Consider the following 72,089-nt stretch of genomic DNA (forward strand, 5'->3'; position numbering starts at 1 on the left):
GCAGTGAACCTGAGGCGGTACTACTACGCGGGTCACTAGCGAGTCGAGTGAAAATACGAGATTGTCGCAGTGAACTTGAGGCGGTACTACTACTCGGGTCACTGGCGAGTTGAGTGAAAATAGTGTGATGAGGCATGAATGAGTGTATGAAATATGGAAATGAAATGCCACGTATTCGATTTGTGTATTGGGCGTGAAGTTAATTTGAAATGTGCATGTGATTGGAAATTATATATATTTGAGACTAACCTGCATATGGTGCGTATCAAAAGCCAGGTAAGTGCAATTGTATGCATGATGTGTTGATTGGGTGATATTATGTTTGGTCTTGTCTGGAGGTACGTGATAGCCTAGGTGGGGTTTAGGGTGTGTACTTATTGAGACGTGTTCTCATGGTTGTTTCAACCAACAATTTCAAAACCCCGGCCTGAGCCATGAACCTTCCACCACCACCGCCGCAGCGTTTTGGGATTCCGATGCACACCGACCATAATGTCGTAGAGTACCCAATAGACGAAAAAATGACCTGGGTTAAGCATACTACCGTCGTCTGGGTAGACGTAGGACTACCTCTTTGGCAAGCCCACACCTACACCGCCTGGATGTTTAAGGACGGGTTGGATGAGTTTGGCCCCGTCCGTGGCTTTGACGTTCCGTTTTACGGAGTAGGAGATTGGGATCCGTCAGCAATACCCCCTTCTGACGGCGAGATGACTAGTCTGGATAGTAGTCTCGCCCAGTCCGGGCAACAGTCAGTACCTGCAGCACCTGAACCTCCCGTGGCTGAGCCTGATTCGGAGACGGAGGAGTCACAGGCAGGGTATGGTCCTATGGATGTGGATCTCGAGATAATACTAGAGGAGGAACCGGAAGAAGAAGACCCTGAGGAAGAACCTGAAGAGGCGCCGGAAGAAGAACCTGAAGATGAGCCCGAAGAAGATCCAGAGATGGAACCAGAGGACGAGCCAGTGTGACATTACGAATTTCGGCCCATAGTTGGGATTTATAAAACGTGTAATTCGTCAGTGTGCTTATAGTAAAATCTCGCCCGGGAACTGATCACTCTCGGTTATTGTTTTAAAATTGAGATTTCGCTAGAATCGCGCTCGATCGAATTTGGCCGTTATTTAGAGCCCAAACTTTGGTGTCGAATTTCTGGGAGTTCCGGGACGAAATAAATTGGACGGTGTCGATATTATTGTGGCCAGCCTCGAGATTACCCGGGATATGTGAAAAGTGGATTTTTGAACGGGTGCGGATTTGGACTAGTAGACCTCCCTCGTTATAGTTTGATTTAATTAATTTGACCTTTGTCCCTTATTATATTCGAGGTTTATTTTGACTGGTAGATCATTTTCGGTTTTGAATTTGGGCCATCGGATCGCAATTAATATTTGAATGAAGTTTATTTTCTTTTTTGTCTCCCTCTCTCTCTCTCTCTCTCCCCGGTCACTTTTCCTCTTGCGCACGTTTGCCCCTCCCTTGTCAGACTCATCCACTCCTCTCTCTCTCCTTCTTTCTCTTTTCTTCTTCCTTCTCTCTCCTTCTTCTTCCTTCTTCCTTCTTCCTTCTTCCTTCTTCCTTCGTCGACCCCGACTAGTTCTGCTTCTGCCTTTGCTCGTCCGACCAGTCGCCGCCGAGCGTCCTTCGCCTCCCGCCTCGCGCCACCGTCGCCCGATCGAGCCGTGACGCCGCTCGTCGCCCGCGACCGCCGTTCGTCGGGCCTGTCACTGTTACCCGGCTCTGTCCGGCCGCCGCTGCACGCGAGCTTCAGCTCACGGCTGAAGTCGGCGGCCCGCCCGGCGCAGCCTCCTGCCGCCCGCCGGCCTGTCCTCTGTCACCCGGCCACCCGTGACACTGCCGTGCCACCTCCGGCCGCCGCGCGACCAGTCCCTCCCCCTGTTTCTCTCTTCCCCGGTCCCTCCCTTGTTTCGGCTCCGACCGTCCAGCCGCCGCGTCCAGCGAGTCCCAGCCGCCGGCCAGTTCGTTCGGCCACTCGCCTAGCACCGCCGACCAGCCAGTCGCCGCCGTGCCGCCCCGTCGCCGCCGGTTTGCCCCTCTCCCTCAGCCCCGATCTCTCTCTCTCTCTTTCTGTCACCACCCCCCCTCGACTCACCTTTCCTCCCCTCCAGCTCGTCGTCGCAGCGTCGCCATCGCCGCCGCGTCGCCGTCGCCGCCGCAGCCCCGGCCCAACCGGCCAGCCACTGCCGGCCGGCCCCGGGCCGTGGCCGGGCCCGTCACCCGCTCGACCAGGCCACTCGTCCGCTACTCGGCCCTTGGCCCGTCCCGTTCGGCCGCTCACACTGTACCCGGCGCGTTGCCCGTTCAGCCCGGTTCGTCGCCGGGCACGTCGCCCGTCCCTTCGCCGTGCGCCCCAGGGCACGCCGTTCGGCCACCGCGCGCCGCACGAGCCAGGCACGCCGATCGGCCACCGTGCGCGTTGGCCCGTGCCCGCGCCTAGTTCGGCACTGTTCACCCGGGCCATTTTAGGCCCGAGCCGATTTTCTCCGGGCCAAAACCAAGTAAGTGACCTCCTATTCCTTATTTAGGACTATGAGTATTTTTAGACTTGTTTAGGATGTGCTTGGTACCGGGTTAGGAATTAAATTAGGCGTGGGCTAATTTGACTGATTGTACTCAATTTGTGAATTATTGTGGCGGTAATTGTGTGGCTAATCTAGGGATTGACTGAGATAATTGTCGTGGCGCTTGTGGGTGAATTGGATTAATTGAATGTGTTGACTTGAATGTCGGAATCGTGAGCTTGTGATTTGAAATTGGGATGATTGATGGTGCATATTTGTGGCTATTGTGGTGAGTCAATGATTGGCTTATCGTGGCGGTTGTGAGTGGAATTGATAGCTGAATGTGACCGACTTGAAGGTCGGGTTGGTGGAATATTGTGGTGAGCATGCCTTGAATTTAATTGGTACGACTTGTGAAAATTGCGAATTGTGTTACGGTGCATGTGCATGAGAAAAGCCCGGATTGATCGGAGGGCTGCCAACCTGAGGCGTAGTTACGCGGGTGTGGCGAGAAAGGCATGACCAGACCTGAGGCGTAGGTTACGCGGGTCAATGGAAGGGGAAAAATGTCCTGAGGCGTGGTTACGCGGGACCGAGCCTGGCTTGATCTAAGGGCCGAGCTTTGAGGCGCGATGGCGCGGGCTGTGAGATTGGGCACGAGGCGCAGTGGCGCGGGCGGTGTGAAAGGACACGGGAGGTCGTGGAAAGTTGTTCGGCCACGTATGCGAGTTGAGTGTGATTGAATTGATTGGACTGGCTGATTGAATGTGTGATTGAATTGGTTGGATTGATTGAGTGCTAGTGTGGTTGGTGCTTGAGTGATTGTGATATGTTATTAGACTATTAATATTGCATTGTCACGTTTAACTAACGTGCAGAGCATGCGTTTGATGGCGAGGTAAGTACAATGACGTGAATTTTATATGTTATGGGGTAGATTGCATGTACGACTTGTCCGGGTACGCATTGGCCTACGTGGGGTATAGGGGTTGCTTATTGAGACTCGTTCTCACTTGTTATTATATAACCATTTCGAGATCCGCGACCATGAGTGATGGAGAGCTGCAAGGGTATCTCGGAGATCAAGGACGGGTCAAGTTGCCCCATATTTTTGTGTGCCCCTCTTTTGTATAGCGAAGTAGGATATCCAACCACTACTCCGTTTTAATGTTGTGTATTTGGAATTATTGTTTTGTGCTATCCCTTCGTCATATTTTACTGTCTGGGTTGTTTTATTTCGCTTCCGCTTGCGTAGTTCGTTTGGGTCGACGACGCGTCCTGGGACGTCGCGTTCAATACGACCGTGGAAGGGGTGTCGCGAGCCCGTTGGGGTTCGGGGCATGACATCTCCGTTGATTTGGTATCAGAGCAAGGTTAGCTCGAACCAAGATGGTCGAAACTGGAGTGATAAGGAGCGATGACTTTGGGGTAGTTAGTTATGGAGATTTGTGTGCCATGCGTACCCCAGACTGTGTGATTGTGATTTGCTAAGTGATTTTTATGATTTTTATGCAATATTATGTGAGGTGCAGGTGCGTCAGGACTTGAGGTAAGTGCACGAACTATGTTGGTTGTGATTGGTTGTCGATTGTGATTGGTTGCCTGCTTAGTGAATTGTTGTTGCGATTCACTGCCTAGGGCTTTAAACTGGTATGTTGGCCTAGGTCTTTAATTCCCGAGAGGAATTATAGCAGGTAAGTGAGTGGTGTGATCCTGTGAGTTTGAGTAGTCGAGGTTGAGGTCGTATAGGTCTGCAAGCTGGAATTGCAGAGGATCCCAGGGTGGTTGAAATTCTGAGGGTACTCGAAGAAGTTGGCATTTTAATGGGAACGATGGGAACCAAGGTTAAGGGTAAGTTAATGCAGTCAGGCGGATGCAATAACTGGTTGAGCAATTTTTTTGAAATTGAAACCTCCGAAGTTTGATGGGAAAAGTGACCCTGAGGCTACATCCCTTTGGATATAAGAGTTGGAAAAAGGCTTTGAAGTATCGGGGTGCTTTGGTCGAGGCTTTCAATGGGAAGTACTTTTTGGAGAGTGCGCGAGAACAGAAAATGACAGAGTTTCTTCTGCTTCGCTAAAATTGAATGTCAATCGATAAGTACGAGGTCAAGTTTGTAAGGTTGTCTAAGTACGCACCAAGGATAGTCAATGATCGTGTGGATAGGACAAGGAGGTTCCGGGATGGACTGAAACCGAATCTCCGCAGTCAGTTGATGCTAATGAACTTAAGGGATTGTAATGAGCTGTATGACAAGGCTTAAACGGTTGAAAGGAATATGAATGAGAGGGTTATCATATATGGATCGCGGTACACGCCAGCTAGGGACAATGGGAACTTTGGGAAGAAGCTTATGACCGAGAACAAGAGATTTGTCCCTCTAGTAAGAAAGAACTTTGGAAAGCCGAACTACTACTCCAACGCCGCATGTCGGTCTTGTGGAAAGGGGCATAAGAATGACTATTGCCAAGGTAGAAGTGGAGCATGTTGTGGATGTGGACAGTAAGGTCACCAAGTGAGAAATTGTTGAACCGACAGGTTAGGTCACTAATGCAATCGCAGCGACTGCAAGTAGGACATTAAGTTAGAGCTGCCCCACAGATTAATCAGAATCGGCTAAGGATGTAAGGAAAAGTGTATGTTGTAGCTGAGAAGGAAGTGAAGGATGTGCCTTGAAAGTCTAGATGCGTTATGAGATTGTATTGGGTACAATAGGAGATGATTTTGAAGTTATTACCTGAATGATCATGTATGACGTATTATCACTTATGGTGAATAGGCGTAATCGATTTATGGATTTCTAATTTACTAATGACATTCTTGGACGAGTTTGGAAGGATGAGTTATGCTTGGAAATTTCGGATTTTGTAAAGAACCGGGGTGAATGGTTTTGGGAGACTGTTGGATTGAAATTGGATGGATTGAGCTTGTCTTTGAGGTGTATAAAGATAATTATTTTGTGGTTGACTAGTTGGTTGAGGAACCAAGGCTAAAAGACATAGCCGAGGTGTGTAATCTTCTCGATGTCTTTCCTCAGGAATTGCCGGGATTGCCACCTGATAGAGAAGTGGAGTTTGTGGTTGAATTAGCCCCAGGGACAGAACCGATCTTGAAAGCGCCCTATAGGATGTCGTGGTCAGAATTGAAGGAATTGAAGGTTCAAATGCAGGAGTTATTGGATAAAGGTTTTATTCGTCCGAGTGCGTCTCCATGGGGAGCGCCAGTGTTATTCGTGAGGAAAAGGGATGGATCATTGAGGTTGTGCATTGACTACAAACAACTGAGCCAGGTGACCATTAAAAATAAGTACCCATTGCCAAGGATTGATGACTTGTTTGATCAGTTATAAGAGGCGTCGATATTCTCAAAAGATTGACTTGAGGACTGGCTATCACCAATTGAGGATTAAGAAAAAGGATGTGCCGAAGGCGGCATTTAGGACGAGATATGGGCACTACGAGTTTACGGTGATGCCATTTGGATTAACTAACGCCCCTGTTGCGCTTATGAATTTAATGAATCGGGTATTCAAGGAGTTTTTGGATCAGTTTGTCATCGTCTTCATAGATGATATTTTGGTGTATTCAAAGAGCCCTGAGGAACATGAGGTACACTTGGAAAAGGTTCTACAAACGTTAAGAGAGCATGCACTGTATGCTAAGTTTAGCAAGTGTGAGTTTTGGCTTAACCGAGTAGCATTTCTTGGGCATGTAATTTCCGGAGAAGGAATCTCTGTGGATCCGGCAAAGATTGAAGCAGTGATGGATTGGCCGAGACCGACGACGGTTACTGAGGTTCGAAGCTTCTTAGGACTGGCAGGTTACTATAGACGATTTGTGGAAAGATTCTCAGCAATAGCCACTCCATTGACAAGGTTGCTTAAGAAGGAGACTAAGTTTGAATGGACGGAGAAGTGCGAAGACAGCTTTCAGGAGTTGAAGCAGAGATTGACGACTGCGTCAGTGCTAACGATCCCTTCAGGACCGGGAGGATATGAGATTTATAGCGATGCTTCGCTCAAAGGATTGGGATGCGTGCTAATGCAACATGGAAGGGTGGTTGCTTATGCATCGCGTCAGTTAAGGCCTCATTAGATGAACTACCCAACTCACGACTTGGAACTGGCAGCAATCGTTTTCGCACTTAAGATTTGGAGGCACTATTTATATGGAGAAAGGTTCCAAATTTATACGGATCATCAGAGCCTCAAATATTTATTTTCGCAGAGGGAATTGAATATGAGGCAAAGACGTTGGATGGAGCTTTTGAAGGACTATGACTGTGATATTTTGTATAATCCCGGAAAAGCCAACCGGGTAGCGGATGCCTTAAGCCGGAAATCGAGCATCGCGCAATTAATAGTCAAAGAGTGGATTTTATTGGAAGAAGCGCGAGACTTAGAGTTTAAGTTCGAGGTAAGACGCCTCTCCAGTTTGGTGGCAACGTTAAGGATTGAACTCGAAGTGCAAACCAAGATTAAGGCGTTGCAGTTTACGGACCCTGAGATTCAGAAAATTCTAGAGATGGATGGCACTAAGAGGAAACCGGACTTCCAAGCGTCCGAGGACGGAATTCTTAAGTTTCGAGGATGGTTGTGCGTGCCCGACGATTTGGAGCTTAAGGAAGAGATTTTATCGGAAGCTCATAGGAGCAATTATAGCATTCATCCGGGCAGCACAAAGATGTACCAGAACCTTCGACAGCATTATTGGTGGAACGGAATGAAAGCGGATGTGGCCAGGCATGTGGCTAAGTGCTTGACGTGCCAACAAGTGAAGGCACAGCATTGTAAGCCTGGTGGGATGTTGCAGCCGTTGGAAATCCCAGAATGGAAATGGGAACATATTACAATGGATTTTGTAACGGGATTGCCAAGGAGCCAGAGGGGCCATGACTCTATTTGGGTGATAGTGGACAGATTAACCAAGTCAGCGCACTTCCTGGCAGTGCGAAAGGATTTTGAGCTAGAAAGATATGCAGATTTATATGTACGGCAGGTAGTCCGATTGCATGGAGTACCGGTATCGAACACTTCGGACCGTGATCCCCGGTTTACTGCGAATTTTTGGAAAAGTCTGCAATTGGCCATGGGGACTAAGTTGCAATTCAGTACGGCTTATCATCCTCAAACGGATGGCCAGTCTGAAAGGACAATTCAGACCTTGGAAGACATGCTGCGAGCATGTGTTTTGGATTTTAAAGGTGGTTGGGAGGAACAGCTGCATTTGGTCGAATTCGCCTACAATAACAGCTTTCAGCAGAGTATTGGGATGGCGCCGTTTGAAGCACTTTATGGCAGAGCGTGTAGAACACCGTGGTGTTGGGATGAAGTGGGGGAAAGAAGTATAACGGGTCCAGAGTTGGTTCAACAGTCGGTAGAAACAGTAAAGATTATCCGGGAAAGACTAAGAACAGCTCATAGCCGTCAGAAAAGTTACGCAAACCGAAGGCGTAGACCGTTGGAGTTTCGAGTTGGCGACCATGTGTTTCTTAAGGTCTCGCCGATGAGAGGACTATTTCGGTTTGGCAAGAAAGGGAAACTAAGTCCAAGGTATATAGGCCCATTCGAGATTTTGGAAAGGATTGGGACGTTGGCATATCGTCTTGCCTTACCGCCGAATTTGTCGCAAGTTTATAACGTCTTCCACGTGTCAATGTTAAGAAAGTATGAACCGGACCCGACCCACGTGCTGAACTACGAGGAAATAGACGTGAACGATAGAGTGTCGTAAGTGGAAAAGCCAGTTCGGATCGAGGACAGAATGGAGCGAGTGTTGCGGAACAAGACAATTCCGATGGTTAAAGTGATTTGGGAACACCATGGACCGAAGGTGCGACGTGGGAAAGTGAAGAGTTGATGCAACACCAGTACCCCCATTTATTTGAATAGTTGGGTTGGATTGTAAATTTCGAGGACGAAATTTTTGTAAAGGGGGAAGAGTTGTGACATTCCGAATTTCGGCCCATAGTTGGGATTTATAAAACGTGTAATTCGTCAGTGTGCTTATAGTAAAATCTCGCCCGGGAACTGATCACTCTCAGTTATTGTTTTAAAATTGAGATTTCGCTAGAATCGCGCTCGATCGAATTTGGCCGTTATTTAAAGCCCAAACTTTGGTGTCGAGTTTCTTGGAGTTCCGGGATGAAATAAATTGGACGGTGTCGATATTATTGTGGCCAGCCTCGAGATTACCCGGGATATGTGAAAAGTGAATTTTTGAACGGGTCCGGATTTGGACTAGTAGACCTCCCTCGTTATAGTTTGATTTAATTAATTTGACCTTTGTCCCTTATTATATTCGAGATTTATTTTGGACCGGTAGATCATTTTCGGTTTTGAATTTGGGCCATCGGATCGCAATTAATATTTGAATGAAGTTTATTTTCTTTTTTGTCTCCCTCTATCTCTCTCTCTCTCTCTCTCCCCGGTCAATTTTCCTCTTGCGCACGTTTGCCCCTCCCTTGTCAGACTCATCCACTCCTCTCTCTCTCCTTCTTTCTCTTTTCTTCTTCCTTCTCTCTCCTTCTTCTTCCTTCTTCCTTCTTCCTTCGTCGACCCCGACTGGTTCTGCTTCTGCCTTTGCTCGTCCGAACAGTCGCCGCCGAGCGTCCTTCGCCGCCCGCCTCGCGCCACCGTCGCCCGATCGAGCCATGACGCCGCTCGTCGCCCGCGACCGCCGCTCATCGGCCCTGTCTGCCTGTTGCCAACTCTGTCCTCGCCGCTGAGTCCGCCGCGGCTCGGCGCAGCCCAGCCGCCCGCCGGCCTGTCCTCTATCACCCGGCCACCCGTGACGCCGCCGTGCCGCCTCCGGCCACCGCACGACCAGTCCCTCCCCCTGTTTCTCTCTTCCCCGGTCCCTCCCCTGTTTCGGCTCCGACCGTCCAACCGCCGCGTCCAGCGAGTCCCAGCCGCCGGCCAGTTCGTCCGACCACTCGCCTAGCACCGCCGCCCAGCCAGTCGCCGCCATGCCGCCCCGTCGCCGCCGGTTTGCCCCTCTCCCTCAGCCTCGATCTCTCTCTCTCTTTCTGTCACCACCCCCCTCGACTCACCTTTCCTCCCCTCCAGCTCATCGTCGCAGCGTCGCCGTCGCCGCCGCAGCCCCGGCCGACCAGCCAGCCCGCCGGCCAGCCCGAGCCGTGGCGGCCCGTCACCCGCTCGACCGGGCCACTCACCCGCTGCTAGGCCCTTGGCCCGTCCCGTTCGGCCGCTCACCCGTGTACCCGGCACGTTGCCCGTTCAGCCGGCTCGTCGCCCGAGGCACGTCGCCCGTCCCCGCTCGCCGTGCGCCCGGCACTCCGTTCGGCCACCGCGCCCGCGCGCCAGGCACGCCGATCGGCCACCGTGCCCGTGTTGGCCGGCCACCGTGCCCGTTGGCCCGTGCCCGCGCTTAGTTCGGCACTGTTCACCCGGGCCATTTTAGGCCCGAGCCGATTTTCTCCGAGCCAAAACCAAGTAAGTGACCTCCTATTCCTTATTTAGGACTATGAGTATTTTTAGACTTGTGTAGGATGTGCTTGGTACCGGGTTAGGAATTAAATTAGGCGTGGGCTAATTTGACTGATTGTGCTCAATTTGTGAATTATTGTGGCGGTAATTGTGTGGCTAATCTAGGGATTGACTGAGATAATTGTCGTGGCGCTTGTGGGTGAATTGGATTAATTGAATGTGTTGACTTGAATGTCGGAATCGTGAGCTTGTGATTTGAAATTGGGAAGATTGAGGGTGCATATTTGTGGCTATTGTGGTGAGTCAATGATTGGCTTATCGTTGCGGTTGTGAGTGGAATTGATAGCTGAATGTGACCGACTTGAAGGTCGGGTTGGTGGAATATTGTGGTGAGCATGCCTTGAATTTAATTGGTACGACTTGTGAAAATTGCGAATTGTGTTATGGTGCATGTGCATGAGAAAAGGTCGGATTGATCGGAGGGCTGCCAACCTGAGGTGTAGTTACGCGGGTATGGCGAGAAAGGCATGACCAGACCTGAGGCGTAGGTTACGCGGGTCAATGGAAGGGGAAAAATGTCCTGAGGCGTGGTTACGCGGGACCGAGCCCGGCTTGATCTAAGGGCTGAGCCTGAGGCGCAGTGGCGCGGGCTGTGAGATTGGGCCTGAGGCGCAGTGGCGCGGGCAGTGTGAAAGGACCTGGGAGGTCGTGGAAAGTTGTTCGGCCACGTATGCGAGTTGAGTGTGATTGAATTGATTGGACTGGCTGATTGAATGTGTGATTGAATTGGTTGGATTGATTGAGTGCTAGTGTGGTTGGTGCTTGAGTGATTGTGATATGTTATTAGACTATTAATATTGCATTGTCACGTTTAACTAACGTGCAGAGCATGCGTTTGATGGCGAGGTAAGTACAATGACGTGAATTTTATATGTTATGGGGTAGATTGCATGTACGACTTGTCTGGGTACGCATTGGCCTACGTGGGGTATAGGGGGTTGCTTATTGAGACTCGTTCTCACTGTTATTATATAACCATTTCAGATCCGCGACCATGAGTGACTGGAGACGCTGCAAGGGTATCTCGGAGATCAAGGACGGGTCAAGTTGCCCCATATTTTTGTGTGCCCCTCTTTTGTATAGCGAAGTAGGATATCCAACCACTACTCCATTTTAATGTTGTGTATTTGGAATTATTGTTTTGTGCTATCCCTTTGTCTATTTTACTGTCTGGGTTGTTTTATTTCGCTTCCGCTTGCGTAGTTCGTTTGGGTCGGCGACGCGTCCTGGGACGTCGCATTCAATACGACCGTGGAAGGGGTGTCGCGAGCCCGTTGGGGTTCGGGGCGTGACAGCCAGAGGATGAGCCAGAGGACGAGCCGGAAGAGGAGCCTGATGAGGAGGAGCTGGTTGAGGTTCCGGTGGAGTCGGGTGATAAGGACAATCCGATCGAGATCGTGGCAGATTCCGAGTCCTTAGATGATCAGGTAGCTCAGGGAGATTCGGATTCGGGTCCCGAGGAGCCAGACTCGGAGTGGACGCCATCTAAGGGGCGTAGGGACTAGTGTAGGGGTTGAGTGTAGGTCTTTTGAGGTGTTCCATTTTTTACAGTTAAGGTACCCAGGCTACTGATCTTTTTGATATCGGTGGTGCATAGTTTAGAGGTTCGGTGTGCATGTATATGATATGGTTGTATATGGTGAACATAGTATAAGTTTGGATAAGTAATGGATGTTTATTCTCCCTTTTACCCCTAGTCAATTATTGTCTGGGCGTTTATGGCTTTCGCCGATGCTTTAAATCTCTGATAAGTTGATTGGGTCGGCGATTTTCTGGGATATCGCGATATTCGACCAAAGAGGTGTGTCGCGTGCTCGATGGGGTTCGGAGCGTGACAACACCCTCCATCACCAAATTTTGCTAGTGATCGAGAATGATCCGATCAAGTACCTTCTTGAGAAATCCTCCTTGGTCGGGAAATTGGCAAAGTAGCAAGTCTTGTTATCTGAGTTCGACATCAAAAGTTTATCCCACTCAAAGGACGAGCAATAGCAGACATGTTGGCAGGAAATTCACAGAATATTGCCAGATCTGAAGAACGACTTGATGACCACATATTGACATTAGTCGATGACAAATGGACCATGTATTTTGATGGTGCAACCAACTTATCTGGATCAGGAACTGGGGCAGTACTGATCTCCCCAGAAGGCCAGCACTATCTGGTATCTGCAAAATTGGTATTTCCATGCACCAATAATGTCGCTGTATACGAAGCATGCATTCTTGGTTTACAATTAGCCCTTTCAATGAAGGTAAAAAGGTTACAAGTATATGGAGATTCTATGCTCATCATATTACAAATAACTGGTGAATGGCAAACTCGAGATGCCAAGCTGATTCCTTATCACAGATATTTAGAAGAGATGATAGAAAGTTTCGAAGAGGTAACATTCGATTATCTTCCAAGAGCTCAGAATCATTTTGCAGATGCTCTTGCAACTTTGTCATCCTTACTACAGGCTGAAGATGGTATGGATATAAAACCATTGAGAATCAATATTCTTGAACAACCAGCTCATTGCATGATGGTCCAAGCAGAGTTCGACAACGAACCATGGTATCATGACATCAAAAGGTATCTTCAATCAGGAGAATTTCCTGAAGAAAGCCAACCAGGTGACAGGAAATTTATAAGGAAGATAGCCAACAAATTTTTCCTTAGTGGTCAAACCCTCTACAAGAAATCATTTGATTCAACCCTGTTAAGATGTGTGGATGCTACAAAAGCTGAACAGATCATGAAAGAAATTCATGAGGGTGAATGTGGACTGCACATGAATGGACATCTTCTAGCCCGAAAGATTATGAGATTGGGATATTATTGGATGACAATGGAATCAGATTGCATCCAGCATGTGAGATGTTGCCATCAATGTCAGGTTTATGGAGATAAAATCAATGCACTGCCAAATGAGCTACATCAGATGTCCGAGCCATGGCCATTTTCAATGTGGGGCATTGATATGATTGGTCCAATCAACCCCAAGGCCTCAAATGGACACCGGTTTATCCTGGTTGCTATTGATTATTTCACTAAATGGATTGAAGCAAACTCCTACACAAATGTTACTGCCAAGAATGTCGCAAGATTCATCAGGGGGGACATCATTGCTAGGTACAGAGTTCTAGAAGCAATAATTACGGACAATGGCTCAAATCTAAATAACGGGATTGTAGATGATTTACTTGAACACTTCCATGTCCGACATCTAAACTCATCTCCATATCGTCCACAAATGAATGGAACAGTTGAAGCGGCAAATAAGAATATCAAGAAGATACTGGCCAAGACAGCCGAAAATTATCGTGATTGGCACGAAAGGTTGACGTATGCCCTGATGGCATACCGAACTTCAATTCGAACATTGACTGGAGCAACCCCATTTTCCTTGGTTTACGGAATGGAAGCAGTGCTACCTATTGAAGTAGAAATTCCTTCATTAAGGATACTATCTCAGTTAAAGCTTTCAGAAGCTGAGTGGATCCAACAAAGATATGAACAACTCAACATGATCGATGAAAAAAGACTGAGAGCTATATGCCATGGACAAGCCTATCAAAGACGAGTGGCTAAATCCTTTAATCGAAAGGTGAAACCGAGGAATTTCAAAACAGAGGATTTAGTAGTGAGGAAAGTCATCTTCAACAATTCAGATCCTCTTGGAAAATTCACTCCGAATTATGAGGGTCCATATATTGTCAAGAAGGTTCTTCCTAGAGGAGCATTGATTCTTATAGACATGGCAGGAACAGAACTGGCCTATCCTGTAAATGCAGATGCTGTCAAGATTTTCTACCCATGCAATGGAGACGAACATTCAAGAAAAGATTCGTGTCACTTTAGAATATGTGCATATCATGCATACCATACATTTCATGAACATGTTTATCTGTTTTGCAGAAGAAAGCAAAAAGAATCTGAACCAGTTGATGATTTCAGAATTCCCAATGGAGTTATCAAATAGTAGAGGGAAGTATCACTTCCAACTCTATTTTCCATTGATATCCTCTAATGTGCTTTCATTTTTATCATCCCCAGAGAGACAAAGGAAAATGAGCAACAACAGAAGAATCCCCAGTGTAACCAAAGCAAAAACATGCAAACAAGAGGGATCTTGATAAATTGATCAGACAGGTATCCCTAAATCGTGACGGCATGTGTTAAAGAGGTTGCTTTTCTAAGAGAAAAATCAAACTTTTTCTTCCCCAAGCGGAATGACACTGAGGCTGACCAAAAACAAAACAAATTGTTTTGAAAAGGAAAATACCTCAGAAATTTTTCAATAAAAAATTTTGAAACACGCTTTCTTTGAAAATGCACTAAGCAGCAAAATTCCCTAAAAGGGATAATTTGACAAAAGGTTTTGAAAAATTTCATAGAAAAAAGTTTAGATCAAATCGAATGGAAAGACCTTCAAATGATGAAAGGTAAGCCATATCCAAACACGTCCCCTATATACTCAAAGTCAAAGTGTAGAAGTGAGTGAGAAAAATTCATCCGAAGGAAATAGGGGATATTCGCAATGATTACACGGATTGAAGTGATGAAAGGCAATCATTTCACTATCCCAAACACATGTTTATCCCTTGCAAACCAAATTTGAGCCAAAACAGTAGAGAAGTTTTCCCAAAACAACCCTGTTAAGAACCACCCCACATTGGGACAAATCAGGAGGTTTGTGGATTGACAGCTATGGAGAATAGGATCAAGAAAGATTTTATTGCATACTCTTGTATCAATCTTTCTGTGATAACTTCATATGAAGTCATATGGAAGCTCAAAACATCCTAAGAGGAAGAAGAGCACTTCATTTCTTATACCTAAACACATTACCTTTGGCAAAGCCCAATTGAGCCTGAATATTCATTTCAGAACCCCAAATTGGTGATCATCTCTTCACACTAGAGCATGAGCGTATGATCCACTTTAATAGATAAGAAACAAAAGAGCAGAACACAGAGTCCTTAGAATTCAAAAAGATCAAAGACAAAAGAGTCTGGGGCATGAAAAAACAGTGTGCCTGGTAAAAGCAAGGCCAAATGCCCGAGAAAAATAAGAAAGAAAAGAGAGTGCAAAAGAAAGCTCAAAACTACAAAAGTCGTGACAAAGCAAAGTCAAGATCATGAGAGATCATAGATCACAGCAAGTGAGAATGAGCAAAAGAAAAGAGATTGTGATGAATGTTTAGAGGACTCTGATGTTTATAGAAGAAAAGATCTCTAGTGAAAAAAAAAAGAGAAGAAAAGAAAAGTGGTGATGCCAAGAAGATCACCGATTTCATAAAAACCTTGAATTCAAACAAATGAGCCTTTTGAGCCTACCTAATACCAACAATACGACCTCTCCCCAAAAACTTTTCAGATTGGGATGTTGAGAGTAGAAACATGACTTTATGACAAGAAGTTATCACTCAAAGAAGTGTATGCAATAATATCTTGTCTTATCCTCGAGGTTCTTAACTGTAGACCCGAAGTTAGATGTGACGAAATCCTTTTCTTGGCCTCAGAATGCCTATCCTTTGAATAGCCATTGACCAAGCCAGCATTACAGCCCTTTGAAAAACCTTATCGGATCAATTGGATTGTATACATTGCGAACATCTCCGAACACCTAATGATTGGTTAAGAGAGATAAAATTGAGGGACATCAAATAAGTCCCCTTTCAATCAAATGAAGAAAAGACCAAGTTCATAGATTGAAACAAATCCTTTCTAATGAAGGTCTTCCAAACGATTATTTCAAGCATTGCTTGAAAGTTTGCAAGCATTTTGTTCAAATAATTCCTTGAAAAGGAAATTTGATTGCCTGAAACGCATTTAATACAAAGAATGCATATTTCAAAACCAAGTTTCAAAAAGTTATTGGTCAACTTAAAACCAAATTTTCAAACAGTTTGTGGTAAGCTAAAAAAAAACCACATTTTAGACAGTTTTGATCAATTTCAAAACTACTTTTCAAAATAGTTTTTGGTCAACGAAAAAACCATACAAAGGTTAGTGAAACCTCAAAATCACAAAACTCACGGTTAAGGCGTTCATTGTTTGAAGTTTTTCCAAAGTCCTACAGGCGAGGAGCCCCTAGGCAAATTCAAAGTCCTACTGTTGAGGAACCACTAGGCAAATTCAAAGTCCTACTGGTGAGGAGCCCCTAGGCAAATTAAAGTCCTACAGGCGAGGAGCCCTTAGGCAAATTCAAAGTCTTACAGGCGAGGAGCCCCTAGGCAAATTCAAAGTCCTACAGACGAAGAAGCCCTAGGCAAATTCAAAGTCCTACTGGTGAGGAACCACTAGGCAAATTCAAGACCTACAGGCGAGGACCCCCTAGGCAAATTCAAAGTCCTAGAGGGGAGGAGCCCCTAGGTAAATTCAAAGTCCTACAAGCGAGGAGCCCCTAGGCAAATTCAAGTCCTACTGGTAAGGAACCACTAGGCAAATCCAAAGTCCTACAAGCGAGGAGCCTCTAGGCAATTTTCAAAATCCTACGTGTGAGGAACCACTTGGCAAGTCTCCAAAATCCTCAGGCGAAGAGCCTCAGGCGTTCATGGTTCGTGAGTTCATCCTTAAACCACGAAATCAGAATAACCATCATAATCATCACCACCATCAATTCATGCCCTTGGATAAGCAATAATGAAACTCTCACAAACACGGATTTCTCTCCCTCAATCATTAAGAATTTTTCGAATTATGTTATGAAAAGAGAACCTTTGGATTAGATCACGGATTTCAAAAGCAAGACCCTAATCAATTCTTGTGAAATTTCCATCTTATCTTGTTTAGTGAGTCGACTAAAAATCCAGGTGTCACCTTGTCTTTGAGATCAACCTCTAACGAGCTCAATCTCAAAGAGGGGCAGCTGTTGACACCTAATTTTTAGCTCATTTTTTCCATATTTTCAAAATTTTGAAAATTAGGACTAGGAATTTTGGCCAAGCCTAGAAACCTATTTCTAAACCAAAAAATAATTTTTTAGCATTTTTCTACATTTTTCCTTAATTTCTTTTAGTCAAAATAGGTGAGAAAATCAAGAAAAATAGCAAATGGAATTAGAAAATTCCATAATGGTCGGTCCAATTTCATGAATACATTATCAATTTTGAAAAATCTCAATCGGGTATATCTTTTTCCTAAAATTGGGCAAAATTAAACCCGAATTGAACCAAAAATGCAATTAAATTTTTTCTAGTCATTTATAAGTCATAGTGTCTTCACAACAAATGATTCTGGGACCTTGAATTGCATAATGGTCGGTCCAATTGCACAATTTGACATAAAAATAAAAAATCCCCAAAATTTGATTGAAAATTAAGAATTTTGAACCCAAATTGGGAATCGTGCTCGATATGAAATTGTCGAACCATAAGACCATCATTTCTAGGGTTAATCAGATGTGGGTAATTCAATTTTGGCATCAATTTTACCTAATCAAGTCATTAGGACATCAAATTGAACAAAACCCTATTAACCCGAATATAAAAATGAGAAAATCTTGGACACAATTATAATAAAAATTGGGGCAAATTATATATTTGGGTTTGGAATATGATGGGGAATTCAATTTTGGGGTTAAATTTGGAAAATTGGGTCAAAATCGGGTCGAAGTTGAGAATTTAGACCAACCCGGGTCTGTCGGGTCGACCGGGTCAACCCGACCCGACCCGGGTTACTCACCTTCTTCGCCCGACTCAGCCAAAACGCACTAAACCCAGAAAAAAACAACTTGTGCCCGCGACTTCACCGATCATTCCCGATCAATTTACCACATTTTAATCGATTTTGCCAGCTGGAAAATATCCAGTTGGCACTAGGGAATCAATCCCAACCGATTGCAAGTCGGTTCTAACTGAATTTGGGCAGGAATCGATCAACAAAAAACGAAAAAAAACTGAACATTGAGGAGAGAACCTGTTCGACGAAATTACCGAGAGAGGAGAGAGAAATAGAGAGAGAAAGAGAAGAAACAAGTGAAAGGTTGAGTCGACACTCCTTGTGACTACGTGATCGGTGTTTTTTCCGGACGGAAAAGCGTCGACGAAGTGGTCTCCATAGGTGAGTGTCCTCACCTGAGACGACTGGGAACGACTGGTCGCCATAGCTTGAAAACGAGTCCCTATTGGCGTGTCAGGAGCCTCTCCGGTGGATCCAAGGCCATCAGCTTAAAGCCTGAGAGTTGAGGAACATCTTCACGATAGTGGATCAGCTCGGAGAAGTTGTTTGATCATCGAACAGAATAGATTGCATTTTTTGGCATAAAAAACGCATAAACCGAGTCGGCCATTTTTGGAAAATCTCGCCGGAATTCGGAGGCCCTCGCCGGAGCATCGCCGAGGCCCTAGGCCTGTCAAGTCAGTCTGTTCTTACCTTGTTTGATGTTCTGGAAATCATTTTGATCGATGTAGACGGCTAGGGCGAATAAAATAGGAACCTGGAGTTTTTGGTAATGTTAGGTCAGGAATAATGGTAAATTGACATTTTTCGACCGGTTTTTCGCCGGCCGGCGAACGTCCAGCGGCCATCTGATTAGTCTAGATCAGTACTAGAATATATGAACTTAATGATGGTTCAATCGGAACGGCAAGACAGTCGCCGGAAGGTCGCCGGATTCCGATCCGAAGTCGTGGCCTCGAAAACATTGAACTGAAAATTGTGCCCACCAACTGTTTGTAAAAATGTCTCAGTGAAGAAGGCAAGAAATTATGCCGTTTTGGCACCGTGCCCGCCGGAGAGGACGATCGGCGCCGGCGCCGGCGAAGCCCGGTTCGGCCAAGCCGAACCGGGCTGAACCGGGCCGGTCCGGTTCGCCTCCTGGCGGGAAAATACAAAAAAAAATATAAAAAAATAAAAAAAATAAAAAATTTAGAAAAAAATAGAAAATTCACAAAAAAAATTAGAAAATTCATAAAAATTGAAAAAAATTAGAAAAATTCATGAAAAATAAAAAATTAGAAAATTCATAAAAACGTTGAAAATTTTGAGAAAATACATAAAAATTCCAATGTTTTTTTTTCAGAAAATACATAAAAATTCCATAAAATTCATAAAAATTCATAAAATTTTCAGAAAATCATAAAAAATCAATTCTCGGTTAAAAAATTTTTCGAAAAAAAATAAATAAAATTTTTTGAAAATTCATAGAATGGTCCAAAAACATCATGGCCAACCATAAAAAGTGAAATTTGAATTTTCAGAAGTGCCCAAGTGGCATTTTTAGAAAAATTCCAAATTCAGGGGTTATAACCCCTAAAAAATCCTAAAACCCTAAAAAATGCATATCATGAAATGAATAAGCTTCTAGAGCTTCATTAGGGTTTGGGGTGTTTTGAATTATTTTCGTTTTAGAGACCACTTAGGATTGATTGACTTGATTGACTTTGATTGTGCATTTAATACTTGTTTGGTCTTTCCTGCGATTAGAACGGATAGAATTAGTGGGTAAGCCTCGGAAATTCGCATGACACGTTAGACATCATATCGTTCTTAGGTACCGAAAGGGCATTAGGGATCTCAATTTGGGATCAATAACGTAACCAAGTCCCCGTACTCAGAATCTCTAGTTCGTAGAATCGTGGTATTTCTCCCGTACCTCGATTAGGTTTCTAGTCTACCTACCAATAATGACTAGTGGCGACTCCAAAATCACAAATCTAGACTAAATAAGAAATCACCTTCTACTGTCACGTGAGGTATGGTCTGGGAGAGACCCTTACACGGAAATACCTCCTTAGCGCGCAAATCCCGAAAGCCCTAAAACAAAAAGCGCGGCGCAACAACGTGCCTGGAACGTCTTATTAATAACCCCGAGATGGGGATGTTACAGTTAGTGTTGAGTCGACGTAGTGGCCAGTGGCTATGAGCAAAGAGATGTAATCATTTTATCGAAATTGGACATTGGAGCAGGTCAAAGTACCCAAGAACCAATAGATTTTTGTGTGCAAATGGCTCTACAAATGGAAGGAGAGCATTCCCGATGTCAAGATAGCAAGGAAAGGGGCGAGACTTGTCATGAAGGGGTCTACTCAATAGGAGGGCATTGACTACAATAGTGTTCTCTTCTATGATATGCCATACTTCTAATCCTTTATTATAATCTCAGTTGCTACACAAGATCTCGAGCTAAAGCAACTAAGGGTCCGTTTGGTTCAACTTTGCAAATGAGCCTTGGGGGAATATAAATACGTTTAGGTTAAAGCCCATTGGGGAAATGCAAATGGCGTTTGATAAAAAATCCTTTGTGAAGCTACTTTGACCCAAGTAGTGTTTGATAATTTTTTTTTGCAAAGGGCTTTAGGAATTTTCTTTTTTATTAAAAAAAAGCTTACCCTACCCTTCGCTGGAGCCGACGAGCTAGATTTGGTGCCGGCGGCCGTCACTCGAGGTTGGGCAATCCCCGACAAGCTAGATTTACCCCCGACGGCCGTCGCTTGAGGTTGGGCGATCCTCGGCGAGGGTCACGCGACCCAGGTGACGAGGTCGTGCGACCCAAGCCGGCGACGCCTAGGCGGTTGCGAGACCTCAGGTGACCATCGCCTGGGTCGTGTGACCTTGTCGACCCCTTGCCGACCCGATCCGATGTCGACCGCCCTCGCGCAAAAGATGAACAGTAATAAGAGGGGCAAAACTGAAATAAGCTAGAATAAGTGAGGGTAGTTTGGAGCCAAAAAAGTTGGTTTCAACATTTGCCAAATGCTGAAAGCCCAAAGTTGGTCTGGACTAGCTTTGGGCTTTGAGCATTCCCAATGCTGGCTTTCGATCAAAAGCCTATTAAGAATGCTTGCCAAACGGTTCATCATTTCCCTAAGGGGCTTTCGACCTCGAAAACCCATTGGGAATATTGAACCAAATGGGACCTAAATGTGAAAATGACATTTCTTCACAATGAGTTGAAAGAGCAGACTTATATGAGGCGTCCAGAGGGATTTACTATTTTCGATATAAGATCATTTTTACTAATCAAAGAAATCTTTGTATTGGGTAAAATAGTCTCCTAGATAGTGGTATAAGCGTTTTAATGCTCACATGGCTAGTTAGGACAATTCGAAAAGTCAGTCAAATAGCTGTGTTTACTCTAAGATATTGGATGATGGGTCTTTGATTTGTTTATTATTATGTGTTAATGACATGTTAATAGTGACATATCTTATACTAATGTGCTGAAGCGGCAGTTGAGTGCTGAGATTGAGATGAGAGGTTTAAGTGCTACAAAGATATTGAGCGGAGAGATTTCGTGTGAGGGCTGCAGGAGTTTTGCCTCTGTCTCAAAGGAAAATATATTGAGAAGATTATGACACGTTCTAACAAATAGTCAGAAAAATCTATTAGTACACCTTTAGCAGTGCACTTCAAACTTTCTATTAAGTTATCACCATAAACTGAAGAGATGATGAGCATATTTCCTGTGTTCCTTACTCTAATGCAGCCAACAGTATTATGCACTCCATGGTATACATTAAGGCCAACATTTCATAAGCTATGAGCATGGTGGTTAGCCGTTGCATGAAATATCCTAATAAGACTTATTGGAAAGTTGTGAAGTGGATCATCAGATATTCAAAAGGGCCAACAACCATTTGTATAGTTTACTAGAGGGACGGCAATGGCAATGAGACCATAGGTGTTGTAGATTCGGATCACATAGTTGATTTGGATGAGCGCAGGTCTGTCACGCCCCAAACCCCATCGAGCGCGCGGCATCCCTTACTCAGGTCGAATCAGTGTGACGACCCAGGAAATCATCGCCGACCCAAAGATTCCATAAGAGTTCGATCACGGCGGAAACCAATGAAATAAACCCGGACAATGAAATTGGAGAACACCAGGAAGAAATAAATCACCAAACTACAAAATATAAAACTATACCTCGATATATAAATATACAAGATCCAATTCTTTACAACCAAATACTTCCAACACTCCTCAGATTTACATCAACTGATAGTACACACCCGAACGGATTTCCTGATTACACCACCAACTATTCACATCAAACACTCACTAATTTAATATCAAACCTATAATACATGCACACCAACTAGCTTCTATGGATCGCGTCCTCGACCTCAAAAGGGATTTGCAGCCAAGGTATATTCTACTCCTCAATGCTCGGTGTGCATCGGGATCCCCAAAACGCTGCGGCGGTAGCGGCAGAAGGTTCAAGGCTCGGGCGGATGCTCTGAAATGGTTTGGTTGAAACAACCATGAGACACTTCTCAATAAGTCACAACCTAAATCCTACCTAGGCTACCACGTATTCCAGATATATCCAAACACAACCAAGCAATAAACACAAACATCGTCATCCACACGATCATACTAACCTGGACTCTTGGCATAAACAGCCTGCACATTAGTCCGCAATCATAACAAACAATTCTCACACGCATCTCAACCACACGCACTATAAATCACTCGCATTCTCAAGCCCACGTACACATCGAACACACCACATTTCCAATCCCACATTCCACACTCGATCACGCACCAATCACATCATTTTCATTAACTTGCCAAATTTACATGCTCTTTTATATATATATATATATATATATATATATATATGTAGTTTCCATCCACCTATCAGCTTAAACTTTTGGGTTAACATTCTAACATGGTATCAAAGCTAACTTCTGCCCCGATTTATTTCATATGTGCATCTGCCCCTTGTTTATCAAATTCTGCATGTCATTCCTAATATGCCTTGCAAGTGAGTTTAACTATGAATTTATATGCTCTTTATACATAGTCTTTCTCCACTTGTTATTTTAAAGTTTTTTGTTAGACTTTCAAACATGATGTTTAAATGTATATATGTACCTAACTAACCTTATCTATTAGGTCTCCCGCAAATTGACAAATTAAAAACCCTCAATCAACCCAAGTCATAGGTGTGTCGTGTAGGCCTCTGATTGAAAAAGCGCCTCTCGGTCGGGGATCGTTTTCTTTTCATGAATGATCAAAACAAACTTCCTTCCTCCTCCCCGTATCTCTCTTTGCCTCACAACCACTCTAAAATGTGTGCAAGCAATTAACTTTGCCTCCATGGACCGACCCTTTTGCCTATAAGAAGACCTTGTCAGTTTGAACAAGCGATTCAGTCTTAATCCCTTCTTCATTCCCACGTGAGAGCAACGTTCACATTGACCAAACTAGAGCTGAGCAAAAGCCACACGGCCGACTGTATTAATCTTTATGTTTCCCCAGATCGAACCATTACGTACACATCTTGCATCTCTCTATATATATATTTATGAGCTTCACATCAATGGAGATATCACACTTTCATTCATCTCTCTCTCTCTCTCTCTCTCTCTCTCTCAATTCTTGCATTAACAGTTAAAAGAAATGGAGAAAAAAGCTTCGTTGGTGAAAATTCAGCCTCCGACGTATGGAAAACTTGTCACAATCCTTAGCATTGATGGTAGAGGAGTCCGAGGAATCATTCTGGGGGTCATTCTCGGTTACGTCGAAGCCCAACTTCAGGTATTAACATGAACAAACCTCACGAACAAAGTGGACGCAAGAGTTACATTATTGTGCTATGATGATCAAGAAAACATACCCCCTGCTTAGGGTTTGAGTCGAAGCAGCTTTTGAGAAGCCTTTCTTTTATTCTAAACGCGGGGCATCGCCGATGTCCACACCATCCCTTGAGGAGACATTAATCCAGAAGTCATTTGAATTTTTTGGGTGCTGGAGCTGGATGGTGAAGGTGCGAGGCTTGCAGATTATTTCGATATAATAGCAGGAACAAGCACAGGAGGTCTCATCACAGCCATGTTGGCTGCACCTGATTGTCATAACCGTCCTCTCTTCACCGCGAAAGACATAGTCCCATTTTACTTGGAGAATTGTCCTAAAATCTTCCCCCAAGGATGGTAATCGATCATCGACATACCTCTCGCGTAGCTAGATTAAAATTATTGAACTTCTTTTCATCGTTTTTTAAGCTCGCTGATGATTTTCTTTAGCTTTTTTTCTCTCGTCACATATAATATATTTGATTTGAGTCGTCTTTACATCTCTTTTCTGCTTGCTCCCGCTACTTCTTTTAATAAAAGGGCGAGTCTGGGTTCGGTCTTGAACACGATCAAAAATCTGGGGGGGCCCAAGTACAATGGAGTTTATCTTCACAAATTAATAAGGAGGTTGCTTGGAAGCACGAGATTGCACGAGACCCTTACCAGCTTGGTTATCCCGACTTTCGATATCAAAAAGCTTCAACCAGTTTTATTTTCTTCATACGAGGTGAGTTCCTGTATGTTTTTCCTTTTTTTTTTCTTGAAGAGAGTGCAGTCGTAGATCGGTAAAAGTCGTACGGGTCAGTTTTATTTTCTTCATATGGGCTTTTGACCGACGAGAGTTGCAACCATAGACATCGACCGTATCCATATTTTAGTTAGATTAACGTGTGGATGGAGGATGGAGGAAAATATATAACCCAATTACTGTTTATCTAATAACATCCTCTATGTAACTTCACAATTATTTTTAAGAAATGATTAAATGATAGTCCTTAATTTACTGTTGTGACATTCCAAATTTCGACCCACTCGGTATTTATGAAATGCATGATTTCAATAACGCACTTGTAGCAAATCTCGCCCAGACTTAATCACTCTCGGGATAGTAACCAGTAGGGAAAAGCTAATTAGGGAATTTAATTCACGCGGCCATAGAACTTGATCATGGACTGACTTTCGACCATAAGGATTGTCGAGGTGATATTTTAGGCTAATATAGACCGATCTAAGGTTGGTCATGAATCGATTTGCGAATGCCATATAACTGGATCGCAGGTGATTCCGCCTCGCCAGGATATGAATTTGCGAATGATCCCAAACCTGTTCCAAACGATCGCGATCTTTAGAACTAGTGATTGATCCTTGCAATTATATGACAATCGAGGTCGCCATGACTCAAGTGAGCTTAAACGTGGTTCGATTTAGTATCGACCACGGGTCGAATACACGAATTTTCCCAGAAGCGGCCCGTCAGTTTAAGATAAGCTCAAGATGTGTTTATTTGAGTTTGGCTATTAAATAGAGGCTGAGTTTGGACATCGAAAATTTCGATAGTCATGATACAATATTTGGACGACATCAGAAGTACTGTGGTCAGTTTTGAATTGGCTTGAATTTATCAGAAAATTGGAATTTTGGAAGAAAATGGAAAATGACCGTTTTGCCCTTGAGATTTTATGAAGGCCAAGTATAAACGAGAGGGGCATTTTGATCATTTCACACCAACTTTAGAGATAAAAATTTTTGGACGGTTTTGCCCCTGCACTTTTTGTGAAATTCCAACTTTGCCCTTGGATATTTTTTATGGGATTCGATCTGAGCCGTCGATTTTTAGATAAGATCGAATCGTGGCCGTCGGATTAAAAGTAGAGAGAGGGGTAGGATGGTAATTTTACCTAGGGGTTAGACTAGGTTTTCTTTTCTTTTCTTTTCTTTTCTTTCTTTTCTCTCTCTCTTCCCTCATTTTTCACGATCACTCTCTCCCTCTCCTCCCTCTCTGGCCGTGAGTTCCTCAGCCCCCTCTCCTTCATGTGAGTTGGCCAACCGGCCAGCCAATCGCCGTCCGTTCGTCGCCGTTTCGTCGAACCGTCGCTCGCCCTTTCGTCGTGTCGCACTACTACCGCAACTACCATCTCTCTCTCTCATTTTCCACCGTGAAACACCATCACCAGCCATCCCTTTTCAGGCAAGAACAGCCAAGAAACCAGCAACCCATCGCCGCCGATCGCCGCCGCTCGTGGACGCCGGTGAGTCGCTGGTACCCCTTTTCGTGGGACGCCGCCGCCGTTACTGTTTGCTCTCTGTCCAGCCACCTTTGAGGGCTTGATTTTGCGTGGAATCATAAGTAAGTGATACCCTAACCCTCGCCTAGGATAACGTGTAATTTCGGGTTAGTTCGGGCCCGTTTTAGCAAGTTTTAGGGGTTATTCGTAGAGAAATGGTTGGACTACTTTGGATGAGCTGTTTGGATGAAATTGTGATGATTTTTGAGGTGGATTGGAAGTTAGAATTGATTGATTTTGTGATTGGAATAATTACGAGTGATTATTGTGACTTATTACGTGAAAAACGGGCCTAAATGTGCCGTTATAGTGATTTTTCTGTGGTGGCAAAATTACTGTTCATTCTGTGGCTGAATTGATGCATATTGGTGTTTGAGACATAGTGCATGTTGGTTTGGGGTTGTCGGTAGGAGTACGATGCCCGTGAGTGGTGAAATTTGGCTTAAATGCAAAAATTCGCGTTAAATTGTACACGTGCGAATTTAATTGGTAAAATTGTGAGTTGGCATGGCTTACTGGTAGCCTGTATATGTTGGATGACGTGTGCGAATTGATCGTATGAAATTGGCATGTGATTGGGTGCCCCGACGTGTTGCACGATCATTAAATACCCTGAGGCATTTTTACGCGGGGTCCAGATAATAAATAGAAAATGTGTGCACGTGTGATAACATAATCCCTGATGCATTTTACGCGGGGAATTGAACCCGTCCTGAGGCGTGTTACGCGGGACGATGCCTGGTTTTGCCGGAAGACCGCCAACCTGATGCGTTTTACGCGGGTTGTGCCGTAAAAGGGAGATCGGTGTTGCGCTTGAGGCGTGTTATACGGGCTAGAGACACTGAGCCTGAGGCGTTTTTATGCGGGTTATAGAAGTGTTGTTCAACTCGATACGTGTTACGCGGGTTGTGTTATAAAAACGGAGATCGGTGTTGCGCCTGAGGCGTGTTCGTTTACGCGGGCTAGAGACACCGAGCCTGAGGCGTGTTCATTTACGCGGGCTATAGAAGTATTGTTGAATCTGAGGCGTGATTACATGGTTCGAGATCGATGGCTAGTTTTTGGACCTGAGGCGTGTTTACGCGAGTCAGAAATGAATTGGATGCGTGTGCCTGAGTGAAATGATGAAAGTATGATGTTGTGTCTATTATGCGAATATTGGTGTGGTTTTGGTTTGAATGACATCTTTGAGCGTGGCATGTTATCAGTTATTAATGGTAACGCTTGATTTAGCATGTGAAGTTTCGTGTGTATCAAGTTGAGATGTTGGTGCCTACAATTGTTCTGGTTTACTGATTCTGTGATTGACGTGCTTGAATGTGACCAGAGATACGTGTTAACCTAGGTTGGGTTTAGGTTGTTACTTGCTGAGATGTGATCTCATGGTTTTACTTAAAACCATTTCAGACCCCAGACCTGGATACTGGATAATCAGCCGCCTCACCATTTTGGAATACCAATGCTTTTTGACCACTCAATAGTAGAGTTCCCTGTAGATGAACAATATACTTGGATTAAGCACACCAGTGAGATTCAGGTAGACGTAGATGTCCCAAAGTGGCAGACTCACACATCTACAGCCTGGACTTTCCGAGATGGGGCAGAGGAATTCGGGCCTGTTAGAGGTTTTGATGCTCCCTACGATGCATTTGGAGACTGGGATCCTTTTACCGTTCCTCCCCTTGATGGTGAGTTGACTAGTACCGGCCCTGGCCCTGTACAGTCAGCCCTTTCGATTACCCCCGCTGAGTCCGCACCTATGGTGGCTGAACCACAACCTAAGCTTGAGGTACCTTACCAAGGACCGATTCCAATGGATCTAGGCTTAGACGATGAACCCGTAGAGATGGAGCCAGTGGAGAATCCAGAGGTGGAGCCCGAGGAGAAACCCGAAGAAGAAGAGCCCGAAGCGGAACAGGAGGAAGAGCCTGAAGAAGTGGAGCTTGAGGATGAGAAACCGGTTGAGGTCCCATGGGAATCGGGAGATATAGGTGACCCCATTGTGATCGAAGCTGATTTTGAGCCTGCTGAGTCTTCAAAGTCTTCAGAGAATCAGACTGACTTCGATGAATCTGACTCTGAGTAGACCCCCCCTCTAGAGCGACTAGGGGTTAGGAGTTTTAGGGGTTGGACCTGTTTTTGGTGAGGAGTCTTTTTGACAAAGGGTTAGTCTACCGGGCCGCTAGTCCCTTTTTGTTATTGGCGGTCGTTAGTTTTGGAAGTTTGCTGGTGTGCTAGCTTGTAATGGATATTGTATATATTGCGGGTGTAATATAGTGTTTGATGGTTTGGTGATTTGTTTCTCCCTATTACCTCATGATTATTTCGTCAGGGATTTGTGTAATCGTTTCCGCTGCATTTGATTCTGATGTTTTGGGTTGAGTCGGCGATGTTTCCTGGGACGTCGCACTTTTCGACCGAGCTTGGGGTGTCGCGCGCTCGTCTGGGTTCGGGGCGTGACAACTGTGGGGTCAACTTTTTCAAAAATTTGTGGCGCACAACTTGTAACGTCCTGAATTCGCCCACTTCCGGGATTAATAAAATAGATGATTATTTCTCATTTCATTTTAGTGAGTCTCGCCCGGAACTGATCATTCTCGGGATACTGACCATTAGGGAATGGCTAATTAGGAAAACGATGCGTGGACCTAAGAACTCGACCGTGAATCGAGTCCGATTCCGAGAAGCGACGAGAGAATATTTTGTGCTAAGGTGGGCCGATCTAAGGCGAGTGACGGGTTCAGTTTGGCCAGCGACGTACGATCGGATCGCGGGTGATTCCGCGCAACCGAGAGTGCGCATGGCGGACGATCCCAAACTTATTCCGAACGATCGCGACCATCGGGACTAGCGATAAACCCTCGTGTTCTTTGGGAGATCGACATCCTCGCGACTCGAGTAGCCTAGGTCGATACGCATAACCCCTAAACAGCCTCCCGTTAGTGAGAGACGCTAAAACTGTAAATTGAGTTAAATCGATCATGGAATTGAGTCCGGACTTCGGCGTCGAATTTCGTAGGCATGCGCGACTATTTTTGCAAGAACGACGTCATTTTTATGTGGCCACTCATATTTGGGATCGATAGAGTCAAAAATTGGAAATTTGACCCGGGACCGGAAAATTACCGTTTTGCCCTTGTGCCCTAGCCTTGTATTCCGAGTTTTGGGGTTAATTGGAAATTATTTTAAGGTTTTATATTGAAGTGCTTCAGCCCAATAATGCTGAAATTTGAGGTCCATAATGCCCCCAAGATTTTTAGTAAGTTTAGATCTTAGCCTTTGGACTAGGGACTTGATAGTCATTTGTTGGATAGTTTGGTCACCAACCCCACTCACCAATTTGGTTAAGCTCCCCACTCACTCTCTCTCCTCTGATTTTTCTCACCATTTCATCCGGCCATTTCCTCTCCCCCACGACAACTCCCTCCTCTTCATCTTCCTTCATTTGGCCGTGAAAGGCCAAGCCAAGCCGGAGCGCCGTCGCTCGCCGGTGCCGCCGCCGCGTGCCGCCGTCCCCCTCACCTCACCACCACCATCCAGCCGTCCCTCTCTTTCTCCCTCTCGCCCCCTCGACCGCCACCGATCAGCCCCCGCCTAGGACCGCCGCCATCCGCAAGCCGCCGCAGCTCGCGCCGCCGGGAAAGCCACCCGTCGCCGCCGCTTGCCCCGCCGCTGTTCAGCTACCCTCGCCTCCTGTCCAGCCTTCATTAGGAGCCTAGGAATCCAAGTGAGTACAACCCTAAACCCTAATTAGGCCAATGTGTGTTTCTAGATGAGTTTTAGGGATTAATTAGGGTAATTTGGGGGTTAGCTTGTGGAGGCTGTTATGGGCTGATTTTGAGGCGCATTTGGTGACCGAGAGTGATGATTTAATTGAGGTTTGGCGGCTTAGAATGTACCGGGTGGTGGCTGGAAAGGTTGGATTGAATCGGCCCAAATTTGGGTTAAGTTCGGGTTCAATTGTGGAATATTGTGCGCGCCTAGTATAGTTCTCATGGTGGCTGATTTGGGTGATGTTTTGGGAGCCTAATGGAGTATTTTGAGGATATTTATTGGTCTAGAGTGACCTGTTTGATGGCTGCCCATATCGGGATGAAATTGGACAAGGCGCGATCAATTTGGGGTTTAATGGTGTAATTACCGGAAATATTTGGATTGACTGATTGGGTGGCTGAATTGTCATTGGTTGTTATCAATTTTGTGATGCCATGTCATATGCTTAGTGTGACCAAGAAGGGAGTAGCATGGTGGGCCTCGAGTGCGCGAGTTCATGTGAATCTAATTGTGTGAATTATACATGTGAATTATGTACCATGCAAGAGTGCTTTGAGTTGCTTTCATGGACATGCTGATATGTTGGTTGGGCACATTGAAATGTGGATTGAGCATGTCGTAGCGTTGTTTTGAATAATTAGCCAAATCATGTTGAGTGCCCAAAGTGAATTTCATGAATACTCAAGTGTGAACGTTATGGTCATGAGTGTGCATCTCGAACATTAGCATAACATGTGCATATGCGAGTGTGCACGAATGACATGAGCATGTGATCACCTAAAATGCCCTGATGTGTTTTACGCGGGGTTCAGATAATAATTGGTGATTGTGAATGTGTGATCACATAAAGCCCTGATGCGTTTTACGCGGGGTATTGAACCCGTCCTGATGCGTGTTACGCGGGACAATGCCCGGACTACCGGAAGATGACCAACCTGATGCGTTTTACGCGGGTTTTGTGTCATGAGCCTGATGCGTTTTACGCAGGCCGGAGATCGATCTCAAAGTGATGGACCTGATGCGTTTTACGCGGGTCGGTGAACTTGGTAATTGCAAGTGTGCAAGAGTGCAAGCGTGTGAAAGTGCATCGATGAGACATAAGCACGCGTATGAACACGAGCATATGCATGACATGCGTTGTGACCAAGTGATGCGTGCATGTGCCGCGATTGGGTTCTGTGTTATTATTGTGATTTATAAGTGCCTAACCTGTAGGGCCAAGGTAAGTTTTGGATTTGGGCCCAAGGGCCTAAATTCCGGGTTGTGTGTTGTTTAGTACTCGTCAGGAGGTGCATGTTAGCCTAGCTTAGGTTTAGGGAACCTACTCGCTGAGATTTATTCTCACTATTGCTTAAACCAATCCTTTCAGACCCCCGACCTTAAGGATGCCTGATGTTCCGGTTCGTTTTGGGATTCCACATCAGATAGAGCGGACGAGGATGGTACACCCCGTAGGGAACGGGGAGTCGTATATTAGACATTATACTTTAGTATGGGTGGATGTGGGGGAAGCGCATTACCAGACCCACGAATATGTAGCCTGGTGCTTTAGGGATCGTTTTTGGGAGCATGGTCCTCTCCGAACTTTTGATGTCCCGTTTACCGGGCTGGGCACGAGGTACCCCTAGTGCCCCGATGGAGAGGTGACTGATCCTGGTTCTTCAGCTGAGGAGAGTGCGAGCTCTGATGGTGTACCCGTAGAGTACGAGGTGGATGAGCCCGATCCGATGGACTTGGAGCCAGTTGATGGGGACACTGATCCGGAGCCGATGGAGCCGAGTGTTGAGGAGCCAGAGCCCATGGAGCAGGAGGACGAGGCCGAGCCGATGGATTCCGAGGAGGAGTCAGTTGGGGCCGAGTCCGAGCAGGATTCCCTAGGCTCTGAGGTTGAGCTGTCTGATAGCTCTTCCGAGTCATCGGTATCCGACTCGGACTGGGTTCCATAGATCCAGCCTTAGTCCTAGATAGATCGGGCCAGTACCTTTTTGACCGGAGCCCCTTCTAATTTTAGTAACCTTGACCCCCGGGCCACTTACCCCTTTTTGTCAGTAGTGGCCATTGACCCGCTTTTGATTTTTGAGCGCAATCTGTAAATGGATGATGTATATGGTTCCCAGTATCTATGCAAGTGTATGTTTGTTCATGTTGGTTGTTGTTCGGCTATCCTTGGTTATGCGGTTTTAAATTGTTCGGGTGTTTGGTTATTTCCGCTGTGCTTTTGTGTTCTCTGAAATTTGGGCATTGGGTCGGTGACGCGTCCTGGGACGTCGCACTTGAATCGACCTTTGCGAGGGATGTGGCGCGCCGTAGGGTGCGGGGCGTGACACAACGTGCTGTTACTTTCATAGTGGCCCAAAATGCTAGCAAAGCCCTTTTAAAGAAATGATTAAGTGACAGTCCTTAATTTATTGTGAGATTAACAACGTATCTGGACCACAAAAAAATAAATAACAAATAATTAAAAATTATTGTAGGGGTCCACTCTTTTAAAAATTTGTGACTCACAACATACTATTACTCTCACAATGACCCAAAAACTATTATGCTAGCAAAGCCCATTTTTTTCTATTGGGATGACGCATTAGCATTATTGTGTATATGACCGATTGAGCGAGACATGATCTAATCGCACATTACTTGAATTAGTGCCAATTGTTGAATTCGATCTACATCAATCCCTTATTCATATCGAAACTACCCTATGTGAGCACGCGCATGTTATGAAATATTCAATTTATTGTAGCCTAGTGTATAAGTTTTGGAGTGTGAAGGGATGTGATGGAATCTTACTTTTCTTGCAACTACTGATTTCCAATTGAAAAAGGGATTATTGATAATGCAAGTTTGACAAAGACAATTATGATCAATTACTTAGTCCTAATAGAGAGAAACTTATACGCATATACGCTAATCATAGGAGCTGTTTTCTTTAATTGATTTGTATCTCGTGTAGGTGTCGAAAAACTCATCCTTGGACGCTCAAGTATCTGACATATGCATCAGCACATCCGTTGCTCCGACGTACCTCGCCGCCCATTACTTCGAGATAGTAGATGAAGCTGGACGAGCCCATGAATTTAATCGGCAAAAGGACACTATAAGTGCCATAACTTGTGTACGGAGATCACTTTGGTGCTATAACTTTTTTTCGGATCACTTTGATGCCAAGTCGGAGGAAAAACGATCACTTAAGTGTCATAAGTTTTTTTTGGATCACTTCAGTGCTAAAATTTTTGAAAAACGATCACTTAAGTACTAAAATTTTTTAAAAACGATCATTTAAGTGCTAAAATTTTTGAAAAACGATCACTTAAGTACGTCTGATCGTTGGCACTTGTAGTGTTCTTTTGCCGAAGTGAGCGTCGTACACAAGTTATGGCACTTGTAGTGTTCTTTTGCCGAATTTAATCTGATCGTTGGTGGTATGGTTGCCAACAATCCGGTAAGTACGTCTCATGAACGCACATGATCATAACTTACATACATACATGTACACATAAGAAAAGGTATATAGGTATATATACGATCATAAGTTAATAGAGCCTATTTGATATCAAAGACCGTAAAAATAAAATAATGCGGCTAAAATAGAATCGCCTGGTTTTAATACGGAGTGCCTTTACTATATCTTCTTCTTTTGTGACGAGGAAGTTCACTTTAAGTGAAGCAACCTTGACCCGAGAAATACCTGTTAATTTCATGGTCCAAGTCGTGAAATATGAACCGAGGCACAAGATGAATGGCCGAAACATGAATTATGCTTAACATTATGAAGAGTTTAACATTTACCTAATCTAGACAGGTAAGTTCAATCGTTAATATGGAGTCCTTCGTAAAGTTCAAAATATGGAGTCGACGTGGTATAAGCTACCAAATATGATTTTTTAAATGAATAAATAATTGAATGCGATCAAGATTATTCGGCTGTGACAATTCTGCGTCGAATCACAATCCTATGTTCATCTGTGGTCCAACGATGGGATGTTTTGTTAAGGTGTGAAACCTACGGATAACACCTCAGAAGTTGCTAATCAACAAAAGTCATAATTTTTCTCATAATACATAGTTATCTTGAGATGACAGGCCAGCTGACGGCAAGCCACGTCCAGCTTGATGATTTGTTATATTTGTTGCGAAATTCAAATCGGCATTAGTATAAAAATTACAAACAATACAGAATCACAAATAAACGAAATTGCAATAACAAAGTTGGAATCGATACAAATGAATACCGAGGCCTGTGTTTGACACAGTTTCCTTAAAACAGATTCGTTCCCTTCAGGACGCGTCCGAGGTTTCGTGAACGTCTGTCTCCCAGGATACAACGGTTGACTGCTAAGAAGTAATCAGGACTTCAAAGCTTCCGGCGAACTTGAACAAATTGCGGAACTGAACACTATCGAAAACCGTGCAAATGCAGAGAATATAAAACAGAGGAAGAATGATTTCGATAAAAAGAGAACGCAGGGGAGAGCATTTCGGGAATAATAACGGCTGATTAAATCTGTCGTTACAAAATCAATACGAATAACGGACGATTAAATCTGTCGCTATAAAATCAATACGAATAACGGACGATTAAATCTGCCGTTATAAAATCCGCACGTTACGAAATTCGTAATAGTTTGAGTTGAAAAAAATAAATCAGAAGGCAAAATTGGGCTCGTCGCGAGGCCCACTCTTCGGTCCTGCAATCGTGTACGCGCCCAAGTTTCAACTTGTCGGGCGTCGGATTTGCACCCCCCCTGCGCCTGCGCACGAGGCATAGTATTTGTGCTATAACAGTTACCACTTCAAATAAGTGTAACTGTATATAAAGTACTCCATAGCCTTCTTTCTTTTCCGATGTGGGATTAGTGTTTTTCCACTTCCCACTTCCAACTCAAGGGTGTTCTTTGAGCATCAATTTCTCATTCATTCACCCATCAATTTATCCCATATTTCCAACAATATTCTCTGTTGTTTTTGTTTTTCTTGTTGCCAAAGAAGTCTCATACAAGTTCTGGTCAACTGCGCAATTGATTTGAGAACCTTGTACTTTATATTCGAATCAAGTCTCTCTTTCACAAGGTAACATTAGGGAGTCATTGTCACAATTTACGTGAATGGAGCCTTGCACGATGCACGTCGAAATGGAGGAATTTGTCTACATTCAACGGGATTAACTGAACAGAAGGTTCGGATACCGCAAATTAACACAGCAAAAAGGTTTCTTTTTCGTGTTATTAGGATTTGGCACACGAGAATTGTATTTCAAGAACGTCCTACAAAGAACTGTTTTTGGCATATAAAAATTATTATCAATTACAAATATTAGCCGAGATCAACCCTTAATAGAAAATGCTCATAGTAAACACTAGTGAAATTGACTGGAAAATTACTTCATATTGGTTTAAAGTTGACGACCCATGCCGCTGCTATAAACATCTGGTTTATGATTTTACTTAAGAATTCTAATGACATCTAGTTGACGACACGTGATATGAGTGTTGTACCTAGTACTTCATTCTATTTCAAGGTGTTGGAATATCGCAAACATTATTTTCCCTCTTTTCAGACATTGATCACCATCAGCGAAGTGAGCAAGCAGATCTTGAACGAAGACCCAGATTTCTTCGACATCAAACCGCCCATGAACTACACTCGACTGCTGGTGATTTCACTGGGGACAGGCTCGAACATGTCGGAGCTCAAGTTCGCTGCCAAGAAGGCTTCAAAGTGGGGGTTGCTCTCCTGGCTGGTTAAGGATGGCTCGAGCCCTTTGATCGACGTCTACTCTCAAGGGAGTGCCGACATTGTTGATTACCACCACTACAAAAAAACAAGGATTTAGCCACGGAAAATTAGGGACGAAAAATTATTCGTTGCTAATTTGCAACGAAAACTAAATTCGTCGCAAATTAGCGACGAAAAATTTTTCGTTGCTAATTTGCGACAAAAAAAAAATTCGTCGCTAATTTGCGATGGAAAAAAATCCATCGCTAATTTATGATGGAATTTGCCACCAAAAATTATTCATCGCTAATTTGCGACGGAATTAGCGACGAATTTTTTTTCCGTCACTAATTTGCGAAAAAAAAAATGTCGTCGCTAATTTGCGACGAAAAAAATCAGTCGCTAATTTGCGACAAAAAAAAATCTGTCGCTAATTTGCAATGGATTTTGCGACGAAAAATTATTCGTTACTAATTTGCGACAGAGTTAGCTACGAATTTTTTTTCGTCGCTAATTTTGCAACGGAATTTGCGACGAAAAATAAATTCGTCGCTAATTTGCGACGGAAAATAAATTAGTTGCTAATTGTCCCTCTCGCTACTTGTAATATACCCCCACCCCCAATTTCTCTCTCTCCTTGCTAATTCCTCATATCCCTCTTTGCTGTTCTCCCTCCCTCTCCCTCTTTCATTTCTCTCGATAAACCTCTCTGTGCGCGCGGAAATCAATCTCGGCCAAACTTTTCTGCCGGTAAGTGTCGTGGCTAATTTCGTGACTAATTGGCGACGAAGACGGTTCGTCGCAAAACTATTCATTGCTCGATTCGAATTTTTTTATTTTATTGACTTTTTTTTTCTCTTTTTCTTTTCTAACTTCTAACTTCTAACTTCGTCGCCGGCCATGGGCGAGGCCACTGGACCTCGCGCATGGCCAGCGAGGTCCAACTCGCCGGCCTCAACCTATCGCCGGACCGGCGACCGGCGAAGAATATAATGAAAAAAAAAATTCGAAAAAAAAATTATTTTAAAAAAAAATCTGAAGTCATTTTTTTTAGGTATGTGTCCATTTGAAAGTCTCGCAGATGAAGTGAACGTTGCAATTCTCATCAAATTGAGCACTTTCTACTACAAAAATGTCAAACAAATACTTGGGTAAGTCTTCTTGACATGGTAATTTTTTCATTTTTTTCAATTTCAAAATAATTGTTTCGTCAAAAACAAAATTTTAATTTTTAGAATTTTATGGTTTTAATTAAGAATATGAAACAGTAGATATGATATTTTTAATATTTTACCGAGATTTTTTTATTTTCATATAGACATAATGCAAAGAGGCAGGGCTTGGATGTATAATAAGAACTTACCTGGACGTCGAGGATTGACCGATGAGTTTCGTACTGGGTTGGAACTATTTTTGGACTTTGTTAGTTGTAAATATGAGTTAATGGATGGAAATAAGTTAAGGTGTCCGTGTAACAAGTGCAGTAATGGTAAATTTCATGTGTGTGATAAAGTTAGAGAACATCTTTGTAGATTTGGATTTACTCTGAACTACTATAATTGGACTTGCCATGGTGAACCATTTATATCTGATGAACGATATCGAAGAAGTGATCAATTTTCAGTTAGGGAAGAATGTAGCTATTATGACCAATTGAACCCATACCAGAGGATGGTGATTAATGCAGCTGGTCAAAATTTTGTTTCATAATCGAACTATACAAGTATTAGTTTTACTCCTACACTTGAACAAGTACCCACTAGTCATGCATCACAATTGGAAGAGATAGGACTAACAGGTTTTGATGAGAATGTGTGTAATGGAACTTTTCCATCTAATCAGTTCTGGGAAGTGTTGAAAGCAGCAGATGAACCTTTATGGGCAGGTTGTAACAACTACACTCAGTTATCAGTGACAGCAAGACTGTTAAATATCAAGACAGAGCATAATGTGTCCGAGAATTGCTTCAACTCTTTTGTTGAAGTAATACAGGAAACAATGCCTCGTGATAATATCATGCCAAGTGATTTTTACGATATGAAAAAGTTAGTGGATAACTTAGGTCTTCCAGTTGAAAGGATTGATGTATGTACTAGGGGTTGTATGTTATATTGGAGAGATGATGAAAATGCAGAATCTTGCAAATTCTGTAGCCAATCTAGGTACAAGATTAACAGGAGGCAGGGTCGTAATCAGAAGTATAGACCATCCAAGCAAATATTTTATCTGCCCTTAATCCCCAGATTGCAAAGGCTTTTTGCATCTCAAGCCACTGTTGAACACATGACTTGGCATGCAAATCATGAAACAGAAGAGGGTCTAATGCGTCATCCTTCATATGCAGAGGCATAGAATCATTTTGATAGAACATACCCTGAGTTTCCGATAGAGCCTCGAAACATCAGGTTAGGTCTCTATGCTGATGGATTTGCCACATTTGGGAAATCAGGAAAAAGTTATTCATGTTGGCCTGTTATATTAATTCCGTACAATCTTTCACCCGGTATGTGCATGAAGACACCTTATATGTTTTTGACATTGATTGTGAGTGGCCCGCAAAATCCGAAAAAGTTGATAGATGTTTATATGCAACCATTGATTGAAGAGTTACAATGGCTATGGGATGAAGGTGTCGTTACATATGATGTTTCTACTGATCAAACATTTGTAATGAAAGCTGCTCTTCTTTAGACGATAAATGACTTTCCAGCTTATGGAATGTTATCTGGATGGAGTACAGCTGGGATCTTAGGATGTCCGATATGTTTGAAGAGATCAAAGTCATTCAGATTAAGACATGGTAAGAAGCCCAGCTATTTTGACTGTCACAGACAGTTTTGGCCGACAAATCATACATTCAGAAGGAATAAAAAAGAGTTCATCAAGAATAGGATTGAAAGAACACATCCACCATTAAGGTTGACCGGTGATCAAATTTGGGAGCGAGTGCAGGACTTTCCAACTGTTGTTGAAAACCCTCATGGCACAACTATTGCGTACGGAAGTACACATAAGTGGACTAAACGCAGTATATTTTGGGACCTACCATATTGGAAGGCCCATCTTATTCATCATAATCTTGACGTCATACACATTGAAAAGAATGTTTTCGACAATGTCATAAATACTGTGATGGATTTCACTGGAAAAATAAAGGACAACTTGAATCCAAGAAAAGATATGAGAGATATTTATGAGAAAATATAAATGCAAATTGTTAATAGGATTTTTCAAACTTCAATGTATGGACTAACACCAAATGAGTTTGACCGTTTGTGCGATAAAGAATTTGCAGCATGGTTCAAAACATATGTAAGTTGCCTATGGACCAAAACCAAGTTATTAATATTTTATGCATTATTTATTAAAATATATATTATTGACTTTATGTGTGTGACCTTAGGTTCACAGTAATCATGATCAAGTTGAAGAGCAAAGATTGCTATATATCTGTCATGGGCTCTAAAGTCAACAGTACGAACTTGGCCAGCATATTTCATAAACGGGTATAATTTTCACACTCAAGAATATGGAATGGGAAAAGCCACAATGAATAGTGGTGTGTGTGTTCGGTCATCCAATTGTAGCAGTTCAAAAGATGATTTTTATGGCTTGTTAGATGAAATCATAGAGATAGCGTACCATGGACCATTAATGCGGGTTGTGTTATTTAAGTGCATGTAGTTCGACCCCGTCAAAGGAATGAAGGTGCATACGAAGTTTAATTTGGTTGAAATAAATCACAAGAAAATGTATATGAAATATGAACCATTTGTGATGGCACAACAAGCAATTCAAGTATATTATGGATCATATCCTACTTTGAAACATGACAAAGCTGATTGGTGGGCTGTATGTAAAATCAAAGCACGAAGAAAAATCGAGGAACATTGGAAGGATACAACATATCAACAAGAGGAAGTTTGTAACACGGTTGAAACTGAGGTATATAACATTCCAACTTTACGAGATCCATGTGGAGCAATGATAGATGTAGATCTAACTGAAATTCGCGAATCAAATTTAGAAGGTGTTATAGAATCTGATTTTGAGACAGAGGACGAAGATAATGATGCTCATGAAGAAGATCAAGATCAAGACGAAGACGAAGACGAAGGTGAAGATGAAGATGAAGATGAAGATTATGATTTTTGAGACTTTTTACTAATTATGTCGTAATTATTATTACTATTATTATTATTGCGACATGAGTTTATTGTTGTTGTCGTAATGATTAGTATTGTTGTTGTTGTTGTTGTTATTATTATTTTTATTATTGTTATTGTTATTGGTATTATTATTATTATTGTTATTATTAATATCATTATTATTATTGTTGTTGTTGATTATTATTATTGCTATTATTGTTAATGAAAAGTTATTGTCGAGAAATTCGTCGCCAAATGGCGACAAGTCAAATACTATTCGTGCGATGACATTTGCGATATTTTATTTTCCATTGGATTTGGATCATCACTAATTGACAAAATTAGCGATGACATTTGCGACATTTTTATTTGTGAATGGTTAAAAGGCCATCGCTAATTTTGTCGGAAAATTTTTTATTTGATGAATTGTTAATATGAAAGATCGTCGCCGTCGCTATTCCGTCGCAAATTATTGATGGATTTGAATTCGTCGCTAATTTGCAATGGAATTAGCGATGAAAATAAAGTCTCGCGGCACTTGCCCGACTATTTTTATTTCCGTGGCTAATTAGCGACGGATTTAGCCACGGAAATGAGTTCTCCCCGCTCACCCGAATAATTTCATTTATTTTCGTGGTTAAATCCGTGGCTAATTTTTTTTCCGTGGCAAATTAGTGACGGATTTAGCCACGGAAAAAAAATTAGTCAGGTGCGCGGGGAGACTTCATTTCCGTGGCTAAATCCATGGCTAATTAGCCACGGAAAAAAAATTGTGCGGGGAGATTAGTTTACCGTGGCAAAATCCGTGGCAAATTTACCACGGAAAAAAAATTGTGCATGGAGATTTTTTTTCCATGGCAAAATCCGTGGCAAATTTGCCACGGAAAAAAAATTTTGCGGGGAGATATGTTTTCCGTGGCAAATTTGCCACGGCAAAAAAATTTTGCGGGGAGGTTTGTTTTCTGTGGCAAAATTCGTGGGAAATTTGCCGCGGAAAAAAAAATTTGCGGGGAGATTTGTTTTCCGTGGCAAAATCCGTTGCTAATTTACCACGGAAAAAATTTAGTCGGGTATGCGGGGAGACTTCGGGCGCGCATGGAATCCATTCTGGAGTAGAAATTCTACTCCAGAATGCATTCCGGAGTAGAAATTCTACTCCAGAATGCATTCCGGAACAAAAATGCATTTGTTAAAAAATTTCCAGAATGCATTCTGGAGCAATTTTTGCATTCTGGAATAAAAATGCGTTTGTTTTTTTTTTTTTGGTAAGGTAAGGATATGTATAACTTTCCAAATCACCAAGTACAACCTAAGCCCAAACCAGCTCATGACCATATTAGGACATAGTAATGTCCAAGCACGGTCAAGAGGGTCCAGCAGGAACTATAAAAATGCATTTGTTAAAAATACTTGATTCCAGAAAGTATTCTTGATTTCAGAATGAGTTTTCGGCAAGAAAAAGAGAAGCTACTCTTTGTAGCTTCTCTCTTCTAGAATGCATTCTCCCTATTTTCTCTCTTTTTCGTGGCCTTTACAACACATTTTTAGATCTCACTAATTTTTTTTTCAGAAAACACATAAAGACTGAAAAATTCCAGAAAAATTCATAAAAATTTCCAGAAAATAAAAAAAGTCAGATTTCGGGAAAATAGGAAATTTGGTGAATTTTTTTCAAAAAATATAAAAAAATAAAAAATTTGAGAACTTCACAGAATGGCTTAGAATACCTTTGGGCACCCACTTTGGGTGAAATTTAATTTTTTTTGAGGTGCCCAAAAAACATAAAAAATTTCAAAACTTCACAAAATGGCTTAGAATACCTTTGGGCACCCACTTTGAGTGAAATTTATTTTTTTTGAGGTGCCCAAAAAAATTAAAAAGTAAGAAATTTTAAAACTTCACAGAATGGCTTAGAATACCTGTAACCACCCACTTTGAGTGAAATTTAAATTTTTTTAGGTGCAAAAAAAAATCAACAAATCAAAATAGATTTCTGTTCCAGAAATCAATTTCTGGAGCAGAATTAGTCATGTTTTATCAAACAGATTTCTCCTCCAAAAATCAATTTCTGGCAAGAATTCCGGAAATCAATTTCTAGCAAGAATTTGATTTCTAGAGCAGAATGGTTACCATTCGCGCCCTTCATTTCCATGGCTAAATCCGTGGCTAATTTGCCACGGTTTTAGCCACGGAAAAAGATTAGTCGGGTATGCGGGGGAGACTTCATTTCTGTAGCAAAATCTGTGGCAAATTTACCACGGAATTTTTTTTTGCGGGAATATTTGTTTTCCGTGGCTAAATCCGTGGCTAATTGGCCATGGATTTTGCCACGGAAAAAATTTAGTCGGGTATGCGGGGAGACTTCATTTCCGTGGCTAAATCCGTGGCTAATTTGCCACGGAAAAAAAACTTTGCGGGGAGATTTGTTTTCCGTGGCAAATTTGCCACGGAAAAAATTTAGTTGGGTATGCGGGGAGATTTGTTTTCCGTGGCAAAATCAGTGGCAAATTTGCCACGGAAAAAAAACTTTGTGGGCAGAGTTTTTTTCCATGGCAAAATCCGTGGCTAGTTTGCCATGGATTTTGCCACGGAAAAAATTTAGTCGGGTATGCGGGGAGACTTTATTTCCGTGGCTAATTTGCCACGGAAAAAAAACTTTGCGGGGAGATTTTACCATGGAAAAAAAATTTTGCGGGGAGATTTGTTTTCCGTGGCTAATTTGCCACGGATTTTGCCACGGAAAAAATTTAGTTGGGTATGCGGGGAGACTTCATTTTCGTGGCTAATTCTGTGGCTAATTTGCCACGGAAAACAAAAATTCACGCAAAAAATTTTTTCCGTGGAAAATTTGCCACGGATTTTGCCACGTAAAACAAATCTCCCAGCAAAAAATTTTTTCTATGGCAAATTTGCCACGGATTTGGCCACGGAAATGAAGTCTCCCCCGCACACCTGACTAATTTTTTTCCGTGGTAAAATCCATGGTAAATTAGCCACGGATTTAGCCATGAAAAACAAATCTCCCCACACAATTTTTTTTCCGTGGCTGATTTGCCACGGATTTTGCCACGAAAATGAAGTCTCCCCGCATACCCGACTAATTTTTTTCCGTGGCAAATTAGCAACGGATTTAGCCACGGAAAACAAATCTCCCCACAAATTTTTTTTTCCGTGGCAAATTAGCCACGGATTTGGCCACGGAAAACAAATCTCCCCACAAATTTTTTTTCTGTGGTCAAATCCGTGGCTAATTTGCCACAAATTTAGCCACGGAAAAAAATTAGTCGGGTGTGCAAGGAGACTTTATTTCCATGGCTAAATCCGTGGCACCGTGGCAAATTAGCCATGGAAAAAAAATTGTGCGGGGAGATTTGTTTTCCGTGGCCAAATCCGTGGCAAATTTGCCACGGAAAAAAGTTAGTCAGGTGTGCGGGGAGACTTCATTTCCGTGGCAAAATCCGTGGCAAATTAGCCAAGGATTTAGCCATGAAAAAAAAATTGTGCGGGGAGATTTGTTTTCCGTGGCTAAATCCATGGCTAATTTGCCACGGAAAAAAAATTTGTGCGGGTAGATTTGTTTTCCGTGGCTAAATCCGTGGCTAATTTGCCACGGAAAAAAATAAGGGTTTGCCGCGACAATTTCATAGTTTGATTCTAATTTGCCGCGACAAATTTAAAATTCATGGCTAATATTGTCGCAAATTAGCCACGGAACGAAATTCATGGCTAATATCGTCGCAAATTAGCCATGGAATAAAATTCGTGGCTAATTTCGGCGGAAATTAGCAAAACGGCGTCGTCTTCATTTGCGGGTTTTCTCTTCTCTGTCTCTCTTCTCTTTTCTCTTCTCTGTCTCTGTCTCTCTCAATCAAAAAATTTAGGGTTTTCTCTTCTCTGTCTCTCTCTCGATCAATCGATTGGTGACGGATTCTGACGAGTCGGTGACCTTCAGCGTGATATTTTCTTGGACAACAGAGGAACCCTTCGGCGGAACCCTTCGGCGAAACCATTCGGCGGACAACAGAGGACCCGGCGCGAGGACCCAGCACAACCGCTCGATCCACCGCGAGGACCCAACCACGAGGTACGTTCTCTAAATTTTTTGCACTTTGGGTCTTGGGCGAGCGCTGTTTTTAGATGGGTAGGGCGGAGATTGTTCGATTTCGAATTATGTGGACGTTTGCTGCTTCTTCTGTTTTGCTAAAGAATTATGTGGATTTTGCTGCTGCTGCTTCTGCCTCTTTCAATTTGCGGCGAATTTGATTCGACTTATCTCGGGTTGAATGTATTGTTCTGTTCGTGGTAACTGGAATTGTTCTGTTAGCCGTAACTGGAATTTCCGGCGAATTTGTTCTGTTCGCCGAATGGAAACGGGCTGAAATTTGGTCGGATTTGGGTTGAAATTTGGTCGAAACGGGCTGAAATTTGGTTGGTAAAGTTGAAACGGCCCGCTGATAAAAAATCACTGCCTTTGGCTGTGATGCATGTCATTTTTTGGCATTTCAGAGTCGTTTAGATGAGTTTTTGATTAAAAAACTATTCTGTTTGATCAGTAATTTCTGTACGATTCGAGTTTTTTTTGGCGTTTCAGAGTTGTTTGATCATTTTTTGGCATTTCGGAGTCGTTTAGATGAGTTTTTGAGCAAAAAACTATTCTGTTTGAACAGTAATTTCGGTTCGGTTTGAGTTTTTTTTGGCATTTCGGAGTCATTTGATAGTTTTATGGCGTTTCAGAGTCGTTTAGATGAGTTTTTGAGCAAAAAACTATTCTGTTTGAACAGTAATTTCGGTTCGGTTCGAGTTTTTTTTGCCGTTTCGTAGTCGTTTGATCAGCGGGTTTTATTTTTTTTTAATTTTTCTGTGGAAAAATATTTTATTTTTCACTTTGTCATGAAAATTTCATATATGTTTACTCCACGGATTACCCCCAATATTTCCTCAGGCCGATCTCCACGGAAGCTCAAAGAATTTTGGTCGGTTTTGGTTTTACATTGGATGATCTAGGCTTCTAAACGAATGTTCACTATACATTTGAGCAACTTTTGGTAATTCCTTTCCTGTTAAATGGTTGCTGGTTAGCCGGGCAGGAGAGACCAGCTGGCCATATTTCTCAATCTTGTGCTCTTGCTGCTCCTGGAACCTCTCTTGTAACTTTACTGGGTCCCATTTTAAAGCCTCAACTCCTGCTGATTTCTCTGGAACATTTTCAACCTCAACGTCTTTAGTACTGATGAGCAGAGCCAATTAATAGGAGGAAAGCTCAAAGAATTTTTGTCGGCTTTGGTTTTACATTGGAAGATCTAGGATTCTAAACGAATGTTGACTATACATATGAGCAACTTTTGGTAATTCCTTTCCTGTTAAATGGTTGCTGGTTAGCCGGCCAGGAGAGACCAGTCGGTCATATTTCTCGATCTTGTGCTCTTGCTTCTCCTGGAACCTCTCTTGTAACTTTACTGGTCCCATTTTAAAGCCTCAACTCCTGTTGAAATATTGCAATGAATTTATTCATCCATTATTGTTCACTAAATAAAATGCCTATGAGGAAATATTGATTGCATCCAAATGGATATCCAAGAGAAACTCTATTCCCTCTCTTACAAGCTGGAAAGAGTTTCCAATTATGTCCACTCATGATACCTGAAACCATTATTCTCTAGAAAAGAAATCTCAGAAAAAAATCGAACCTCTAGCAAATATCCCTCAAGATGAAATGTGGTAAGATAATGCATACACTATTTGAAGAAAGGGAATGCCATTGCTGGCCATGTAAACATCTCTATGTCAGAAAAGAGAATGTGCTACTGCTTTTGCTTTGAAATTGAAACCAGTGGAAAAGTATATAGTTCTTCATCCTACTTTCTTGGGCTTAAATAATTAGGCAGCTAGAACAATGATCCTACACCCTCAATTCAATAAATCTAAACAGAAACACCTATGGAATGAATCTAATGATATAGACCTGTTGAAATTGCATCAGGATATGTGGTGCAAAGCACCTCCAATGACAATAATGCAGTTACAAGGTGCCATCCCTTCATTGCTATATAAAGTGAAAATTTAATTCATTGCTAAATTGAATTATTTGAAATAATAATGCACGTAGTCCCTCGAGTTCGAGCAATGAAGTATATTGACTGCAATATATTTCAACATGGAAATATTTCAACATCGGTCCTAGAGCAATTTCAACTTGTATGTTTTCATTTTCTTGTTTGGTATAGCGATATGCCATTAGTCAGCTGATAGCAGTTGTTAATAACTTTTATTTGGCTGACAGTGGAAAAACTAGCATGTAGTGGTGCGAAGAATATGAAAGTGTGGACTATCGTAAGTAATTCCTCTAGGCATGCATTGACAACCATGAAAGTGTGGACTATTAGTTGACTTTGTTTCTCCATGAAATATGAATATGATCCAAGGCCCGGGCAAATGAAAGTGTGGACTATTAGTTGACTCTGTTTCTCAACTTCATGTTGCTTCACTCATGTTTTCTTCTTAGATAATAATCACCAGAAAAGAGCTAATATTTAAGTGCTTGTTGAATGTTTTTGTAGACAGAGGTAACAACTATTATTTGTGGCAAAAAAAAGCTAACGAAGCTCGTAGACATTTCCGGACGACTTGCTTTTTATCAGAGGTGATAGTAAGTTTGTTTCATTTTCTCAAGTTTATCTCTTGCTCTCGAAAACAAAATGGTAAGCTTCACGACGTACGTCATTATGTGTCCCTAATACATGTTCATATTTTTTAAGATATTTGTCTAACATTCCAACTTGTTAGTATAAACGTGGAGGTCACATGCGTGGTGTAGCTTCACAAAGAAGACCAGACCCTTCCCTTTCCTCGTCCTCGTCCCCGTCCCTTTCCTCTTCCCTTGCCCTTTCATCTAACCCTCAACTAGTACATGCTGATGGACACACTGGCCCTTCCTCCGACCCTCAAATGCGAACTGAATCTACTCCAGTTCCATCTCCTTTAGTTCCATCGCCTTCGGTTCCACCTTCTTCTTCAGTGCAACACTCGAATGATGAAGAAGATAGTCGATTCATGATATGCTCATGTGGAGATTCGTAAGTACTTCATTTTTTTAAGTATATGTAAATTATTATGGATGTTAACTGAATTGTCCGTATGCTTCATTGTCCATATCGTTATAACCTATTTGCAGATTCACGGATGCTACGTATGTTGTGAGGAAACTTAATAAAATAATCAATAACTGTTGGATGGGGCAGTATACTAGTTGGACCACCGCTCTAAAAGAAGTAAAGGACTTATGGTGGAATGAGTTCAAGATAAGTTTTGTCCTTCTATTTTCTCACAAACTAAGTTCGGTGTAGCATACTGATGGTGCATGGTAATGGATATGTGACCCTCATAATAAGTGTACAGTTGTTTTTCTATTGATTGCAGCGGAAGTTCAAGTGGGATGAAGCGGAAGAGAAAGAAGTTAGAAGAATTTTTAAGAAGAAAGCCGGTGATCACATGCGAAATGTGATGAATAGAGCAAAGAGAAGTCAAGAAAAGCCGGATTTTATTACTTCTGACAATTGGACGGAAATTAAAAGAACTTGGGACACCGAAAAGCATAAGCAAATCAGTGAACAAAATAAGAAGAATCGAGCTTCTAGTTCTAGTGAAGGGTCTGCCACATATGCTGGGGGCTCTATCAACATCGAGGAGCATAGAAAAAGAATGGTAAGTCTGTTAAACATATTGTAAGTTAATTTAATTCAATGATTACTCATTTATGTTTATATTTTGTAGGCAGATGAATTGGGGATGGAACCGACATTTATAGCTACATTTGAATGCACATTTCAGAAAAAAGATAAGACATGGACTGGCGATTGAGCAAAAGCTATTAAGGTATGTAAGATTATACTTTGGACTTTTTGGAAACTAGAATGAAAATCATGAATGCTTTTAATATTTATGGTAGTTATATATATGAAGTTATTTTATTTTCATCTATATTGTTAATGCAAGAAAAATATGATGAACTTGTAATGAGCACTGCTGCTAGTGGTGGTGATGGTGTTGCTGCGTCCGAGCCATCGGTTGACAGTATGGCATTATGGGTGGAGGCATCGGGTGGAATGAGAAGAGATCAAATATCTGGGATGGGATCCTTGTCAAGGATATATACAACGTAGGCTGCTGTAACTTCATTCTCCAATGCGGCTTTTTTAAGGAGGACACAACACGAGGAGCAAATAACCCAAGAATTGAGCCAACTGAAACATTTACTTGTACAGAAGGACGAAGAACTAAGAGGAATGAAACAACATTTGCAATTGATCTTGCGACACCTCAACCTCGATCACGATGACGTTCCTCCTGTACCTCCCACTAATCCAGTAGGTGATGGGCAGAATGATGAGCGATACAATGATAATGAGATTGCTGATGATGATGATCATTTTGTCGGTCCTTGCTAGTTAAAATTTCCAAACTCAAGGGTAAGCTTGCTTCAGCATTATCTATTTATAGGACAAGTTATTAGTTGTTGCATTTGTTCAATGCACATGTATCGATTCTGTTAAAAGTTCAACAACTGTTCATGTTGAGTTTTTGCACATGTACACGAGAGACAATGGACTAATCAAGCTGATGCTCGGCTATCTCTCTCCCTTGTTCACGCACGCACGTGCATTTTAGGAACAGAGTTGCTGGGATATGAATTACTTGGCAATGATTCTTTGAAGAATCTTTGGAATCATCATGATGCCATATTGTGTTGTTATCTGTTATTTGTATTACTCGAAATTGTTAAAAGTGAATTTTGCCATGTATGTAATTAGGAAGGATTAATGACAGTCTTCCTTTTGGTTTGGCAGTCTATTCCAGTTTTCATCTTTGCAAACTAGGCAGGACTTGACATATTAGAGACCACTTTGGTGGCTTTACAAGATATCACTTTGGATTAGATATTTGACGAGTCAGTTCGCAAAGAATTGTGCCCTGGGTTCACTAAGTTAATGCAAGTGGTACTTCTATCATTCTTTATGCTACATGACAATAAACGTTCGGTTTGCATACATGCCCTCTGGAATTTGCATGTCGACGATGGGGCGACATGTCTCGTATGAACAAGCGATCACTTGGAAGGTCCTTTCTGCGGAGGAGAACACCGTCCATTACCTCGCTTTCTCTTTCGTGAATTGGTCTTTTGTGTGAGCATAGCCGAATATATTCTTTTTTGAACACCCCTCTTTCTGCTGTTGAATAGATGTGAAAAAATTAAGAGGGGTTAGGAGTTTGATATTGTGATGTCTTCTGTTTGCTCTGCAGATGGACAGGACTTCGATTCTTGGAGACACTATAGACTACGTGAAAGAACTTCTTGGCAAGATCAACAGTTTGCAACAAGAGAGTGAACTGGATTTGAAGCAGTTGAATTTGTTGGATCCTCTCAAGGATTTTTCATACAAATTTAGTGCTTTGTTCCATTTCTTTCTTTTTTGTGTTTGTTGTTGTCTTGACTGTGATTCTATCAATGTTAAATATAAATTCTATAATTGCTGTTAATTAGATTTCAAATCGAAATCGTCCCTAAACAACATTCGTCGCTAAATTATTCATTAAAATTTGTCGCCAAATTCGTTTCGGAACAATGTTCGTGGCAAAAGTCAAAATTTTTCGTGGCAAATTAGTGATGAATTTTGCCACGAATAAGTTCGTCGCAAAATACTGACCAAAAAAAAATTTGTTAGCAAATTAGCCACGAAATGTGTTCGTGGCAGATTAGCAACGAATTTTGCCACGAATAAGTTCGTCGCAAAATACTGACCAAAAAAAATTTTGGTGGCAAATTAGCCACGAATTTTGCCACGAAATGTGTTCGTGGCAAATTAGCGATAAATTTTGCCACGAAAAGATTTCGTCGCAATTTCGCGACCAACAAAAAAAAATTTCGAAAAAAATAGCGACGAATTTTGGCACGAATATTTGGCGACGAATTTTGCCACGATTAATTAGCGACGAATTTTGTGACAAGTAAAGTTTGTGACAAATTAGCGACGAATTTTGCCACGAATAATTAGCGACAAATTTTGCGATGAATATAGTTCGTGGCAAATTAGCCACGAATTTTGCCACGAATAATTAGCGACGAATTTTTTTTCGTCGCAATTTAGCAACGAAATTTGAAATTTTCCGTCTTAAAATTTTGCGACGGCCTATCAGCGACAAATTTTTTTCCGTCGCTAATTTTGTCGCAAATTTGTTTAGCGATGAATTTTGCCAAATTTTTTGTGGCAAAATTCGTTGCTAAAACCAACTTTTTTTGTAGTGCACAACTGCGTGGTCTTCAGGGCCTACAATTCCGAGGAAAATTACCTCCGCATCAACGTAAGATCTTCGCTAACTTGGCCGTCATTGTGAATTCTTGCTGCTGTGATTTCTATTGATCTACACTTGGTACCAACTCATGCAACTAGAGTTGAATGGATTGCTATAGGATGACACCCTGAAGGGGAGTTTATCTTCCGTGGACACATCCACGAAGGAGAACTTGGAAGCCCTGGTGAAAGTTGGTAAGCGCTTGTTGAAGAAGCCGGTCTCGAGAGCTAATGTCGGGACCGGCCAACACGAACCCATCGAAAATGCCGGCACCAACAAGGAAGCCCTCAAGAGGTAAAAATTTTGCGTGTCAGTATTGAACGCGTGTGGAACGATATTATCCTTAGGATAGTTATAGCCATTGTAGGTTTATTTTCTTTGGTTAGCATTGGAAGGCCTAATTTCAAAAAGAAATGCACCCACTTTACCTTGAATGACAATTCTGACCTGAATTTTTTTTTGTTTCATAAAAAATCATCAAGTTTCACTTCAATCCCAAATCTGGCCCTAACAATTTGAAAATTTTACATGATAGGGGCCAGATTTGGGACTCGAGCAAAAATTTATGCTTTTTATTGAGACAAAAAAAAAGTTTAGGGCAAGCCAAAATTGTCAATGAAGATAAAGTTGGTGCTTTTTTTTTAAAATTAGCCCGCATTGGAAAGGCTGATTAATTTTGGTTTGCATTCTTCCAGGTTTGCAAAGCTACTCTCCGACGAGAAGAAGCTCCGCAAGTCGAGATGTCCGCATCACCTGAATGGGGCATAGTTCGCTCCATCATACCCTCGCAATATTAACATGTGAATTGATGATCAAAATCATATGTTGTTGAAATGGAATAAGAATAGAGCTATGTGTTTGCAAATAAAAGGGCTACAATCTACATTGTCTTTGTGTGGCTAGCTAGGGTTCAAACTCCTAATGATGTGCCTAATAAGGATGAATTGAAGTATTATCTAGAGCTTGTTTTGTTTTGAAGTTGTTTGGAATTTGTCTTGGTTTGTAATTGGACTGCGTTGTTTTACTCTTATAGTTTCGCGGAAATAAATGAAATGTTACTTTGACCAAAAAATATCTTTGAGTGATGATCGGTCTGTTTATTCATACAAATGATTATTATAAAGGAAGTGATCACCAGTCCATAGCATGGGAAAATTGGTCAATAATTTGAGCACAACTAAAAGTTCAAAAGGCTTTACGTGAAAGTAATACTCTTCTTTACCATTTTAAAAATCCCCATGTCCTTGTTTACTTCCTATGATTTTGTCTAATCTCAGGAGTTGCTTAACGCAAATCCTAACTCATGACTTATATACGGCATTTCGTCAAATAACTGACCTTAAAAAGTTACCGAAACATCATATGACTTATGATGCAACTAGATTTTCTAACTATTCAATATGGAAACTCATTCGCGATAATCATACTTTATGCGAAAGTCGCGGACCAGTTAAAGCCAAAAGCTAACGCTAAATTTAAGATATAATTTTAAAAACCATGTCGATCCTAACACATTGTCTGGTTCAGCTTCTAACAAAAGTAAAAAATAAAAAATAGAAAAAGTGATTTTGGGGTTTTCTGAAGAAATAATTTCAATTTTTAAAATAGTGATGAGAATAATTCCAACGAGACGTCCGATAATTCAAATATTAAATATTGGAAGCACTCAATATGAAGTAAAGCATCATCATTTCGTACAAAATTGTGCATGCTTTAATAGTTAACATTACTCTAAGTGTGTGTGTGTCTATATATAGTTTCAAAAATTTTTGATTATTGACATCTAATAATGATACTACCTACACTATTATTCTATCAGGGTTAATACCACAAAAAACACTAAATTAGTACACCCGTAACAAATTTACCATAAACTAATTTTTTGATCACTAAAAACCCCAAACTGATATACCCGTGAAAAATTTACCCTCTGTCAGTTTCTGTTAAATTTTACCGTCAAATTGCTAAGTTGGATGATACATGGCAGTTGACGGGTATACTGGTTGAGGATTTTACCCCTCTGTTTGTCACATATTTACCAATTTATGATTTTTATGGTATTAATCCAATTTAACGGAGGGTAAATTTGGCACAAATATACAGGTTTGGGGCTTTTTGCGGTCAAAAAATTAGTTTGAAGTAAATTTGTCACAGATGTACCAGTTTGGAATTTTTCGTGGTATTAACCCATTCTATTATTTGTTTATATATGAGTAATACATTATGAACTATATAATGACGTAATTACTTACATATTGTCCATTGTAGAACGAGTAGCATCAATTAAAAGTATTAGCATTTTTTATAAGTGAGTGCATTTTGAATATTTTATCCTCATTCCTTTGCCATTAGGCCCATTCCAGCACCAAGCCAATGATTATCTAAATCAAACAACATAAGAGCTATTATAACCAATAAGGGACGCCCTAGGAGCGCAAATGGCGGCTCTCACGCCCTAGGTCCGAAAGAATCAACTAAACAACACTACAAAAAAAGTTGGTTTTAGCGACGAATTTTGCCACGAAAAATTTGGCAAAATTTGTCGCTAAACGAATTTGCGACGAAATTAGCGACGGAAAAAAATTTGTCGCTAATAGGCCGTCGCAAAATTTTGCGACGGAAAATTTCAAATTTCGTCGCTAAATTGAGACGAAAAAAAATTCGTCGCTAATTCTTCGTGGCAAAATTCGTGGCTAATTTGCCACAAACTGTATTCGTCGCAAAATTTGTTGCTAATTATTCGTGGCAAAATTCGTTGCTAACTTGCCACGAACTTTATTTGTCACAAAATTCATCGCTAAATATTTGTGACAAAATTCGTCGCTAATTAATCGTGGCAAAATTCGTCGCTAGTTTGCCACGAATTGTTTTCGTGGCAAAATTCGTCGCTAAATATTCGTGGTAAAATTCGTCGCTAATTTGCCACCAACTGTATTCGTGGCAAAATTCGTCGCTATTTTTTTTCGAAATTTTTTTTTTGTTGGTTACGAAATTGCGACGAAATCTATTCGTGGCAAAATTCGTTGCTAATTATTCGTGGCAAAATTTATCGCTAATTTGCCACAAACACATTTCATGGCAAAATTCGTCACTAATTTGCCACGAAAAATTTTGACTTTTGCCACGAACATTGTTCCGAAACGAATTTAGCGACGAATTTTTATGAATTATTTAGCGACGAAGTCTGCGACGAATGTTGTTTAGGGATGATTTCGATTTTAAATCTAATTAACAGCAATTATAGAATTTATATTTAACATTGATAAAATCACAGTCAAGACAAAAACAAACACAAAAAAGAAAGAAATGGAACAAAGCACTAAATGAAAAATCCTTGAGAGGATCCAACACATTCAACTGCTTCAAATCCAGTTCGCTCTCTTGTTGCAAACTGTTGATCTTGCCAAGAAGTTCTTTCACATAGTCTATAGTGTCTCCAAGAATCGATGTCCTGTCCATCTGCAGAGCAAACAGAAGACATCACAATATCAAACTCCTAATCCCTCTTAATTTTTTCACATCTATTCAATAGCAGAAAGAGGGGTGTTCAAAAAAGAATATATTAGGCTATGCTCACACAAAAGACCAATTCACGAAAGAGAAAGCGAGGCAATGGACGGTGTTCTCCTCCGCATAAAGGATCTTCCAAGCGATCGCTTGTTCATATGAGACATGTCGCCCCATCGTCGACATGCAAATTCCAGAGGGCATGTATGCAAACCGAACGCTTATCGTCATGTAGCATAAAGAATGATAGAAGTACCTCTTGCATTAACTTAGTGAACCCAGGGCACAATTCTTTGCGGACTGACTCGTCAAATATCTTATCCAAAGTGATATCTTGTAGAGCCACCAAAGTGGTCTCTAACATGTCAAGTCCTGCCTAGTTTGCAAAGACGAAAACTGGAATAGACTGCCAAACCAAAAGGAAGACCGTCATTAATCATTTCTAATTACATGGCAAAATTCACTTTTAACAATTTCGAGTAATACAAATAACAGATATTTGATACCTTCAATGAACAACACAACATGGCATCCTGATGATTCCAAAGATTCTTCAAAGAATCAGCGCCAAGTAATTTAGATCCCAGCAACTCTGTTCCTAGAATGCACGTGCGTGCGTGAACTAGGGAGAGAGATAGCTGAGCATCAGCTTAATTAGTCCATTATCTCTCGTGTACATGTGCAAAATCTCAACATGAACAGTTGTTGAACTTTTAACAGAATCGATACATATGCATTGAACAAATGCAACAACTAATAACTTATCCTATAAATAGATAATGCTGAAGCAAGCTTACCCTCGAGTTTGGAAATTTTAACTAGCAAGGACTGACAAAATCATCATCAGCAATCTCATCATCATTGTGTCGCTCATCATTGTGCCCATCACCTACTGGATTAGTGGGAGGTACAGGAGGAGCCTCATCGTGATCGAGGTTGAGATGTCGCAAGATCAATTGCATTTGTTGTTTCATTCCTCTTATTTCTTCGTCCTTCTGTACAAGTAAATGTTTCAGTTGGCTCAATTCTTGGGTCATTTGCTCCTCATGTCGTGTCCTCCTTGAAACAGCCGCATTGGAGGATGAAATTGCAGCAGCTTGCGTTGTTTATATCCTTGACAAGGATCCCATCCCAAATATTTGTCCTCTTCTCATTCCACCCGATGCCTCCACCCGTAATGCCATATTGTCAACTGATGGCTCGGACGCAGCAATACCACCACCACCACCACTAGCAGCAGTGCTCATTATAAGTTCATCATATTTTTCCCAGATTAACAATATAGATGAAAATAAAATAACTTCATATATATAACTACCATATATATTAAAAGCATTCATGGTTTTCATTCTAGTTTCCAAAAAGTCCAAAGTATAACTTTACATACCTTAATAGCTTTTGCTCTATCGCCAGTCCATGTCTTATTTTTTTTCTGAAATGTGCGTTCAAATGTAGCTATAAATGTCGGTTCCGTCCCCAATTCATCTGCCTACAAAATATAAACATAAGTGAGTAATCATTGAATTAAATTAACTTACAACATATTTAACAGACTTACCATTCTTTTTCTATGCTGCCCGATGTTGATAGAGCCCCTAGCATATGTGGCAGACCCTTCACTAGAACTAGAAGCTCGATTCTTCTTATTTTGTTCCCTGATTTGCTTATGCTTTTCGGTGTCCCAAGTTCTCTTAACTTCCGTCCAATTATCAGCTGTAATAAAATCCGGCTTTTCTTTACTTCTCTTTGCTCTATTCATCACATTTCGCATGTGATCACCAGCTTTCTTCTTAAAAATTCTTCTAACTTCTTTCTCTTCCACTTCATCCGACCTGAACTTTCGCTGCAATCAACAGAAAAACAACTGTACACTTATTACGAGGGTCACATATCCATTACCATGCACCATCAGTATGCTACACCAAACTTAGTTTGTGAGAAAATAGAAAAACAAAACTTACCTTGAACTCATTCCACCACAAGTCCTTTACTTCTTTTGGAGCGGTGCTCCAACTAATATATTGCCCCATCCAACAGTTATTGACTATTTTATTAAGTTTCCTCACAACATACGTAACATCCGTGAATCTATAAACATGTTATAACGATATGGACAATGAAGCATACGGATAATTTGCAACATGGACAATTCAGTTGACATCCATAATAATTTACATATACTTAAAAAAATGAAGTACTTACGAATCTCCACATGAGCATATCATGAATCGGCTATCTTCTTCATTATTCGAGTGTTGCACTGAAGAAGAAGGTGGAACCGAAGGCGATGGAACTGAAGGAGATGGAACTGAAGTAGATTCAGTTCGCATGTCTCCAAGCCGTCCCCTAATATGTTCTTGAGGGTCGGAGGAAGGGCCAATGTGTCCATGTTGTCCATTAGGATGTAGTGGTTGAGGGTTAGATGAAAGGGCAGGGGAAGAGGAAAGGGACGGGGATGAGTACGAGGACGAGGAAGGGGAAGGGCCTGGTCTTCTTTGTGAAGCTACACCACGCATGTAACCTCCACGTTTATACTAATAAGTTGGAAGGTTAGACAAATATCTTTACAAATATGAACATGTATTAGGGACATATAATGACGTACGTCGTGAAGCTTACCATTTTGTTTTAGAGAGCAAGAGATAAACTTGAGAAAATGAAACAAACTTGTTATCGCCTCCGATAAAAAGCAAGCTGTCCGGAAATGTCTACGAGCTTCTGTAGCTCTTTTTTGCCACAAATAACAGTTGTTACCTCTGTCTACAAAAACATTCAACAAGCACTTAAATATTAGCTCTTTTCTGGTGATTATTATCTAAGAAGAAAACATGAGTGAAACAACATGATGTTGAGAAGAAAACTCATGTGCACTAATGTTGATTTTAAACATCAACAAGCTTATGTACATTGACAACATTCGTCATCACATTATTCTAATCGTCATAAAGAAATTACAGCTTTACCCAACCTTTTCCATAAAGAAATTACAGCTTTACAAACAACACAAGTAAAAGTTCCGCTAGCAGTCTATATAAGAGCAGGTGACTTAGCAAAAGAAAGATATAATACGGAGAGAAGAAAAGGATCACTAATAGAATATGATGTTGCATTAGTAAGCCAGGTTCCGTGCTGAAAAAGGGTCAATCATAAACACACATATGGATATACTAGTGCTTTCACCGAAAAGAAGAAATACTGCGGCCTGCCTTTCTGTTAATACAGATGGAAGGAATATTATAAAGAATCACTACTATTAGCAAGCGCAACTTAACCTATAATGGACAACAACCACATGAACATGGGTAAGGACAGGTGACTCAATTGACTATCTCTGTCACAATCAGAAAAATTGACTGGAAGAAATCTACAATTACGCAAAGGGAGAATTGGTTCACATTGAATTCAAGTTAATACAAGATACCAACTCTCGCAACTAATAGTCCACACTTTCATGTGCCCTGGATCATATTCATATTTCATGGAGAAAAACTTTATGAGGACAAAATCAGCTTATTATTCAGATTAACACAAAAAAATGATTAAAAAGGATCAAGCAAGAACAAGTAGCACGAAGTTTACCTGCACAATTGGCTGCTCTCAAAATGAGCTGCTCCACTATATATTTTGCTGGATCAGCAGAAGGGTTGCATTGGATACAGGAATTCACAATTTGTACCACCTCATCATTGCTGAAGAAATCAAACAGACCATCACTTGCAACTATGACAAAGTGATCGTCTTTTGAAATCCTGTGCACATTCACTGATGGTGTGGTAGAAACGTATGGAGGGCTTATAAGATCACGGACACGAAGGATATTTGATGGTTTCAATTTTTAGTAGCCTACATGACATGATCTTAGTAGCCTATTTTTGATTGGTTTCAATTTTCAAACCTATATATAAATAAAACAATAATCAAACAACTCCGAAACGCAAAAAAAAACTCAAACCGAATCGAAATTACTCTTTTCACAGAATAGTTTTTTCCTCAAAAACTCATCTAAACGACTCCGAAACGTCAAAAAACGACATGTGTCATGGCCAAAGGCAGTGAGTATTGATTAGCGGGCCGTTTCCATTTGACCGACCAAATTTCGGCCCGTTCCGACCAAATTTCAACCCAAATCCAACCAAATTTCAGCCCAGTTCTACTCGGCGAACAGAACAATACATTCAACCCGAGATAAGTCAAATCAAATTCACCGCAAATTGAAAGAAGCAGAAGCAGCAGCAAACGTCCACATAATTCGAAGCAAAATAGAAGCAGCAGACCCAACATAAAAGAAGCAGCAGCAAACGTCCACACAATTCGAAACCGAATAATCTCCGCCCTACCCATCTAAAAACAGCGCTCGCTCGAGACCAAAAGTGCAAAAAATTTAGAGAACGTACCTCCTCTAAAACTCTCGGACGACGATCCTTGTCAAATGGATCCTCGCGGTTGTGCTGGGTCCTTGTGCTTGCGCTGGGTCATCGCGGTTGCGGTGGGTCTGGGTCCTCGTGCTTGCGCTGGGTTCTCACGCTGGGTCCTCGCGCTTGCGCCGGGTCCTCGCGCTTCCTAGCGTCCGCCGAAGGGTTCCTTTGTCCAAGAAAATATCGCTCTGAAGAACGCCGAATTCGAAGGTCGCCGACTCGTCAGAATCTGTCAAGAATCAATCGATCGAGAGAGAGAGACAGAGAAGAGAAAACCCTAAATTTTTTGATCGAGAGAGAGAGAGAGACAGAGAAGAGAAAAGAGAAGAGAGATAGAGAAGAGAAAACCCGCAAAATGAAGACGACACCGTTTTGCTAATTTCCGCCGAAATTAGCCACGGATTCAAATCCGTGGCTAATATCATCGGAAATTAGCCACAAATTTTATTCCGTGGCTAATTTGCGACGATATTAGCCACGAATTTTAAATTTGTCGCGGCAAATTAGAATCGAACTATAAAATTGTCGCGGCAAACCCTAATTTTTTTCCGTGGCTAATTTGCCACGGATTTAGCCACGAATTTAAGTCTTTCGGCACCTTACCTGACTAATTTTTTTTCCGTGGCTAATTTGCCACGGATTTAGCCATGAATTTAAGTCTTTCGGCACCTAACCCGACTAATTTTTTTTCCGTGGCAAATTTGCCACGGATTTAGCCACGGAAATGAAGTCTCCGCGTACATCCGATTTTTTTTTTAATCCGTGGCAAATTAGCCACGAATTTAGCCATGAATTTGAAGTCTCCGCGCAGACCCGAATTTTTTTTTAATTCGTGGCTAAATCCATGGCTAATTTGCCACGGATTAAAAATTAATTGTGTAAGGTGCCGAAAAACTTAAATTCGTGGCTAAATCCGTGGCAAATTAGCCACGGATTTAGCCACGAAAAAAAAATTAGTTGGGTGTGTGGGGATGTCACGCCCCGAACCCTTTCGAGCCCGCAACACACTTCTCTGGTCAAAACATGCGACGTCCCAGGGTATCGCCGACCCAATTCAACTCATCAGAGATTTAAAACGTCAGCGAAAGCCACCAATACCCGGATGATAGCAACTGGGGTAGTTAAGGAGAATAAACATACTCATTCCTCATTCAAACTTATATAATATTCACAATTTACAAACCACCATATACATATGCACACCGTACTATAAACCACCGATATCCAAAGTGATCGATAGCCTGGGTATTCTATCGTCCAAAAATGGAACACCTCAAAAAGCCTGTTCCCAACCCCTAAACCTAGCCCCTACGCCCTCTGCTTGGCGTCCACTCCGAGTCTGATTCTTCATCATCTGAATCTGAATCTCTCTGGACTATCTGCTCCTCCGAGGACTCCGGATCGGCCTCGATCTCGATCGGGTGGTTTATGTCACCCGACTCCGCTGGAACTTCGTCCCGCTCCTCCTCGTCTGACTCATCATCAGACCCGTACTCTGGCACAAATTCGGGGTCAATCCATTTCTCATACGGGGGTATATACTCCGGTTCTTCTTCAGGCTCAGTAGGCTCATCCTCAGGTTCTGCCTCGGGTTCTTCCTCTTCTGGTTCTTCCTCTGGGATCGCCTCGAGATCCACGTACATTGGATCATACCCCGCCTACAACTCTTCAGGCTCTGGCTCATGCTCGGCCCTCGAAGGCTCAGGTGCTGCAGGCGCTTGCTGCAGTCCAGACTGCGCTAGACTAGTCTCCAAACTAGTCATCTCGCCGTCGGGAGGAGGTATGGCAGACGGGTCCCAATGCCCAACTCCATCAAAGGGGACGTCAAATCCACGGACGGGACTAAACTCATCTACTCCGTCCCGAAAGAACCAAGCGGTGTATGTGTTGGCTTGCCAGAGGGGTAGTCTTACGTCTACCCAAACAACCGGCGTATGCTTAACCCAGGTCATGTTTTCGTCTATAGGGTATTCTACAACGCTATGGTTGGTATGCACCGGTACTCCAAAACGCTCAGGCGGCGGCAGTAGGGGATTCATTGCTGAGGCCGGGGTTCTGAAATTGTTGGTTGAAACAACCATAAGAATACATCTCAGTAAGCACACACCCTAAACCCCACCTAGGCTGTCACGTACCTCCAGACAATCACAAACACAATCACACTCAACCATCACATCGCAGGCACACAATTTATACTCACCTGGGCCTTTCCTGCGTGCAACCTGCACGTTAGCCACAGTAGTAAAATTCCCAATCACATGCATATTCTAATTTCGATCATGCATTCGTTCCGACCTCATCACATTCTTTCCACACAACTCGCCAGTGACCCGCGTAATGGTACCGCCTCAGGTTCACTGCGACCATCTCACACTCGACTCGCCAGTGACCCGCGTAATGATATCGCCGCAGGTATACTGCGACTAACTCATAACAACTCTTCAAGGCCCGCGTAATGGTACCGCCTCAGGCCGTGTATCTTGCCCGCGTAGTGGTACCGCTTCAGGCTCAACACTCATCACCTACGACACAACCCGCGTAACGTTACCGCCTCAGGTTGGCCGTCCTCCGATAATACCGGGCATCGTCCCGCGGAGTCGTACCGCCTCAGGACGGATCAATATCCCCGCGTAATGATACCGCCTCAGGGATTTCCATTATCACACGTACCACACCACACTGCTTTCTCACTCGTTCACATGCTCAACACCTACTTGCCAATAAATTGGCCAATCACACGTGGCCTGTGCACGCACCAATTCACACACATTTCTCATGCTCAATAAGCATTCAACACGGCCAATTGACAATTAATTCAATTCGGCCCAGGCGTGCACATAACGACTCACATTTCAATCAATCACAACACAATCCAACAAACACACAAGGCCACCAACAGGCTCACAATCACAGCCACATAACAAACACGATTTCAGCATTTCCTCACTCAATTCAAGCCATAACGAACATCACATTCCAGCCACCACACCGTGCACCAAACCAGCACCATTTGCTCTTAACCCGAGCCAAATACTCGTCGTTATAAGTCCCAATTTTCAGCATTCAATCCGGCACCAATTCAGCCTCGAAATATCACAATTTCATCCTCAAAAATCAGTCAATACCAGCCCCTAAATCAGTCCGCACAATTAATCCATAAACAGCCCCAAATTTCGCCAAAACCGTGTCTAATTAAACCCGATTCCACCCTTAATTCGTCCGTCGATACCCAAAGTCCTAAATAAAGTTTAGGGCGTGACTTACCGAACTCTAGACTAACTCGGTTAGAGCGGAAAACGGGCGGCGGTCAACGGTGAGCGGCGGCGAGCGGTTCGACGGTGGCGACGGCGACGGGTGGGCTGGACGGCGTACGGCGACGACGGCCTCCTTGTCGCGGTTCACAGCCACGAGAAAGGGAGAGAGGGAGGGACGGCGGCAAGAGGGTGCTGTGGCTCGGTGATGGACGGCGGCGGCGATGGCCGGCGAGCGGCGGTGGCACAGCCAAGGTGGAGGGCGGTCGGTTCGGTGAGGGAGGGGAGGGAGTTGCCGAGAGGGGAGAGAGAGGGAATGAGGAGAGAGAGAGAGGGATTAGGGGATTAAATAATCAAGGTCAATTATTGGGGGCCAAATGACCATCATGCCCTTTCCTCACAAACCCAATCATTGGCCGAGATTCATTCTTATCCTAAGATCGACGGCCCAGATCGAATCTTTTCCAAAAATATCCAAGGGCAATTTGGGAATTTCATAAAATTTCAAGGGCACAATTGTCCAACTCAAAAATTAAGGCAAAATGACCAAAATGCCCTTCCCCCTTTAATACTTGCCCTTTATAAACCTCCAAGGGTAAAATGGTCACTTTTCCATTTTCTTGCCGAATTTGAATTTTTCTGAAGGATTCGGGAAAATCCAAAGCTGTACGTTCAAACCACAACGTCATCCTAACGTCCCGTCGTGACTTCCCAATTTTTCAATGTCCAATTTGGGCTCTAATTAATAATTGAATTTTATTTAACGAAACTCAAGCGTTTCTCAAACTAACGGGCGTCTTTTGAGGAAATTCGCATATTCGACCCGTGACTGATGATAAATCGAGTCACGTGCAAGTTCATTCGGTTCGTGACGACTTCGGTTGTCATGTAATCGCGAGGTTCGATCGCTAGTTCCGTCGGGCACGATCGTTCGGTATAGGTTCTGGATCATTCGTCAATTCATTTCGTGGTCAAACGGATTCACCCGTGATCCACTCATATGACAATGACGAATCGACCCATAACTACCCTAAGATCGGCCTACATTGGCTCAAAATGTCACCTCGACGATTCTATGGTCGAAAATCAATTCACGATCGAATTTCTTTAGTCGCACGAATTTAAATCCCTAATTAGTCTTTCCTTAATGGTTAGTATCCCAGGAATGATCAGTTCCTGGCGAGAACTAACTACAAGTACGTTCATAAAACCAAGCATTTCATAAATCCCAAATGGACAAATTTCAGGATGTCACAGGGGAGACTTCATTTCCGTGGCTAAAGCCACGGAAAAAAAAAATTCCGGTGTGCGGAGAGACTTCATTTCCGTGGCTAATTAGCCACGGAAAAAAAATTAGTCGGGTAAGGTGCCGGAAAGACTCAAATTCGTGGCTAAATCCGTGGCAAATTAGCCACGGAAAAAAAATTAGTCGAGTAAGACTTCCTTTCTGTGGCTAAGTTCGTGGCAAATTAGCCACGGAAATAAATGAAATTATTCATGTCACACCCCGACCCCATTCGAGCGTGCGATACCCCACGTTGCTACATGCACACTTAAGGTCGAAACGAAAGACGTTGTCCTAGGCAAACGTCACCGACCCCACATAGCAGAAGCACATGCGGAAATGAATATAAGAACACCCGTACTATAAAAATGACAATGGAGTAGGGCATCAAGAGAGTCAATGAACTAACAACATTAACTTTTATACACTACCAACGTTCCGAGCATACAAACAGCATTACATACAGGCTTAGCAAGACGAGCATCCAAAACACCACTGACACAACAAAAAGGATGGGTGGTTGGGTTAACTTAGCTTCACTATAGGTCGACCTATCTTCCAAAAAGTGACTGGTCTGCCTACCCTATACAACCCCTAGAATACTCCGGTGGCGCCTAAGGATCACCCCCCTCCCAATCTTCCTCTAAGTCCTCTGGCTCGTACCCCGGAGGAATACGTGGATCGTGGTATGGAGGGATCGCCTGCAAGGGTTGCACAGCCTGCGGCTCCACTGGGGGTATCATGGGCGGCTTCTCATCTAGCTTCTCGGGATCAATGATCTCGCCATCAGGAGAGATGATCACCAAAGGGTCCCACTCACCAACGCCGTAAAAGGGAACATCGAAGCTTCTCAGTGGACCGGTCTCCTCGTTGCCATTTCGATAAGTCTATGCCACGTACGAATAAGGCTTCAGGTATAGTCCGCCCTCGTCAACCCAAACAATGCTCGAGTGCCTAACGAAAGCTCGGTCGTCTCCTAAAGGGTACTCCACCTCCTGATTATCCACATGTCTAGGGATCCCAAAATGAGGAGGCGGGCCTCCTGGGTTCATGGCTGGGGGTCTGAAATGGTGGTTATACAACTATGAGACAAATCTCAATAAGTGCACAACCCCAAACACCACATAGGCTCTCACGTACCGTCAGACAAAAACATACATAGCTCAAACAACCAATCATACTAACAATCACATGCGATCCTATCTTGGATCCATCATACACATCCCTGCACGTCAGATAATAATACAACCAATTCACTTAAGTCCATACTCATCAAGCACCACATCACGCAATGTAAACCACACTCGCACACTAACTCACGCCCTACGTCAATTTTCACAAGTTTCGTGCATTAAACCGAGTCCAGCTAATTCTCAACTTTCCATAACTACTTTGCCAGCGTAAAACGCATCAGGTTAACGATCTTCTGACCTCGTCAGGCGTCGTCACCCCGTCAGGCCGGGCATCGTTACCTCGTCAGGGACGGCATCGTCCCGCGTAACACGCCTTAGGACGGAACCTACCCCGCGTAAACGAACACGCCTCAAGGTACCATTTTCTTTTTCAACCATTCAAACCATCTCGTACCATCGAGCCATATGTGCCACACGGCCACACATAACACACGGCCACACCTTCACATGCTACACATAGATTTCACAAATGCACACCACCATCACACAGGTACACCACACGGCCACTCATACTTGGCACGCGGTCTCATTGCACGGTCACGCCATCACACCTTCACGGTTGCACACATGGCACACGGCCACACCACATTCAGCCCAATACATTCCAAAACCAGCCAACGACCATAAGCCATACACTCATTCATACGAGCTCATTCAAGGCATAAAACTACCAATCAAACATACAATTCAGCCAAGGTCATTCCGCCTCACCACAGCCCTATCCGAGCCTCCTAAACCTCACATTTTCATTCACCAAATCAGTCCACAACAACCTATTATCCAGCCCCTATCTAAGTCTCAAAACAGCTACCTAAAAGTACCCAAACCGAACCCTAAACGTGTCCAACAATACCCGAGGTCCTAAGGGAGGTTTGGGGAAGTCACTTACCTTAAAAAGGGTGAAAGCAAGCTGGAAAGGTGGCCGGAACAGCCGGACCAGTAGCAGCAGCCAAGCAGCATCGCCGGCGGCCAAGCGGGCGAACGGCTGCAACGCCGTGGACGGGCGGCTGACAGGCAACGATCAGGCTGCTGGGGGCGGCGAACAGGTCCTATGGGGCAGGGGAGGACGGTCGAGGGTGGCTCGGGTGGCGGCTGAACCGAACAGAGGAGGGCGAGACAGAGAGAGACCGGGACAGGCGGACAGTGGGGCACGGCCGAGGAAGAAGAAGCAGCGGCGGCGGATGGCTGGACTGGCGGCGACCGGACGGCTGGGCGAGTTGGTGGCCAGCCAAGCTTGGCACGCGCGCAAGGGAGAGGGGAGGGAGAAAGCTTCGGCCGGTGGGGTGAGGAGAGAGAGAGAGAGGAGAGAATTATGAGAGGGAGAGAGAGAGATTAAAATAAAAAGATTGCACCAATTATTGGTGTCTAATCCCCACCATAAAATTACTAATTTACCCCTCTAACTTTCATACTAATCCAAGGGCTAAGGTTCAATCTCATCCAAATCCAATGGCTCACATTTAATCCTATCCAATAATTCCAAGGGCAAAAAGGTAAATGAGCATGAGAGGAGAGGGGCATTCTTGTCCTTCAATTTTCGGCCAAATAGGATAATTATCCGTTCTCTAAATTAATCCAATCTTCAAAATTTCGTTCGCGGTCCCAAGGGCAAAACTGTCATTTTTCCGGTCCCAAACCAAAATCCATTTTTTTACAAAAACGGGTGGCCCCAAGGTTGGCCACACCAAAAATGTCGTCGGCCGCTAAAAATTATCACTTTCAAAATTCTCGATTCCCGGGCCCGGATTCCAAGAAATGATTAAAATCGAATAATCGCGACTTTAGCTTATCTCTTATTAACGGGTGGCTCATTGGGATCACACGTTTTCGACCAGTGACCGACACTAAGTCGAGTCACGTTTAAGTTTGCTCGAGCCAAGGCGGCCTCGGTTGTCATGTAATTGCGAGGGTTTGTCGCTAGTTCCGTTCGGACACGATCGATCAAATGGATCAGTCTCTATTGGCCCAAAACATTCCCTCGTCAATCCTTATGGTCGAAGGCCGAACCATGGTCGAGTTTTTTGGTCGTGCGAACTTAATCTCGTAATAGCCTTACCCCTACGGTTAGTATCCCGAGAATGATCAGTTCCGGGTGAGATCTCACTATAAGTGCATTGACAAAATATCCATTTCATAAATTCCGGGAAAATGATCGAAAATTCATAATGTTACAATTCAGGTGAGCGGGGAGAACTCATTTCCGTGGCTAAATCCGTCACTAATTAGCCACGGAAATAAAAATAGTCGGGCAAGTGCCGCGAGACGTTATTTTCGTCGCTAATTCCGTTGTAAATTAGTGACGAATTCAAATCCGTCACTAATTTGCGACGGAATAGCGGCGGCGACGATCTTTCATATTAACAATTCATCAAATAAAAAAAATTTCGACAAAATTAGCGACGACCTTTTAACAATTCAACAAATAAAAATGTTGCAAATGTCGTCGCTAATTTTGTCAATTAGCGACGATCCAAATCCAATGGAAAATAAAATATCGCAAATGTCATCGCACGAATAGTATTTGACTTGTCGCCATTTAGTGACGAATTTACCGACAATAACTTTTCATTAACAATAATAACAATAATAGCAATAATAATAATCAACAACAATAATAATAATAACGATAATAATAATAACGATAATGATAATAATAATAATAATAACAATAACAATAACAATAATAATAATAACAACAACAACAACAACAACAATATTAATAATTATGACAACAACAATAATAATAAATATGACAACAACCATAAACTCATGTCGCAATAATAATAATAATAATTACGACATAATTAGTAAAAAGTCTCAAAAATCATAATCATAATCTTCATCATCATCTTTATCTTCACCTTCGTCTTTGTCTTGATCTTCATCTTCTTCATGAGCATCATCATCATCATCATCATCTTCATCCTCTGTCTCAAAATCAGATTCTACAACACCTTCTAAATTTGATTCGCGAATTTCAGTTAGATCTACATCTATCATTGCTCCACATGGATCTCGTAAAGTTGGAATGTTATATTCCTCAGTTTCAATCGTGTTACAAACTTCCTCGTGTTGATATGATGTATCCTTCGAGTGTTCCTCGATTTTTCTTCATGCTTTGATTTTACATACAGCCACCAATCAGCTTTGTCACGTTTCAAACTAGGATATGATGCATGATATACTTGAATTGCTTGTTGTGCCAACACAAATGGTTCATATTTCATATATCTTTTTTTGTGATTTATTTCAATCAAATTAAACTTCGTATGCACCTTCATTCCTTTGACGAGGTCGAACCACATGCACTTAAATAACACAACCCGCATTAATGGTCCATGGTACGCTATCTCTATGATTTCATCCAACAAGCCATAAAAATCATCTTTTGAACTGCTACCATTGGATGACCGAACACACATACCACTATTCATTGTGGCTTCTCCCATTCCATATTCTTGAGTGTGAAACTTATACCCGTTTATGAAATATGCTGGCCAAGTTCGTACTCTTGACTTTGGATCTCATGACAGATGATATAGCAATCATTGCTCTTCAACTTGATCATGATTACTGTGAACCTAAGGTCACACACGCAAAGTCAATAATATATATTTTAATAAATAATGTATAAAATATTAATAACTTGGTTTTGGTCCATAGGCAACTTACATATGTTTTGAACCATGCTGCAAATTGTTCATCGCACAAACGGTCAAACTCATTTGGTGGTAGTCCATACATTGAAGTTTGAAAAATCCTATTAACAATTTGTATTTATATATTAGCAAATATTTGACACGCAATACATATAATTGCAAATATACACTTACTCGAAGTATGGCTCCACTTCTGGATAGTTGAGTAAAATATATGTATGGGTTGCCTACCGTTCTTCGCCTGTTAAGCAACAAAACTTACATGCGCCGCTTGGTCAATCGAGATAATTGAAAATAGAGAATGATTTGCAATTGGGATCAATGGGACCCTCATCATTTCTTCTTGCTCTCCGCCTCTTGCACTGCACGTGCAGCTCAAAATAGTACGATGCAAATGTTGTCACTTCTTCCACAATATATGCATTACAAATTGAAGCTTCAACACATTCCTTATTCTTCATTTTTTTCTTCAAATGATATAAGAACCTAGTTGCAATAGAAAGAAGTTTATCATAACATAATATATAATAAAGTATTTTGAAATTTATTTTAAAAAATATTTTACCTCTCAAATGGATATATCCATCGAAATTGGACAGGACCTACAACTTTGGCCTCATAAGGCAAGTGAACTAAGAGATGCTCCATTGAATCAAAAAACGATGGTGGAAATATCCTTTTTAAGTTGCAAAGAATAATTGGAATGTCTCTCTCTAGTTTCTCCATATGTGATGCTTTTAACATTGTTGAGCAAATATCATAAAGGAAATTACTTAACTCTACAATGGCACCCCATACAAAGTTTGGTAGAAGTTCCTTGAAAGCTATTTGAATTAGTCTTTCCATAAATATGTGACAATCATGATTCTTTAAACCTGTCAACTTGCATTCGTTCAAATCAACACATCTCCCGATGTTCGAAGCATATCCATCAAGAAACTGCACAGATTTCAACCATTGACAAACGACTCGTCTCTGCTCTTTATCCAATGTATAAACTGCTTTTGGTTTTGGTCCCCTGCTACTTGCATCCACATCTAGTGTTGGCCGATCACAAATATCTCTCATATCTTTTCTTGTATTCAAGTTGTCTTTTGTTTTTCCAGTGATATCCATTACAGTATTTATGACATTGTTGAAAACATTCTTTTCAATATGCATGACGTCAAGATTATGATGAATAAGATGGGCCTTCCAATATGGTAAGTCCCAAAATATACTGCGTTTAGTCCACTTATGTGTACTTCCGTACGCAATAGTTGTGCCATGAAGGTTTGCAACAACAGTTGGAAAGTCTTGTACTCACTCCCAAATTTGATCACTGGTCAACTTCAATGGTGGATGTGTTCTTTCAATCCTATTCTTGATTAACTCTTTTTTATTCCTTCTGAATGTATGATTTGTTGGCAAAAACTGTCTGTGACAGTCAAAATAGCTAGGCTTCTTACCATGTCTTAATCTGAATGACTTTGATCTCTCTAAACATATCGGCCATCCTAAGATCCCAGCTGTACTCCATCCAGATAACATTCCATAAGCTGGAAAGTCATTTATCGTCCAAAGAAGAGCAGCATTCGTTACAAATGTTTGATCAGTAGAAACATCATACGTAACGACACCTTTATCCCATAGCCGTTGTAACTCTACAATCAATGGTTGCATATAAATATCTATCAACATTTTCGGATTTTGCAGGCCAGTCACGATCAATGTCAAAAACATATAAGATGTCTTCATGCATATACCGAGTGGAAGATTGTACGGAGTTAAGATAACTGGCCAACATGAATAACTTTTTTCTGATTTTCCAAATGGGGCAAATCCATCAGCATAGAGACCTAACCTGATGTTTCGAGGCTCTATCGCAAACTCAGGATATGTTCTATCAAAATGTTTCCATGCCTCTGCATCTGAAGGATGACACATTAGACCCTCTTCTGTTTCATGATTTACATGTCAAGTCATGTGTTCAGCAGTGGCTTGAGACGCATAAAACCTTTGCAATATGGGAATTAAGGGTAGATAAAACATTTGCTTGCATGGTCTACACTTCTGATTACGACCTTGCCTCCTGTTAATCTTGTACCTAGGTTGGCTACAGAATTTGCAAGATTCTGCATTTTCATCATCTCTCCAATAAAATATACAACCCCTACTACATACATCAATCCTTTTAACTAGAAGACCTAAGTTATCCACTAACTTTTATATCGTAAAAATCACTTGGCATGATGTTATCACGAGGCATTGTTTCTCGCATTACTTCAACAAAAGAGTTGAAGCAATTCTCGGACACATTATGCTTTGCCTTGATATTTAACAGTCTTGCTGTCACTTATAACTGAGTGTGGTTATCACAACCTGCCCATAAAGGTTCATCTGCTGCTTTCAACACTTCCCAAAACTGATTAGATGGAAAAGTTCCATTACACACATTCTCATCAAAACCTGTTACTCCTATCTCTTCCAATTGTGATGCATGACTAGTGGGTACTTGTTCAAGTATAGGAGTAAAACTAGTATTTGCATAATTCGATTCTGAAACAAAATTCTGACCAACTGCATCAATCACCATCCTCTGGTATGGGTTCAATTGGTCACTTCTTCGATATCCTTCATCAGATATAAATGGTCCACCATGGCAAGTCCAATTATAGTAATTCGGAGTAAATCCAATTCTATAAAGATATTCTCTAATTTTATCACACACATGAAATTTACTAGTACTGCACTTGGTACACGGACACTTTAACTTATTTCCATCCATTAACTCATATTTACTACTAGCAAAGTCCAAAAATAGTTTCAACCCAGTATGAAACTCATCGGTCAATCCTCGACATCCAAGTAAGTTCTATTATACATCCAAGCCCTGTCTCTTTGCATTGTGTGTGTCTATATAAAAATAAAAAAAAATCTCGCAAAATATTAAAAATATCATATCTACTGTTTAATATTCTTAATTAAAACCATAAAATTCTAAAAATTAAAATTTTGTTTTTGACGAAACAATTACTTTGAAATTGAAAAAACTGAAAAAATTACCATGTTAAGAAGATTTACCCAAGTATTTGACTGAAATCTTTATAGTAGAAAGTGCTCAATTTGATGAGAATTGCAACGTTCACTTCATCTGCAAGACTTTTAAATGGACAGGTACCTAAAAAAAAAATTACTTTAGATTTTTTTTAAAATAATTTTTTTTTTCCAAATTTTTTTTTTCGATTTTTTTTTCCTTATATTACCGGCGACCGGCGACCAGCTGAGGCTGGCGAGTTCGACCTCGCCTACCATGGACGAGGCCGCTGGACCTCACCCAGATCTGCGCGAGGCCGACGACGAGGCCGCTGGACCTCGCCCAGATCTGCATGAGGCCGCTCGGCCTTGCCTAGATCTGGGTGAGGTCCAGCGGCCTCGTCCGTGGCCGGCGAGGTGACCTCGCCCAGATCTAGGCGGCAAGGTCGAGCGGCGGCCACGAGTGAGGCCGCTGGACCTCGCACAGATCTGGGCGAGGTCTCGCTGGTCACCGGACCGGCGACCGGGGACGAAGTTAGAAGTTAGGAAAAAAAAAGAGAAAAAAAAGTCAATAAAATAAAAAAAATTCGAATCCAGCAATGAATAGTTTTGCGACGAACCGTCTTCGTCGCCAATTAGCCACGACACTTACCGGCGAAAAAGCTTTACCGAGACTGATTTGCGCACATGCAAAGAGGTTTATCGAGAGAAATGAAAGAGGGAGGGAGAACAGCGAGGAGGGATATGAGGAATTAGTAGGGAGAGAGAGAAATTGGGGGTGGGGGTATATTACAAGTAGTGAGGGGGACAATTAGTGATGAAAAAAAATTTGTCGCTAACGCCGTCGCAAATTAGCAACAAATAATTTTTTGTCGCAAATTCCGTTGCAAATTAGCGACGGATTTTTTTTCATAGCAAATTAGCGACGAATTTTTTTTTGTCACAAATTAGCGACGGAAAAAAAATTCGTCACTAAATCCGTCGCAAATTAGCGACAAATTTTTTTACATCGCAAATTCCGTAGCAAATTAGCGTCAAAATTTTTTTCTGTCGCAAATTAGTGACGGAAAAAAATTCGTTGCTAATTCCGTCGCAAATTAGCGACGAATAATTTTTCGTGGCAAATTCCGTCGCAAATTATCGATGGATTTTTTTCCGTGGCAAATTAGCGACGAATAATTTTTCGTCGCTAATTTTCCGTGGCTAAATCCTTGTTTTTTTTTTTTTTTGATAAAGGTAAGTGTATATATAACTTTCTCAAACACCAAATACAAGCTAAAGCTCAAACCAAGTCCTGACCCTATTAGGACATAACCTGTCCATATAGGGTCAAGAGAGGTCCAGCAAGACTATACAAGACAGAAGGGACACCCCAGGGCCCCGAATGAAAATCCTTGTTTTTTTGTAGTGCAATTTTGTAAAAATTTGTTAACTTAGAAAAAAAATTTGACAAAACAAAAAAAAGATTTCAATCTTTCCCTCGAGCCTACTATTCTAGAGGTCCACCACTGATTACAGGTCTATTCCGTTATAGTTTTAATCGCTATTGCAGAGCAACTTCAATCGTGACCGCCACGAAAATCGCGATAGAAGCAAAAAGTCGTTCTTAATACACAATCGATATCTACTAAAGGAGAGAATAGAATGGGTCAAAAGGGGGTGGCACGATTATATGCTCCAACCATCATCATAGCGTAAAATGATTAAGTCTACGCATCCATCGATAGATGACCTTTTCTCGGGAATTTAGTGGGCATCATCTCATCAATTACTCTAAGACTTACTAATCTTTATTGAGTTTGAGTCATTTGGCGAAGCCCAAAGGCTGACTTGCCATAAGATTAGCTAATCAAGACGTATGGTGAAGCCATTAACGCCGATTGGCGGAGTGCGAATGTGTTTGGTGAGTCACGAGGGATGGACAAGGAAAACATTAGCTCAAAGGC

The 72,089-nt window shown here is 42.1% G+C and overlaps 1 protein-coding gene and 1 long non-coding RNA gene across 3 annotated transcripts; both read left to right on the top strand.

Moving 5' to 3' along the window:
- The first annotated feature begins 23,373 nt into the window (after nucleotides 1-23,373).
- Nucleotides 23,374-50,772, top strand: LOC115673856 (patatin-like protein 1). Of its 2 annotated transcripts, none has more exons than XM_056314003.1 (9): nucleotides 23,374-23,511; nucleotides 23,728-23,906; nucleotides 24,090-24,276; nucleotides 32,562-32,680; nucleotides 33,008-33,050; nucleotides 35,166-35,414; nucleotides 49,771-49,827; nucleotides 49,937-50,112; nucleotides 50,514-50,772. In XM_056314003.1, the coding sequence occupies exons 1-9, from the start codon at nucleotides 23,374-23,376 to the stop codon at nucleotides 50,584-50,586; spliced, it is 1,221 nt and encodes a 406-aa protein (XP_056169978.1). In that variant the 3' UTR covers nucleotides 50,587-50,772. The 2 variants fall into 2 exon arrangements, with proteins under 2 accessions (XP_056169978.1, XP_056169977.1); XM_056314002.1 differs by having other exon boundaries at nucleotides 32,562-32,676; nucleotides 33,004-33,050.
- Nucleotides 46,543-47,344, top strand: LOC115665202 (uncharacterized). The gene is made up of 2 exons (XR_004003729.2): nucleotides 46,543-47,172; nucleotides 47,242-47,344. It is a non-coding gene; the product is annotated as an uncharacterized LOC115665202 (long non-coding RNA).
- Nucleotides 50,773-72,089: the final 21,317 nt, after the last annotated feature.

Source organism: Syzygium oleosum, unplaced genomic scaffold (genome assembly GCF_021117445.2).
Source record: "Syzygium oleosum isolate NSW1041296 unplaced genomic scaffold, Sole_v2.1 Sole_v2.08, whole genome shotgun sequence".
In the NCBI taxonomy this organism is placed as follows: Eukaryota; Viridiplantae; Streptophyta; class Magnoliopsida; order Myrtales; family Myrtaceae; genus Syzygium; species Syzygium oleosum.

Excerpts from the sequence above, each read along its gene's own strand:
- LOC115673856 (XM_056314003.1), top strand. The coding sequence starts at position 23,374 with ATGGAGAAAAAAGCTTCGTTGGTGAAAATTCAGCCTCCGACGTATGGA. Across the intron at positions 23,512-23,727 it reads ACGTCGAAGCCCAACTTCAG|CTGGATGGTGAAGGTGCGAG; the intron begins GTATTAACATGA and ends TGGGTGCTGGAG. Across the intron at positions 49,828-49,936 it reads AAAATTACCTCCGCATCAAC|GATGACACCCTGAAGGGGAG; the intron begins GTAAGATCTTCG and ends GGATTGCTATAG.